Genomic DNA, 60,948 nt, shown 5'->3' with positions numbered 1-60,948 from the left:
CAATCAGCATCACTATAGCCTACCAAATTAGTATTGGTTTCTTCAGTGTACCATAACCCTAAGTCTAAAGTGCCTGCAACATACTTCAAAATTTGTTTTACAGCTTTCATATGTGTGACTTTAGGATCAGATTGATATCGGGCACACAAAAACACACTGAACATAATATCAGGTCGACTTGCACTTAGATACAGCAGACTTCCAATTATGCTTCTGTACAAAGTGTTGTCAACACTGTCAGCAACACTGTCTTTGCACAGTTTTTCATTAGTTTCCATTGGTGTTTTCATATGTTTAACATGATCAGTACAAAACATTTTCACCAAATTCTTAGCATATTTGCTTTGACACAAAAAGATTCAATCACTCATTTGTTTCACTTGTAATCCTAGAAAGTAATTCAACTCACCTACCATGCTCATTTCAAAGGTAGCAGTCATGCTTTCAACAAAATCATTTACAAGTTTTTGAGATAAAGCACAGAAAATTATGTCATCAACATAGATTTGACAGATAAGAATGTTACCTTGTACTTTTTGAACAAAAATTATTTTATCTACCTCACCTCTTTTGAATCCAATGTCAAGCAAATACTCCGTGAGCCTTCCATACCAAGCACGAGGTGCTTGTTTCAATCCATATAAGGCCTTCTTCAATTTATAAACATGATGAAGATGATGTGGATCTTCGAATCCCTTAGGCTGTCTTACATAAACTTCTTCACTCAAAATTCCATTCAAAAATGCGCTTTTTACATCCATTTGAAAAATTTTCATTTTCATGTTACATGCAATAGCCAACAATAATCTAATAGATTCTATTCGGGCTACAGGAGCGAAGGTTTCATCAAAGTCCACCCCCTCAACTTGTGTATACCCTTGAGCTACCAACCTCGCCTTATTCCTCACAATATTTCCTGATCATCAGTTTTGTTCTTGAAAATCCAATTTGTTCCAATGATATTACTATGATCAGGTGGAGAAACTAAGATCCACACATCATTCATAACAAATTGTTCAAGTTCATCATGCATAGCATTGACCCAAAACTCGTCTTTTAAAGCCTCACCAACATTTTTTGGTTCAATACTAGACACAAAGCAAAAATGTCTTACCTGAGAGTATGCGGAAGTCATGCACACTAACCCACTCATCCTTCGATAATCAACTTTTTCCTTTCTTCGGGTCTGCATCCTTCCTTGTGCATCTCCTATGATTTGTGAAGTAGGATGGTTTTTCTGAATCTTGCTAGGTACATCATGTCCAGCATCTCGTATTTCATCTTCAAAATCATCATGTTCTTCTGTACTCTGTTCATTCATATTCAGTGTTGGACTCAGTGTTGTGCTGGGTGATTTTTTAGGAGGGACAACACTATTGACAACACTGGAATCAGTATGTGAAGAGACAGTATCTAGCAGATCATCTGAAACGACCCTAACTCTCTAAATATAAATAAATATACGGAATTTTTTTTTATTACTTACTAAATAATAATATGTACATACATGCACATACATATATGCACAGAATAAATAGATTTAAAAATAAATAACTTAAATAAAAATGCAACCTTTAATAAATTAAATATCTGAGTCTAACGTTTAAATAAAATACTGACATAAGCAAAATAAATAAAATTTGCATGCACTGAAAATATTTAAATAAGACGAGTAATAATATCCACCACTGAAAATAAATAAAAATGTATAACACGATAAAATATTCAAAACATGCATATAGACTCAGACAACGGTCACGGGGTTACTGCATGTCCGCTCATAGGTCCTCGCCGCCGGTGGGTACTACATCCTCCTCTACGTACTCACCTGCACCATATCAGTGTAGTGAGCCTATAGGCCCAACATGCTAACATAACAAGGGTTTAAAATAATTTAAATCACTTTAATACTAATACATAATATATACATGAATGAGCATGCTTAAAAATATCATGAACATAACATAAACTTAAATTAAACTTGAATATCATAATAATACATAAACATTGTTGAACAAAGTATTTTCTAACATCAAAAGGTCGTATCCATAGTGTAACCATACATACATTAAATACTGATCAGCGTGGTAAACCAACGTACGTGGCGGTGACGAATCACCTCTTAAATTGGCAGTAAACTGCCCTTCAATAGTTCACATATGGGGACGAATCCCCCTTAAATTGTCACACTACTTCAACTTCCAACATAAAATTGTTTTCTTTTGCTCAACCTCAAACATTAAATCATGCATAAAAATTATTTCATGAATGCATGTACTTAAATAAAATGTGTGTCCTTCATATATATTTAATTTAATTTCATACTAACATATAAATATTAAAAATAACTTCCATGCATAAAAATAATTAAATATATATTCAGGACACATGCAATTTCTCATAGGTTGTACTGAACTGCTGGCCCTAACACTCAAGCCCTTTTTCTTAAAATTTTGGCCCATTAACACTAAGACTGGCCCATTAACATACTTAAGCCCAACAATAATTATTCTGAGCCCAAATAATTACTTAAAGCCCATTAGAACAATCATGGCCCAATAACATTCTATTCCGGCCCAATGGGCCCAAAAGCCCAAAGACTGGCCCAATAACTTCCATGGGCCCCCAAGCCCATAAAAATTATTGGACTAACTTAATTAAATTTATTTAAGCCCAATAATAATTAAATTCCACCCAATTAATTAAATGTAACCCAATTAAATTTTTGAGATTTAATTGAGCCCATTTAACACTTAATTATACTTAATACTTAAAAATAATAATACCCGAGCCCGACTCACTTAACCCGGACTCGGACCCACTAGACTTGACCCATGAATTATTGAACCCGACCCGGACCCAACAACCCGACCCGATCCCCCAAAACCTCTAACCCGATCCCCCCTTACCCGACTTCCCCTCGGCCGTGAGCAGCAGGCCTTCATGGCCTGCTGCCGGCCAGCTCCGGCCACCCATGGCCAGAGCGCCACCGCCAAGACGTAGCCCACATCTGGGCAGTCCTAACCCACCATGGCTCAGCCCGAGCCACGGTCCCTACCTCAAACCCGAAGCCCTATTCCACTGAACCCTAAACTGCACCCCCCTTGGACCAAAACTGAACCAGCGTGCCTCAGCCCCTTTCCAGCCCCAAACCGGCCAAACCACACCAGCCTAGGGACCCTAAGGAACCCCCTGCAACCTCTGACCAGCAGCCATGCACCCCCATAACAAGAGAAAACGTGAGTATGTTGAGAAACCAACGAACCATGTGCAAATAATCGTAAAAAAATGATCCTCTCTTGAAAGTCTCATTGAAAAATCTGATGTCTACACACTCACACGTATAATCACTGATATGGTGTAAAAATAAGAGAAAGAAACATGCCTTGCACCGTTAAAAGAAGAGATAGGAGCGTGTAGAACGAATCCAGGACGACGGGACGACGATGACTCAACTCGAAAGCTTCAAAATCGTGGCTATGGAGCCTTGGAGATTGCTAGACGATGAAGAAGATGAAGATGCAAGGAGGTGTCGGCTGAGAGCTTGGAGGCGTGAGGGTTTGGGGTAGAATTAGGGTGTTTTTAATTAAAAATAGGTTTTTAGGATAATAAAATATTAATATGGATTTTTAATTATGAAATATATAACTTAAAAGCTCTAACTAAAAATTAAAATCTGATAACTAATTTAAAAATCCCGAAATAAATAATTAAGGGAATTTTAAAGATAATAAAAAGTCATTATTTTGGCTTATTTTGAATAAAAATGGACTCCTAAAATCATATAAAATTAAATACTAATAATTTTGAGGAAATAAAACTCAAAATAATATTTTTGGGCTCTAAAAATGCTCATGAAATAAATTGGATAGAAAGTTGTCATCTCGTCCGTCCACGGTCCCGTCTATGCGATAAAATAATTAAATTTCCATAAATCATGAAAATTCATTAATTATGGGTTAAATGCTTAAAAATAACTTAAAACATGCACCAATAATTTCACATAATTATTTAACTCATAAATCTAAAATTCTAAATAAATAAAATCCCTAATTATGCATGCGAATTTACGTATTAAAATACCGGGTGTTACATCATCAATATTGTAGTGACCCTTACCCGGATCACCTACTAAACAGAACTTAGGCATGCAATTAACTTAATAAAACAGATATCAGAATAAAACTGCGGAAACCAAAAACATTATACAATCCCAAGAAAAGGAATCTGTAATTTATCCAATAATATACAACCAAATCGAATAGCTGTATAAACCCAAACAACAGTAATAAAACCTAAGCGAAGCTCCAGCCGGCCAACCGCCGACTAGCCCCTCCTGGATCCACCCTCCTCGTCCAATCGCAAACCTGCCCTATGGAATAGGGTGTCCAGAAAATACAGAGTACGAGACGTGAGCATAAAACGCTCAGTGCGAGAGTATGAGTATACATGCATGCAAAGTGAACTCCCTATAGACTCGAGGTCAAGGATCAGATAACAGAGACAGACCGGGCCCTGGTATGTAGCACGCTGTGCCGTCGCTTCAGGAGGTGGCTCCCATACCGAGATAACGTGGATACGCCGGACCCAAATCGATGGAAGTCCATCCACTAACAGGATAGGGTACAACCCTACTAACAAACATCTCGAAAGAGATACAGCAAGATGCAAATGAATGCAGCATAATATCATGGCATATAAATCATGCAGTCACATAATACATGCATACTCAGTCAGGATATCTCGAACAGTACTTTCGTACCTCAAAACAGCGCAAGCTCTACCAACTCTAGGTCCACGCCTATAGTCTGCTCTACACTGCCAAATGATACTACTATCATCAAAGTGCTCTAAAAGCCTTAACTAAGCTATTGCATACTCCTAAATATTTATAGGAAGCAAAAGCTATACCTTCGTCCGTCGTTAGCCCTTTGATGTCGATGCCTCCAGAACTTGGGCACAACTCCGCTACGACTACCGAACGCCTCGCCGACCTCCGGACCAAGCCTAAGAAGACTAGAACAGCTCCAAAAGGACTAGAAAGGAAAGGAGAACTCGGAATTGGCAAATGAAAGTGAAGTCTCGACCTTCTATTTATAGACAACGATCGGAACTTCCGATCCTTGATCGGAACGTCCGAACCTCGATCGGAACGTCCGATCCTGCCATCGGAGCTTCCGAAGATCCTGATCTGCCACGTGTCAAAATATCACTAGTTGACTCCGGATAGGGGTGATCGGAGCTTCCGGTCCTGATCGGAGCTTCCGATCAAACCACACGTCATGCCTGACGTAATAACATCGGTGCCTCCGATCGCTCATCGGAGATTCCGATCCTGTTCGGAGCTTTCGATCGTGCCTTCGGAGCTTCCGATCCGTCCGATACCCAATTCAATTAATTAGCATTAATCCTTTAATTACTCAATTAGGGTACGGGCTACTACATTCTCCCCCACTTAAGATATTTCGTCCTCGAAAACAGATCTTAAGTAACGAATGCAAATACAGAAATCAGAAACATTCTTTATTCAAATCGAACGTTACAAAGTTTGCAACTGAATACAACTTTAAAGAATGAAATCAAAACAACTCAGGATGATCTTTACGCATCCTGTCCTCAAGCTCCCAAGTAGCTTCCTCAGTGCCTCGGCGCTGCCACTGAACTAAAACCAAAGGAATGACTTTGTTCCGTAAAACCTTATCCTTATAATCCAGGATACGAAGAGGTTTCTCAACATAAGTCAAATCCTTGTCTACCTGAACCTCAGACCGCTGCAGAATATGAGATTCATCCGCCACATACCGTCGCAACAGAGATACGTGGAACACGTCGTGAATACTGGATAGATGCGGTGGCAAAGCTAGTCGATAAGCCAAATCGCCAATGCTCTCCAAGATCTCAAACGGACCGATAAATCTGGGAGACAACTTGCCCTTAAGGCCAAATCTGAGAATCTTGCGGAAAGGTGACACTCTCAGAAACACTTTCTCCCCGACCTCGAACTGCAAGGGCCTACGCTTGATATTAGCATAGCTGGCCTGACGATCCTGTGCAGTCTTAATCCGTTTCTTGATCTGATCAACAATGCCTATCGCCTGCTGGATAAACTCCGGTCCCTCAGCCTGTCTCTCCCCCACTTCTTCCCAGAAGAGTGGAGTACAACAACGTCGCCCATACAACGCCTCAAAAGGTGCCATCCCAATACTAGTGTGATAGCTGTTGTTGTAAGCGAACTCGATCAACGGCAAATGATCCTGCCAGGCTGAACCAAAATCCATGACGCACGCTCTAAGCATATCCTCTAACGTACGGATAGTGCGCTCTGACTGACCATCAGTCTCCGGAAGATAGGCTGTACTCAAACTGAGAGTAGTACCCATCGCACGCTGAACACTCCCCCAGAATCTAGAAGTAAACCTGGGGTCCCGATCACTGACAATGCTCACAGGCACTCCATGAAGTCGGACGATCTCCTGAATATACATCCGTGCCATGCGATCCACAGAGTACTCTCGGCTATAAGCAATGAAATGCGCTGACTTGGTGAGTCGGTCCACCACAACCCAGATAGCATCACAGTTCCTCGGGGATACCGGCAAATGGGTCACAAAGTCCATTGTGATAAACTCCCATTTCCATTCAGGAATAGGCAGACTGTGAAGCAATCCTCCAGGTCGTCGGTGCTCTGCCTTGACCTGTTGACACACCAAACATCTCGAAACAAACTGATAAACACTGCGTTTCATTTCCTTCCACCAGAAACGAGTACGGAGATTCTTGTACATCTTGTTGCTCCCAGGATGAATACTCAACTTAGTGCGATGCGCCTGAGACAGAATCTCCTCTCGCAACTCTTTATCCTGCGGAATCACAAGCCTACCAGACAAACACAGAAAGCCATCTGACTGATAATGAAATCCAGACGAGCTACCCTCGTTAGCTAGACGAGCTAAACGCTGGGTCTTCGAATCAGACATCTGAGCATCTCGGATCCGTGAATACAAGGCTGGCTCAGATAATATCGCAAACATCTGGATACTCTGCATACCTTTCTTATGCTTGAAGGTATAACCTGAAGTACAACAGTCACTGATCGCACTAGACATCGAACAAGTCTGAAGTGCGGATAGTCGCACCTTGCGACTCAAAGCATCAGCGGTGAGATTAACAGCTCCCGGATGGTACTTAATCTCGCAATCATAGTCCTTAAGCAAGTCCATCCAACGTCTCTGCCTCATGTTCAACTCCGCCTGAGTGAACAAATACTTGAGACTCTTATGGTCGGTGAAGATCTCAAATTTCTCGCCATACAGATAATGACGCCAGATCTTCAAAGCGAACACAATGGCTGCTAACTCCAAGTCATGGACTGGGTAGTTGTCCTCGTGAAGCTTCAACTGTCTAGAAGCGTATGCGATCACATGCCCATTCTGAGTTAGGACACAACCTAACCCCTGAAGAGAAGCATCCGTGTAAACTACATACCCTCCAGATCCTGACGGTAATGCCAACACCGGCGCAGAAGTCAACCGCCGTCGAAGCTCACGGAAATTCTCCTCACACTCGGAGGACCACTCAAAATCCACACCCTTGCGGGTAAGCTGCGTCAACGGTCGAGCTAACTGAGAGAAGTTCAGAATGAAGCGACGATAATACCCTGCTAGACCCAGAAAACTACGGATCTCAGCAACTGTCGTCGGACGCGACCAATTAAGTACTGCTTCAATCTTGCTTGGATCAACAGAAATCCCCTCACTGGATATGATATGGCCAAGAAAGACCACTCTATCCATCCAGAACTCACACTTACTCAGCTTAGCGTACAACTGCTCATTTCGAAGAGTCTGCAGTACCAACCACAAGTGAGAAACATGCTCTTCCGTATTACGCGAATACACCAAGATGTCGTCAATTAAGACCACGACAAACTTGTCCAAATACTCGCTGAAGACACGGTTCATCAAATCCATGAATATAGCCGGCGCATTAGTCAAACCAAATGGCATCACTAGAAACTCGTAATGCCCATAGCGAGTACGGAATGCAGTCTTGGCTACGTCCTGATCACGGACTCTCAACTGATGATACCCAGATCTCAAGTCAATCTTGGAGTAAACTGACGTGCCCTGCAGCTGGTCAAACAAGTCATCAATACGAGGCAACGGATACTTGTTCTTTACAGTGACTCGATTCAGCTGCCGATAGTCAATGCACAGCCGCATCGACCCATCCTTCTTCTTCACGAAGATAACAGGAGCTCCCCAAGGAGACACACTAGGACGAATGTACCCCTTGTCTAAAAGATCCTGTAGCTGATTCTTCAACTCACGCATCTCTGACGGAGCCAGACGATACGGTGCTCTAGAAATAGGCGAAGTACCCGGCATCAACTCTATGCCAAACTCGACTTCCCTAGCAGGAGGAAAACCCGGAATCTCATCAGGAAATACATCTGGAAATTCATCCACAACAGGAATGCTCTCTATCCCAATACTCTCAGCGGACAAATCAACTGCATAGATAAGGTAGCCTTCCCCGCCAGACTCTAGAGCTCGACAGGCTCTCAAAGCTGATACCAAAGGCATCGGGGGTCGCGCTCCCTCACCATAGAAAAACCAACTCTTACTCCCTTCTGGATGAAAGCGTACTAATCTCTGATAGCAGTCCACTGAAGCTCGATAGGTAGTTAACATATCTATTCCCAGAATGCAATCAAAGTCGTCCATCGCCAGGACCATGAGATTTGCTAACAGAATGTTCCCTTCGAACTCTAAAGGGCAACCCATCACTAGACGCTTAGCCAAAGCAGATTGGCCCGTCGGAGTAGAAACAGACATCACTACGTCTAGTGCAATGCATGGTAACTTATGCCTCTTAACAAAACGTGCAGAAATGAAGGAATGAGATGCACCAGTGTCAATAAGTACAAGAGCAGGTATACCATAAAGCAGAAATGTACCTGCGATGACTTTCTCATTCTCCTCCACATCCTGATCATGTCTCAGGGCAAACACCTGGCCAGAAGCTCGTGGCCTCAAATGAGAACTCCCAGCAGACTGTCCCTGCGACCTCTGCTGTACGGTGGCCTGAGAACCCGATCCTGAACCAGAACCAGAACCAGAACCGCCTCCCCCAGACAGTGGACAATCCCTCCGGATATGACCAGTCTCTCCACAATGGAAACAAGCTCCAGAAGCTCTACGACACTTGTCGGATGGATGGTTCTTCCCACAGTGATCACACTTGTCTTTCTTATCGTAACGAACAACACCCCCAGAACCAGAGGAAGAAGAAGATCCAGACTTCTTGAAAGTTTGGGCACGGGGACCCAAAGAACTAGCAGGTCTCGACTGAGAGAAAGACTTGTTCCGCCGAATGCTGTCCTCCTCCTGGTGACAACGGCTCACCAAACCCTCGTAGGACATGTCGTCTCCAACCGCCACACGGTCATGGATCTCAGGGTTAAGGCCCTGAAGGAACAGATTATACTTCATCTCTGAGCTATCGGCAATCTCGGGGCAATAGGATAGCAGATCAAAGAACCTCTGCTGATACTCATCAATAGACATGGCTCCCTATCGCAGACTCAGTAGCTCGCCCGCCTTCGACTGACGGAGTGCAGGAGGAAAATACCGCTTTTGGAAAGCTGTGCGGAACTCGGCCCAGGTGGCCACTCCTCTCGCCGCAACAAAAGGTGCAGAAGTAAACCTCCACCACCTGCGCGCACGCCCATCCAGAAGATAGCCCAGGGTCTCCACCTTCTGCTCATCGGTGCATTGGAAAGTCTGAAAAGTCGTCTCCATGCGGTCTAACCAGTTCTCCGCATCCTCCGGAGACTCACCTCCAACTAAGGGCTTAGGACCCATAGCTAAGAATCGACGCACAGTGAAACGCTCGTCGTCATGGTGACGATGACGCCGTTCTCGACAAGGTTCCCGGTCGGCATCACCCCAACGCCCACCAACACTGCCATGAGAACTCTGGTCGTCACGATTTGACATCTACAAAAATACCTCAAGATGAGACTAAATCCCAAGAAATCTTTTGCATGCTCTGATACCATAAATGTAGTGACCCTTACCCGGATCACCTACTAAACAGAACTTAGGCATGCAATTAACTTAATAAAACAGATATCAAAATAAAACTGCGGAAACCAAAAACATTATACAATCCCAAGAAAAGGAATCTGTAATTTATCCAATAATATACAACCAAATCGAATAGCTATATAAACCCAAACAACAGTAATAAAACCTAAGCGAAGCTCCAGCCGGCCAACCGCCGACTAGCCCCTCCTGGATCCACCCTCCTCGTCCAATCGCAAACCTGCCCCATGGAATAGGGTGTCCAGAAAATACAGAGTACGAGACGTGAGCATAAAACGCTCAGTGCGAGAGTATGAGTATACATGCATGCAAAGTGAACTCCCTATAGACTCGAGGTCAAGGATCAGATAACAGAGACAGACCGGGCCCTAGTATGTAGCACGCTGTGCCGTCGCTTCAGGAGGTGGCTCCCATACCGAGATAACCGTGGATATGCCGGACCCAAATTGATGGAAGTCCATCCACTAACAGGATATGGTACAACCCTACTAACAGACATCTCGAAAGAGATACAACAAGATGCAAATGAATGCAGCATAATATCATGACATATAAATCATGCAGTCACATAATACATGCATACTCAGTCAGGATATCTCGAACAGTACTTTAGTACCTCAAAATAGCGCAAGCTCTACCAACTCTAGGTCCACGCCTATAGTCTGCTCTACACTGCCAAATGATACTACTATCATCAAAGTGCTCTAAAAGCCTTAACTAAGCTATTGCATACTCCTAAATATTTATAGGAAGCAAAAGCTATACCTTCCTCCGTCGTTAGCCCTTTGATGTCGATGCCTCCAGAACTTGGGCACAACTCCGCTACGACTACCGAACGCCTCGCCGACCTCCGGACCAAGCCTAAGAAGACTAGAACAGCTCCAAAAGGACTAGAAAGGAAAGGAGAACTCGGAATTGGCAAATGAAAGTGAAGTCTCGGCCTTCTATTTATAGACAACGATCGAAACTTCCGATCCTTGATCAGAACGTCCGAACCTCGATCGGAACGTCCGATCCTGCCATCGGAGCTTCCGAAGATCCTGATCTGCCACGTGTCAAAATATCACTAGTTGACTCCGGATAGGGGTGATCGGAGCTTCCGGTCCTGATCGGAGCTTCCGATCCAACCACACGTCATGCCTGACGTAATAACATCGGTGCCTCCGATCGCTCATCGGAGCTTCCGATCCTGTTCGGAGCTTCCGATCGTGCCTTCGGAGCTTTCGATCCGTCCGATACCCAATTCAATTAATTAGCATTAATCCTTTAATTACTCAATTAGGGTACGGGCTACTACAAATATTGTCTTCAATTGTTTTCCCCTTCAGATCAGCATAATCATCAAATACCACATAAATAGATTCAATGATAATTCTAGTTCTCAAGTTAAACACACGATAAGCTCGACTATTCAAAGCATATCTCAGAAATAAACACTTATCGCTTTTTGAATCAAACTTAGCCAACTGCATCCTGTCATTTAAAACATAACATATGCATCCAAAAATATGAAAATATTTAAGGTTAGACCTCTTTCCCATGAGAATTCCATAGGATGTCATAGTAGAACCTTTCCTTAAATATACCCTATTGGATATGTGACATGCAGTATTTAAAGCCTCAGCCCAAAATCTTTTTACAATATTTTTGGAGCTTAACATAACCCTTGCCATCTTTTGGAGGGTTCTGTTTTTCCTTTCGGCAATGCCATTCTGCTGAGGTGTCTTAGGTGCTGAATATTCATGTGATATATCTTCCTTTTCACAGAATTGATCAAACAATGAGTTTTTAAATTCCTTACCATGGTCAGTTCGAATCCTGATAACCTTCAAAGCAAACAGATTAGTATCTGCTTTATCAATTTTTTGAAGGCATCGAAAGTTTCAGACTTTTCTCTTAAAAAACTTACCCATGAGTACCTTGAAAATTCATCAACACACACAAATGAATACCTCTTACCTCCACAACTTTCAACCTCCATAGGTCCTATTAAGTCCATGTGTAGGAGTTCAAGACATCTTGTTGTCCCACAGTGTTGTAACACTGGATGTGACACACGAATTTGCTTACCTTTTTGACAGTCTTCACACACATATGGAACTCCAGAAGTTAAATTTGGCATCCCACGTATAACATCATACTGGCTCAGTTTCTTCAATGCTTTGAAGTTGGCATGTCCCAACTTTTGATGCCATAAATTCAATTTATCAACCTTGGTGAATTTGCAAGCAAGTTCCTCTCCAAGTTGATAACAGTTGTCCGATGATCTAGACCCTGTCAAAACACACGAATTACTCTTATCAAATACTTGACATAAATTCTTATCAAATTTAACATAAAGATCATCATCACAAAGTTGACTAATGCTAATAAGATTAGCATTTAATCCTTCAACATGTAGAACATTGTGAAGCTTAGGCAGTCCTTCTACATTCAAAGTTCCTTTTCCAACAATCTTTCCATTGGCTCCTCCTCCATATGTCACTTTTCTTTTATCCTGTTCAACATAGTCAGAAAGATACTTCTTTAATCCTGTCATGTGGCGTGAACTGCCACTGTCGAAGTACCAATGACCTGCAACATTAGTTTTCAAGGAAGTATAAACGACATTACAACTAGATTTAGCTTTTGGTACCCAAACCTTTTTCTCAAAATTTTTCTTACTGGCAGTGTTCTGGTTCAGTGTTGGCAACACTGATGACAGCTCTTGCCTGGAATTCCAGCACATATAGTCATACCTGAGTTTGAAACAGTAAGGCTTGATGTGACCTTGCTTGTGATAGTAATGACAAACAAACCTACGCTTCCTTTGCTTTTTCCTCTGAACAGGAGCTTGTGCCTTCAATGGAATTGGTTTTTCCTTTGGAATTGCAATTGGAACACTAGCAGAGTGTTGGAACACGTGTTCTCTGATCAAACGGATGTGATACCCAAAGCAGCGGAAGTTTAAAAATTTTGTTTTGTGATATGGAACGATTCCATATCGTGGGTATCAAATCCTAACGATTAAAATTGTTGCAAGTAAAAATAAAACACAATTAATATTTTTACCTCTTCAAGCAAAGGCTTGATTATGGACTCCAACAGAATTAATTTGCTCTTCTTGTAAATCCCGGGAACCGATGACTTGCTCGATCAATCTCCGGAATTAGGTCCACGAACAGAAAAACTAAAACCTTCTGATTGATTGCACTAGAAATCAATCAGATATTTATTGAAGAGAATAAACAGATTTGATCTGTCAATTCAGAATGTAATTTTTCACAAAAATCACAGCCTGAATTATCTCAAAAAGGAGAAAAGAATTTCGAAAATTCCCTTAGAATATTATAAGTGATTTTCGAAAATTTCAAGGATGGAATGCATGCAATTTTCGAACACTACACCTATATTTATAGATAATTTCTAGACTAGATTAAGTTATAATTATATTAGGACTCTAACTCCTTAGGGCCCATAATCCATAACTTAAGCCCAACAAGCCAAGCCTGTTATTATAGAAATTAATATAAAATTCATCATGACTCCGATTGATAAACTGATTTCACCAATGTGCACAGAAACCATTTTTGCATCTTTTAAAGTCAAGATAATTTTTTTGAATCCGAATTCAGTGATTTCCAAAAATGCCCATCCATATGTCATTTTAGAAAATTTCACTCCCTTTAGTTAAGAAGTCCAACTTCTCTTTCATTAAATTTAACTCTTTAAATTTAACTATCTCAACGGGGTTTAGTAATCTATTACTTGTGTGACCCTCAATGGTTCAGGGATACAGCTAGCCGTGGGCTCACAACTCCTTGTGAATCGAAACAACAATTTTCGACTTACCCATCGAATCATGGTAAGAGCGCCTAGCAACATTGCCCCATGATTCCCTAGGTATCACTTATAGTGCCTGCAAGAACCAGTAGGTTTTGGTTAGCATACAGTACGGTCCCTTCATCCATATATCTCGATCGAATCAACAACCATTGGTGCATCGAGAGTCGTTCGAGATTCGATAACTATGCAATGCATCTTGAAGATCAAATAGTGACATCGCATGTGCTACTAGGAAACCGAGTAACCTAAAACACATCATGTACTCTGGCCAGAGATTCGTCACACTAATATCTCCTCAGATCGCATAGGATATCCACACTCGCAGGTATGTGGTGAATCCTTGACAACAAAGCATCGAATCCTATATGTGTCGTAACTGTACCCAATCCTGACACCTGATGACCCCAATAGAGTCGGTAAACGAGTCAAAGTACAGTACTAGCATATAGAGTCTCAATGATGTTTCAAGTAGTAAGGACTAATGGTGTACAACCAAAACCGCCGCCTTTATCCACTCGATAAGTGATAACCACTTGGAAAGTCCGGATAGGGTAGTTCGATCATTCATCATATGAATATCCATTTCCATGCTTTGAACATCTCCATGTCCATTACCAATTAAACGTGGTACTTGGCATCACAAATGCTAGTCTCAATCTCGAGCGATCCTTATCCTTATTTGCGGACGACTCAATTGACTAGGAACTGTTTAGAATATACAGTAATTATAAGATGTGTTTCATGATAGTCATCCCCATGTACTATCACATCTTACATGCACTCTAGTATATTCAAGGTCTTCATCTAAACAACAATAGTATATCACAATATAACAATATGAAGAAAGATAAAGTAAATGCCATGATAAAAGTGTAAATTATATTAAATAAAGATTGTTTACATATAGAGTCATCAAAGCCCTTAGCCACAAGTTGGCTAATCGGGCACCCACTCTTTCACAGAGTTACTGTTCTCTTTGGCAAAAACAGTTTGTGACGACTCCCCAACTTCAAACTTGCTATTATGAAATCCTAGACCAGCTCTATCATCTTTTCCCATCATAAAAATTGAATCCAGCTTGGTCTTTCTTGAATTAAACTTTGCGAGAGTTGCATTGGCTCTTCCAAGCTCTTCTTTGACCTTGCCTAGTTCTAAATCCTTCTTGCTCAGAACAACTTCAAGTTTAGCCACTGAAGCTTTTAGTTCACTGTTCTCCTTTGTTAAAGCAGAATTTGTCGTGTTCCTTAATATCCAGTCATTATACAATTCTTCATACATCTTCTGAGCATTATCCCAAGACAGTTCTACTTCACCAGCTTCCTGATTTGAGTCTTCAGAAACAGATGCATTCAGACAAAGTACTTTTTGGTCAGTGTTGTGACCAAGTGTTGTGACATCTGTGACAGCACTGTGTTTCTTCTGCGTCACCAAAACTGAAAGAGCATAGTGAGTCTCTTCTTCTCCTTGTTTTGTTCCTTCCTCATCTTCATCATCACTTAGGGAAGTACACATTCCTTTACGAAGTCTGGTTGGGCACTCATTAGCATAGTGACCGAAGCCTGTGCACTCATGACATTTCACAGATTCAAACTTCTTTGAGATATTCAGTGTTTTTCCTTCTTTCTGAAAGTGATTTTGACTCTTTGAAGGGATGATATTATGTTCTGGTCCGCATATCCTCAATGGTTTTCCAACAGTAGGAGCATCAAAACTTTAGGTTTCTGACCAGGTTTCTTAAAATCTCTCATTCTCTTCAAGTAGTTACCAAATTGTTTGGTAAGAAAGGCGATTGAATCATCTCCTAAGTCAGACTCATTGACTCCCTGTGTCAGATCAACAAAATCATTGTATGAGTCATTAGAAACTTGAAGTGCAATAAACTTACCTTTGTCCTTTTTTTCCAAAATTCATCTTTAACTCATATGTTCGAAGTGAACTCATCAATTCATCCAATCCCAGAATTGATGTGTCTTTTGATTCATCAATGGCACAAATCTTCATTTGAAATCTTTCCGACAGTGATCTTTGACACTTTGCTCACTAAACGTTCGTTAGAAATAGCATCACCAAGATCAATTGCCTCATTCTCTATCTTCCTCAAACGTCGTTCATAATCATCGATTGTCTCACTTTCTTCCATTTTCAGATTTTCAAACTGAGTAGTGAGAATCTTTCTTTTGGTTCGACGCACACTATCGGATCCTTCACAGTGCATTTGAAGTTTTTCCCAAGCCTGTTTAGCACAAATACAGTTAGTTACAAGTGAAAAATATTAGAATCAAGAGAAGTAAATATAGCATTAAGAGCTTTGTTGTTCATATTCGAAGCAGCAGTTTCATCGGCATTCCATTTCGTTTCTGGTTTGAGGAGAAAATCTCCTTCTCCTTCTCCTTCTCCATCAGTTCTCCTTGGTGGATTCCAGCCTTGTAACACAGGCTGCCATGCCTTTTCATCAATCGATTTGATGTAGACACGCATCCTAACTTTCCAGATAGAATAGTTGGATCCATCCAAGATTGGAGGGCGTTGAGCAGTTCCTGAATAAGGTATCTCCATTGTGATGTCCTGTCAAACACAAAAACAGAATCACACTTAGTATCGTCAAGTAAGTGTCTCTGACGCCAATTGTATGGTTTGGACAGTATGAAATCACAGAAATACCAGAAAACTTTTCGAGTGTGTGTTATCTTTCAGTGTTGTCAACACTTCACGATAACACTATGCAGCAGAATAATTAACTAACAATAAAAGTAAATAACACACAGATATTTATGCACAAGTACTAAGTACTTGTACTATGCCTCATGGCGAAATAATCACTAGAAAATTAAACCAGTTTACAAAAAACCAACTAGCGATTGTTTTATGAAAAACTACTTTTCTCAACAGATTGAGAAAATAAACGACTTTCTAAAAACTAGTAAAAACTAGAATAATAAATCAATAGGAAGTTCTAAACCGAAAAACGAAAACCAAAAAAACACTTTCTGAACAACACTTCACTCGTGTGTTCTTCAGTGTTTCCAACACTACTCGGCAACACAACGTAGCAGTAGTATCTCTTCAGAAATTCTTCAATGATCGAACTTCAATACTCTAGAATTTCTGCAGTACTTTCTCTATGTATTTTACTCTCTATGTTTCACTCTCTTGATCTCTCTATCTCGTTGTTGTCGTCTCTCTCGGTTCAAGCACTCCTATAAATAGATCTTCAATATATTTTCATAAATAAGAACCTACAAAGCATGAAAACAATATATCATTAGAATCAAATATTTCGAATCAAGATATAACTGATATTACTAATTTTAACACTTGTTCTAAGAAAAGCAAAACTATAAATATAGAAATTGAATGCAATAAGGAAATAATTTAAAAGACATGTGCACAACATGTTCTTTCAAGGTTGTTGGATTTGAAATTCATGGATTTCGATTGCTTTATTATTTATTATTTACAATGAAATAATAGATTAAATTTTAAATTCACATTTAATTTACTTATTTACACATTAATAATTTAATACAAAATCTAATTGGTTTCAAATGAGAGGTGAACTTAAAATCCAGATTGGTTAACATGCAAAAACCATATAAACATGTAACGAGTCGATTTAAATTTTATGGGTTTAATTACTTTTCTTAAAAAAAATATTTGAGTACATTAATTGAAATTCATGATTCAAACGTAACCTAAGTAAATTTAAAATTAATTTGTTATATATAATAAAATTCATTTTAATTCATGTAATTTTAAGTGAGATGCAAATTTGAAATTTGGACCGGAAATGCATCGACTTGTGAGTTGTGAACTTGTGATCCTTCCTTTTCTAAACAAAAAAAAAAAAAAAATATTTGAGTACATTAGTTGAAATTAATTGATTCAAACGTAACCTAAGTAAATTTAAAATTAATTTGTTATATATAATTAAATTCATTTTAATTCATGTAATTTTAAATGAGATGCAAATTTGAAATTTGGACCGGAAATGCATCGACTTGTGAGTTGTGAATTTGTGATCCTTCCTTTTCTAAACAAAAAAAAAATATTTGAGTACATTAATTGAAATTCATTGATTCAAACGTAACCTAAGTAAATTTAAAATAAATTTTTTATATATAATAAAATTCATTTTAATTCATGTAATTTTAAATGAGATGTAAATTTGAAATTTGGACCGGAAATGCATCGACTTGTGAGTTGTGAACTTGTGATCCTTCCTTTAAGGTCCAATTTACGATGCTACGATGGTCCATTTTTTGTACCGCTTCAATTATTATCTTTAAGTGGTCCATTCTGTTTTTGTTGCTTTGAATTTTAATTTTAATTTTTAATTTTTTTAAAAAATTAAAGGAAAACATAACTTGAATTAATTCGATAAATCTCCAGATACAATGTTATTAAGCCAACTAGGACTAACACACCATCTAACCACTACAAATTAAGTGATAGTATTTATCCCTTTTTTAGCATTATTTGTTAGTGGTAATTTTTAGCATTATTTGGTTAGAGATTAAAACTTTTACATTTTACATTTTAATCTAATTATTTAACGTTTTTAAATGTGTTTGATTACACATATTTATATATACGTTCATATTGTTTTAAAATTTTATTTCACATCCCTTCAAAAAAAATTTTATTTCACATAAAATGGATAGTCATCAATTTAATTTACAAAAAAACCATTCTGACAAAATTTACTAAAACAAAATCTTAAAAATTAAGCAAAAATATAACTGATATTGAATTTACCAGCAGTATTAGTGGTTTTATTTTAACATTAGTATGATAATTTTGGTAATTAATAAAATTTTATTTGATATTCGTGTGTCATTATGTTATATGTGCTTCTGTTAATTCATTTTTATCGTTTTTCTCTTATAATAGTATTTGGATGATAAAAATATATTGTTTGTTTGAGAGAATTGTCTCCATGTCAAAAATCAAAGTCACACAAGAAGCGAATTGAGAAGTTAATTTGTCATATGGATAAGTGAACGTATATTATTAAGGTCATGACGATTTTTATCTATTGCGTTTTGATTTGTTTAGACTGCAGAAAATATTTCTAAATATGATGTGTTCAAACAATTTTATACCTAAATTTTGTAATCATATTTTCAACTGTTAATCACGTACGTGCCACACACACATACTTTCACATAAATACACACAATACCGACAATTAGTTCTTATGCATTTAGAAAACCATAACCAATGGGACATTGATTTTTCACATAAAAATTTCCAAAATAAAGATATAACACAAAATTAAACTAGTCACCAACAAAATATAAGTACCAAAAAAGAAATCATGATAATCAAAATTTGAAATCTAAATGGATCTATCAAAAGTCACGAAAAAAACAATCTATTAATTATATATATTTATATATCTCAAAGCTTCAATTTTAGCACCTTGGAAAATCACTTGGAGGGGGCACTAAGCATTGAAACGGCTCCTTCCCACTTTTAACAATAAACCCCATCGCTAAACCCCATGATGTATGTTGCTCAAGATGGCAATGTATGAACCAAACTCCTGGATTATCCGCGACAAGCCGAATCGCCGCCCATCCACCCACCGGAACGCCCACCGTGTTCCTCTCCGGTGGATCCACCAGATTGTACCCCTCGAGATCTTTTGTCTCGTCAAAGTTCCCGAACCCTCTTCCCACAATGAAGAAGTTATGGCCATGAACATGTATAGGATGGTTTTCCGGATTCAAGAAGTTAGTATCTTGTAAAACGATCTCGAGTCGCGTGCCGAAGGGAACCTGCAGCACTTTGGTTCCGAACTCCGTGTTCATGTTTTCTGCCACGGGGTTCACTCCGGTGTAGTTGAAAACATAGGGTGGCCTTTCGGGGAAGTCGGAAGAGATCCCGGAGTTGAGGTTGCGGTAATGCGATTCGAGAATCGACATCGAAGGACGAACAAAAGATTGGTTGTTGATCGAAGCGTAGAACTTCTTGTTTAGGTACCCTTTACAGGTTTCATTCACCGGGCAGTCTTGAAGATTCAAGCTGATCGTCATGACGGCGCGTTTATCGATCTTTTTCGGCACGTTGCAAGGGTAAACATGTGATCCGAGGCTCCGGAGCTTGTCCGAAAACTGCGTGGCGAATAGGGTATCTTTCATTACTGGGAGATTGCTAGGCAAAGTAGTGTAGTGATCAGTTGGAATTGCCGGAGGCTTCTTGGTTTCAAGATAGGAGTTAGGTTTGTACTTCAAGAAACCAATTGTGGTTGAGTTATCAAATGGGAAAACTGAGGTCAAGTAAGGTCTAGCCGCCATTACAAACATGCCGGAAGAATCGGGGACTTGATCCGCGGTTAGCAACACCGTCGTGGTTTGCCCGGGAGTGATCATTATGGCGGATGTGGCGAACGGTTTCGTGTAAACCGCGTCGATTTCCACCACCATCAAGCTGTGATTCGCCACGGCGAAGTAGAGCTCGTCGTTCAACGCCGCGTTTATGATTCTTAGCATGTAGGTTTTCCCGCTTTCAACTGTCTGTATGAAGGTATCTGTGATGGATGATTCCAATAATAATGTAATTGTGAGGAATAAATGTAGAGACTAGAAATGTTTTGCTAATAAAATAATAATTTATAATTTAACTTGGTAATTTAAGTAAATGCACTATTCCCTAAAATAATATATATGATCCGTTTATAGTATGACATAATATTATCAAGGTTTGGTGATAACTAATATATATTATTATAAACAATAATGACTATATATATCTAGGGTTATGTTAAGGTAGGTGATCATCTGAACTCAAAAAGGTTTTGCCGTAATCATTTGAGCTACTTGCGGCATCTTGTATAATCAACACTAGTGTATAAAGTATGTGTATATTGAAAGGAATATTTTATTTTTTAAAATCATTCTATTTTGAAAAAGAGTTTATTAAATATTTTTTGTCTTTTTTGGACATGAAGTGATCTTTATTTATGTGATTTATTTCCTATTTGCGATATTGATAAGCTGATTAAAATATTTAACATATCATATCTAATATTTATCTTTTTTTATTTGTGTAGATTTGATATGATCAAATCAAAGAAATCCTATGCCTACAAGGAAATATATTGAAGAAGGATTCTTGGTCTATTTATTTGAGATAGGCGTTCACAAGAAAAGAGAGATAGAGAGAGACCGTGAGATTTTCCAAGAGCTTCATACACGTACATTGACAGAAAGATTGAAGATCTTTGAAAGCTCAAATCGGTCAAGGTTACTTGATGCTTGAAGAACACTTGAAGATCATTGATTGAAGAGTGTTTCGACTATACAATTTTTTGGCATCAAGATTTTTAACTTCTTACTCTATTTTATTTATTCTATCTTGAATAGAATTTTTAGGAGTTATTTTTATGGTTTATTTTCTCAATTATTTTAAGAAATTGAATTTTACAATAATCACTAGTGTTAGGGTTTGGAAAACTCTTTGATTTGTTTTTTAGTGAAGTTTTGCCCTGAAGCGCTGCAAGAGTATTTTATACTCTTGCTTAAATCATATTGAGTCTATTTATTTGGTTGCTTGTTTATTTTATTTACGCTTTAATTTTATTCCGCTGCAAGTTACTCAAGGTGTTATTGTAGGTGTGGTCAACATCTTGTGACAACACCTCAAACAGTTTATGTGCAACCCCTATTCCCTTACAAGTGACATCAGAGCCATATTCTTGATACACTAAGAACTGATCTTGGTTTGTTTATTTTATTACAGGGAATAAGATGGACTCATCGTATGTTGCGAACTCGTTCCTGAAATCTCCGATCCTTGATGTCACGAATTACGCACTATGGAAGAATAGGATGCGATATACTATTAAGGCTATGTATGTTCGTGCTTGGCAAAGTATTCTGACTGGTTGGACTCCTCCAAAGACGCTAGATGAAGATGGAGACTACATCATCAAGCACGAAGAAACTTGGACTGCCAAGGAAACACAAAGTTCAAGCTACAATGCTAAAGCACTCAATGCAATTTTTGCAACTGTTGATATGAGGATGTATGGAATCATAGCTGATTGCACTGTTGCTAAGAATGCATGGGATGCTCTTCAAGAACACTGTGAAGGGACTGATAGCGTGAGAAGAACAAGATTGAGATTGTTAAACGCAAGATTTGAAAATATCAGGATGGATGAAAATGAATCTATTGCTGATTATGATAAGAAACTTAGGGAGATAGCTACAGAGGCACATGCTCTTGGATGACCTATTGCTAGTGAAACTATGATGAACAAGGTTCTTCGATCCTTGCCTAAAAGATTTAATGGGAAGATTTGGGCGCTTGAAGAAATTAAAGACACTTCAAAGATGAATATGACTGAACTGATTAGCATCCTTCAAGTTTTTGAGATGAACAATTCAGAACAAGAGAAGGATAAAGAAAAATCAATAGCCCTTCAAGCTTCGAAACCCTCGTACGAGGAGTATGTTCAATTTCATCAAGAAGTTCATCAATCTGACTTGGAAGATGATTCGATCTCTCTTATGACTAGGAAATTCAATGATTATCTGAAGAAGATGAAAGAGTCAAGAAAGACGGATCAAAAACTCAAGGCTCCAATGTTCTCTAACAAGCCTTTAAGGATTACTGGACCAGAACAATCACCAAGGAAACCTGTTGATACTCCTAAGCCTCGACTGATGTTGGAAGGGAAGAAGAAGTTTGTGTCAAAGAAGTTGGATACTGTTCAATGTCATGCTTGTCAAGGTTTTGGACACTATGCAAATGAGTGTGCCAACACGCTTAGGAAAGTGATGAACACATTCTTGAGTGATGGAGAGTCTGAAGAAGAAGAACAAGAAGATGAAGAAAGTCATACTGCCTTATCTGCCCTACTGAAGAGCAAGAAAAAGTTTCAAGTCAATCCTTTAGATATTGTCGCAGGTGTTGCCACACCTGGCCGCAACATCTCCCAAAGGTCAGTTTGTTTGAATTCCTCCATTACTGATAACATGTGTGATAATGATACAGGTGAATAGACAATGTCCATGGAAGAAACTCGGATGATGTTTTAAGAACTTCATACTGATTGGGTTGAAAGGAACAAGATGAATACTATTCTTTCGAAGGAAAATTCTGATCTAAAGGCTGATGTGTCAAGACTGTAAGTCATGCTGAGTAAGAAAGACATGGAACTAAGCCAAGTGAAGAAAGAACTCGGAAAAGCAAATGCTACATTGGCCAAGTTTAATTCAAGCACTTCCAAGCTTGATTCGTTACTCATGATGGGAAGAGATGGTACGGCTGATTTAGGTTTTGAAAACAACATATTTGAGGTTGGTGAAAGTTCGAAAGGCCCTGTGTTTGTCAAGGAAAATAGCAGTGCAAAAAGCTCAAGAAAAAAGGCCTCACCAAGTGATCCTCCAAAACCAAAGCCATAGCCTGCTGCCCCTTCAAAATTTAGAAGGAAGCGTAAGTACATCTGTCATTACTGTCATAGACCAGGTCATATCAAACCATATTGTTTTAAGCTGTAGGAAGACTACAGGTATAGATCTGCATCGAAGGTGTTGCCTAAGGTTTTGCCAACACCTCCCCACAACATCCCTAGAAACAGATCTTATGTAAGAACGATTTGGGTACCAAAAGCTGATATTCAATGTCATGTGATTTATGCTGCTTTGAGAACTAATGTTTTAGGTGCATGGTACTTTGATAGCGGTAGCTCTCGTCACATGACAGGTTCCAAAAAGTTTCTCACTGACTATGTTGAACAGAAAAGTGGAAAAGTAACCTATGGTGGAGATTCAAAGGGAAACATTGTAGGAAAAGGAACTCTGGATGTTGCTGGTCTGCCCAAGCTTCGCAATGTGCTTCATATTGAAGGATTAACCGCAAATCTAATAAGCATAAGCCAACTTTGTGATGATAATTTGCATGTACAATTTGATAAAAAAATTATGCAAAGTTTTTGATGATTCAAATTTGTGTGTCATGACAGGTACAAGGTCATCGGATAACTGCTATCAACTCGGAGAAGAGATGACTTGTAGGCACACAAAATTGAATGAGTTTGATCTATGGCATCAAAAATTGGGTCATGCAAACTTCAAGACTTTAAAGAACTTAAGTAAGTTAGATGCTGTCAGAGGTATGCCTAACTTAAAATCTGGTATTCCATTTGTGTGTGAAGCGTGTCAGAAAGGGAAGCAAACTAGGGTGTCACATGAGGTGTTGCCAACATCTGTGACAACACGCTACCTTGAGCTTTTATATATGGACTTGATGGGTCCAATGGATGTTGAAAGCTTTGGAGGTAAGAAATATTCTTTTGTTTGATATACTTGGGTAAATTTTCTGAGAGAAAACTCGGACACATTTGATGCCTTCAAGAAACTGCTCACTAAGATTACGAATCTACATAATCTGAAGGTAATCCGTATTCGCACTGATCATGGTAAGGAGTTCGAAAACTCTTCTTTTGCTAGTCTGTGTGATAAGAAAGATATTTCTCATGAATTTTCTGCTCCTAAAACTCCACAACAAAATGGAATTGCTGAAAGGAAAAATAGGACTTTGCAAGAAATGGCAAAAGTGATGTTGAGTTCGAAAAATATTTCAAAACTTTTTTTGGCTGAAGCCTTTAATACTGCATGTCATATTTCAAATAGAGTTTATTTGAGGAATGGTACTACTATGACATCCTACGAAATTCTCATGGAAAAGAGGCCAAACCTTAAATATTTTTATGTTTCTGGATGTGTATGTCACGTTTTGAATGATAGGGATCATCTTGCTAAATTTGATGCAAAAAGTGATAAGTGTATGTTCTTGGGATATTCATCAAATAGCCGAGCCTATAGGATGTACAACTTAAGAATGCGGACTATTTTTGAGTCAATTAATGTTGTTTTTGATGAATTTGCAGATCTAAAGAAGAAAATAGCTGAGGATGAAGTTAATGATCTGCTTGAAAATTCTAGAAATTTAGATGTTGTCAAAGGAGTGTTGTCAACACCTCTGACAACACCTCCTATAGAAAATCCAGAATCAAAAGTTGAAAAGCCTACTGATGAGAATATTGATGAGAACAGTGAGGTAAATGAAGCTGGAAAGAACGTTCCAAGCAGAATTCAAAAGAATCACCCAACCTCACAGGTCATTGGAGATGTGCATGGAGACTTGCAAACTCGAAGAAAAGAGAAAGTGGATTATCGAAAGATGGCAGGTTTGTTGTGCATGAGTTCTACATATTCTCAGGTAAGATTATCTTGTTTCGTGTCAAACATTGAACCCAAAAAGGTAGAAGAATCTTTAAAAGATGAATTTTGGGTCAATGCTATGCATGAAGAGTTAGAACAATTTGTTAGGAATGATGTTTGGTACTTAGTACCGCGTCCTGCTCATGAAAATGTCATAGGAACTAAATGGATTTTCAAAAATAAAACTGATGAGTTGGGAAACATCATTAGGAATAAATTTAGGTTGGTAGCTCAAGGGTATACACAGGTTGAAGGGGTGGACTTTGATGAAACCTTTGCTCCTGTAGCCCGCATTGAGTCAGTCCGACTTTTGCTTGTTGTTTCATGTTATATGGGAATGAAACTGTTTCAAATGGATATAAAGAGTGCCTTTTTGAATGGGATCCTAAATGAAGAAGTCTTTGTGAAACAACCTAAGGGTTTTGATGATCCAAATCATCTTGACTATGTGTATAAGTTGAAAAAGACATTGTATGGATTGAAGCAAGCACCACGTGCATGGTATGGGAAACTTACTGAGTACTTGCTCAATATTGGCTTCAAAAAAGGTGAAGTTGATAAGACTTTGTTTGTGCAAAAGTTTCAAGGTAATATATTAATTTGCCAAATTTATGTGGATTATATAATTTTTTGTGCTTCAAATGATAAACTTGTTGATGATTTTGTGAAGTGCATGTCGTCTACATTTGAGATGAGCATGGTTGGTGAGTTAACATATTTCTTGGGCTTGCAAGTGAAACAAATGCATGATGGTATATTTTTGTGACAAAAAAAGTATGCTAAAAATCTTGTAAAGAAGTTTCTGAATGACAACACTAAACACATGCGCACACCTATGTGGTCTAATGAAAAACTGTCTAGGGAGGATGTTGCCGAAGGTGTTGACAACACCATCTACAGAAGCATGATTGGTAGTCTTTTATATTTAAGTGCTATTAGACCTGATATCATGTATAGTGTTTGTCTATGTGCTAGATACCAGTCTAACCCAAAAATTACTCACTTGAAGGCCGTAAAACGTATACTGAAATATGTGGCTGGAACTTTGAATTTGGGTTTGTAGTACACTAAAGAAACCAATTCTAATTTGGTAGGATTTAGTGATGCTGATTGGGCTGGGGATTTAGATGAGAGAAAGAGCACTTCGGGAGGATGTTTCTACTTGGGGAATAACTTAGTATCTTGGTATAGTAAGAAACAAAATTGTGTCTCACTGTCTACTGTCGAGTCTGAGTATGTTGCTGTTGGTAGTTGCTGTTCACAACTCCTTTGGATGAATCAAATGCTAAATGATTATGGTGTTAAGAGTGATACTCCTATTGTGCACTGTGATAATTCAAGTGCCATTGATATATCCAAAAATCCAGTACAACACTCTTGAACCAAACACATTGACATTAGACATCACTTCTTTCGATATTTGGTCGAGAAAAACATGATCTTAATTGAGTTTGTTGGAACTAATAACCAATTAGCTGATATATTCACAAAAGCTTTGGATTTCGAGAGATTTTCTAGTCTAAGGAAGTCTCTCAGTATGTGTGTATTATAGACAGAACCGAGATATTGTCAGGAGTGTTGCTAACACCCTGTGACAACACCTTTTCATGCATGTGCATTTTTAGGATCTTAGGCATACTGCATTCATGCATTCATTCTGTTTTGTGATGTGGTTGATACTTTGTAACCATTGACTAGTTTTCACTCAGGATTCTCATCAAAAATTTTTACAGCTTAATGTGGATTAATCAAAGAAGAGTTCTGACTTTGTCACGAAATAGTGGAGGGACGTTCGTGTATTCCATGATCTTGTCCCAAGTGAAAAGTGACTTTGTAAATTCAGAATAACAAAAGAAAAAAATGATGAAACTTGAATTAAATCAATCATCAAATTTGATTGATAATAAGAAGCAAATGGAAAAAGCTACCTAAAGGGGTCCATTTGAAGATCGTTCCTTTAGTGTGCAGGCTACCACTTCTGCAAAAATAATAAATTGGATATAATAATTTTTCTGAATCCTGAAGTGTTGCTGAAAGATGTTGCCAACATCGTGGATAACACCTCACTTGTCAACATTTATTTGTGCATAAAATTTCATTTTATTTTTTATGTCATACTCTATTTTTAGACATAATTAGGGCATGCATATTTGTGAATATACTAAGCCAAAAGGTTAAAAATTCTGATCGAACAAAATTTGTGATTTTTGCCCTATCCTCTGAATTTTTGAATTTGAATATGATTGGATTTTGTTTCGGTGGTGTTATATTCTGATGAAGAGTTAAATTTGGAAATATTTGGTGAAATATTTGGGCCGAAATTATCGGAAAAAATCGAAGAGATTTATTGCCAAATTAAATCGGATTTGTTACCGTTCTCCTCATATTTACCGTTGGAGATTTTGTTACCGTTGGGGCCTACTCAGAATCCGAGTTAGAATAGGAATATATTTGGTGCCTTATATGTTTGTGTGCTTATCTGTTTAAGGAAAGATATTATCTCCTTGCTTTGTTTCGCACCATTGTATCCTCTGTACTCCATGTTTTTCCATTGCCTAAAATTTCTTCTCTGTTCACTCTTTCACATTCTAATGGCAGGAAAAGGTTTTGATTCATATGATATTCGTTCTGAGATGGGATATTCGAAAGATGCTGCGGAAGGTGTCACAGCACCTACATCACCACACCCTGTGGTTGAGCAAGCAATCATTCCTGTTGCCGAGGAACCTGTGCCTCTGGACTCCATCGCTCCAGGAGAGCCTGGAAATGCCATCGATGCAGAGAATTTACCAGACATGAGCGTGGTGAATAAGGTGTTTCCCATGAAACCCTTAACTCGCCAATCCAAGAGACAAGCTGGATACAACCCAGATTACACTGCCTCCAAACGATTCCGTGGAAAAGGACAACGATCAAGACCATCTCTGGTGGACACTGAATTCACCTCTGGGGATGAGAGCTCTGATGAAGACTTCAAGCTTGTACGCCGAAAAAGGGAAACTCAAGTACCCAGGAACCGTCTGGACAAGCTACCGCTGAAAGTAAATCATCAAGTGATTCCTCTGAGAGTGAGTCCACTGAATCAGGAACTCCACTTGTTGCTGCTACTGTTGTTGAGACAGATGCACCTGCATCTGTACCTACTGTTGTGGGGACATCTACTGTTCCTCCTGTTCTGTCCGATGAAGAAGAAATGTCAATAGCCCAGTTCATGGCTAAAATGAAGAAGTCTAAAGGCAAGAAGCCTACATCTACTGGTACTGCTCCTGTCCCAGAATCTGAAGATGAACCAGACAAGGAGATGCTCGCAGAATTTGCTGACAACCGCCCTCAACCTTCTGATAGTTCCAGCTCTGATTCGAGTGAAGATTCAGATGCTGAGAAGGAGTTGGAAGAAGAGTCCAATTCTGATGACTCTGAACAAGAAGAGAAAGGTGTTGAGGAAGGTATTGCCGACACCCTGGACAACACCTTAGGCGAAGAATATCAGGTAAACTCGTCCTATTCATCTGCTTTTTACTCCAAGGAGATTGCTGATTGCTAGGAGAACTATGCTGATCGAGAGTTTCTGGAGGAGCATAACATTGATGTTGAGAGCTATGGAGCTCTAAACATGGTGAGATTTTTCGAGGTAAGGAACATACTGTCTACTGTTACTACTGTTGGTCCTTATTGCAGAGAATGAGTGCGTGAGTTTTACTGCAATCTCACTGAAGCTGTGAAGGATCCTAGATACATGAAGTATGGGAAAGTCTATGTGCGTGGGCAGATCTTCGCTTTCAGCCCTGCCATTATAAATGGATTTCTTCAAACTCCTGCCTCTGATGATGCTGCTCTGCCTACCACTGATGAGATGACATCTGTCATCACTGGAGGACATGTCACTGTTTACCCAGCTCTCATCCTAAGAAATTGTCAGCAGCCAAACTCACTTCTTTTTACTCTGTCCTCCATAAAAATGCTATGAAGACTTGGAATCCATCCGGAAATTTCAGTGTAGTTACCAAGCATCAAGCCCCTGTCTTGTATGCTATTGGCACTGGAATTGCATTCAACTACGGCCGACTCATGTTTGACACAGTCATGGCTTTTGCAGATGGTGCTCAACCTACATTGAAGCTGCCTTATCCATCACTCATCTATTCTATGCTGCTATCTCAAGAGATTGAGAAGGATGATGATGAAGAACGTATTACTCCAGGAGAGTTGCTAAAGATCGCACCTGCTTTGCTCAAAAGAAATCGGAAGATAGACCTTCCTTGGTCTGAGTTTGCTGATGCCGCAGGTGTTGTGGCAGGTGCTGCCAACACCTCCTCTGCCACTGCTGTTTTTGTACCCTCCCCCCCTCCCCCTCTACTGCTCATGATGTTGATCCTGCATTCATACAAGCTCAATTGGTGCATGTTGAGCAGAAGATTGCACAAGCAAAGGCTGACCTAGCCTATTATGAAGGGTTAAAGGCTCACTATGAATCACTACTAAGCGGAGCTGGCCCTTCTGAACAAAAAAGGGGAGAAGAAAGTGAAGCAGAAGAAGCTGAATATGAGAGCAATCAATTTTAATCTTCGTTTTTAGTTTTTTTGTTGGTTTTGCTAGTTTAGATTTTTGTTTATTATTTGTTTAGTTTGTTCCTGATCATAATCAAAACTGTCTTTTATGTGGTTTTAACTCTAATATGATTTCTGGATTGTGTTTCTTCTTGCTCTTATGGTTTCTGATTTAAGGTGTCATAAGCTAGATGTTACCAACATCTTGCGACAACACCTCTGGATATACTTAGGGGGAGAATCTATTCAGGGGGAGTTTTGATTAAGGGGAAGTTTAGTTGATATGTTTGTGAATTAAATATGTTTTGTCCAGAAAGGCAAAAAAAGGGAGATTGAAAGGAATATTTTATTCCTTAAAATCATCTTATTTTGAAAAAGAGTTTATTAAATATCTTTTGTCTTTCTTGGACATGAAGTAATCTTTATTTATGTGATTTATTTCCTATTTGCGATATTGATAAGTTGATTAGAATATTTAACATATCATATCTAATATTTATCTTTCTTTATTTGTGTAGATTTGATATGATCAAATCAAAGAAATCCTACGCCTACAAGGAAATATATTGAAGAAAGATTCTTGATCTATTTATTTGAGATAGGCGTTCACAAGAAAAGAGAGATAGAGAGAGACCGTGAGATTTTCCAAGAGTTTCATACACGTACATTGACAGAAGGATTGAAGATCTTTGAAAGCTCAAATCGGTCAAGGTTACTTGATGCTTGAAGAACACTTGAAGATCATTGATTGAAGAGTGTTTCGACTATACAAGTTTTTGGCATCAAGATTTTTAACTCCTTACTCTATTTTATTTATTCTATTTTGAATAGAATTTTTAGGAGTTATTTTTATGGTTTATTTTCTCAATTGTTTTGAGAAATTGAATTTTACAATAATCACTAGTGTTAGGGTTTGCAAAACTCTTTGATTTGTTTTCTAGTGAAGTTTTGCCCTGAGGCGCTGCAAGAGTATTTTATACTCTTGCTTAAATCATATTGAGTCTATTTATTTGGTTGCTTGTTTATTTTATTTACGCTTTAATTTTATTCCGCTGCAAGTTACTCAAGGTGTTATTGTAGGTGTGGTCAACATCTTGTGACAACACCTCAAACAGTTTATGTGCAACCCCTATTCCCTTACATATATATATATAATATGTACACACAATAAATTAATATTGTAATATGTATAATATGCACATGATGCTGCAGTATTGATGTGTGGTGAGTGTCACATCTGCACACTCGATTAACAAGACTGAAAAAGATGAAAAACATGCAAGTTACATAATCAAAAACGTAATTTTTTCTCGCTTTTTTGGGCATGCTTTTGTGATCGTTGACCAAAATATCGTCTAAGTTAATTTTGTCAACTATTAGTGTGCTCTAGATCATACTCATGAAAAATGATATATATATTTATATATGTTTACCTTTGGCGGAGCAAGGATACAAGGGCCCCGGCAAACCATTGATTGTGTAGGCATCGGAAGAATTAGGTCCACCACCGTATAACATCATCTCCTTCTCAACTTCATCAATATCTACATTCCACCACTCACCTAGTGTACACGTACAACACACGCAAATAATAATCTACGTGAAAATCCATGCATGTAATTTTATAAACAATTTTTAAGCGAAGAGATCGAGATGATTAATCGATCAACGTTTTACCGAAAATGATGGGGATTTCGAGTTGGATTGGTGTGGAAAAAGGGAGAGGCAAGCGTGGTGCGGGGCGAATGATGAAAGCGCCGTGAACAGAAGCACGTTGCCAGGAGAAATGTGCGTGCCACCAAAGGGTTCCCCTTTGGCCGATCACTGTGAAGTTGTATGTGTAAGTGCCGCCGGCGCCGATGGGACACTGCGTTATGTACGCCGGTCCGTCGGCCCATCCGGTTCGCAGCTGTCGCACCCCGTGCCTGTTATAGGAATCATGAATGAAAACCTTGCATATTTAGGGTTATATGCTACATTTAAGGATTATAAATTAGATTACATATTGTTAAAATATTTTTTTCAAATAAAGTGTATGAATAATTTTTTTATAATCTCAAATCGAATGTGTAAAGCTACATGTACATGTAGTATTTTCTGAATGCTTATATACTCGTTTGAGAATATATATTGCAAATCATGTATTTTAGTCTTTGGTTGTATTTGTTTAGGTTGGTTTTGATCTAATTAAGGAACTGCTTCTTGTTTGTTTACTTTAAAGATAAAAAATTATTAGATTGTTCAAAGCTTTGATTACCTACTACTAAAATTAAAGTCAAAACAAGTCAACTTTCGATGTTTATTTTTGCAATTAATGATGAACTTTCACACCATGTACGTTTATATACGGTTCATTTCAACCTACTTTTACAGGCACTACCTCCATGATAAATCTAAGGATCATCATTTATCAATACATGCGGGGTCCATTAAAAAATAATGGACCCTACATTTATTGAGAAATATCAACCGTTGGATGCATGTTAAGGCAGTGCCTGTATAGATAGGATCTAACTTACCTATATATACACCATCAATAACTTTTTTTTAAAAAAAAAAAAAAACTTTTTTCACCATTCATGATGCGGGGCGAAATAAAATTGATGTGGCAATGCTCAGACAAAAGTCATAAAACAGTACAAAAATATATTTTTTTTAAAGAAAAAAACTAATTGGATTAATTAAAAACTTTGATTAGCTACGACACTATCAAAATAGACCAACGTGCGATAACTTATTTCACAATTAATGATGTAATTTTATAACATGTTTTTTAAAAATAACTAATTTTATAACATGTTGGTCGATAACTTATTTCACAATTAATGATGTAATTTTATAACATGTTTTTTTTAAAAATAACTAATTTTATAACATGTTGTATATGTATAAGGAAAAACTGCAAATTTGGTTATGTATATTTTTTACTTTGCGATTTTGGTTCTCTATGTTTTCATATTTCAATTTTAGTCCTACATGTTTTGATTTTTGGCAATTTCGGTCCTTTTTATTTGAAAATGATTACGTGAAACTGTACACGTCAGCTCCACATCAGCACTGGATTGGTGTCACGTCAGCGCCACGTCGGAAAAAGGACTAAAATTGCTAAAAAAAATAAAGAAAGTGGACTAAAACTGAAATCTGAAAATATAAAGGACTGAAATCGCGAAATGACAAACATACAGGACCAAAAAAACAATTTTACCTATGTATAACTAGCAATTATGACTGACTTCGATGATTATGCTCCATTTTCGACTACATATATGTCTTTTGAATGGGAAGTTCTATGCCACCCCAAGGGCACGGCCCTTGGGGTGGCGTGGCAACCCGTGATTGGTTAAAATTAGTGGGACACTTCCTCTTTTGAATATAATAACATAGTAATTACAAATAATAATAATAATAATAATAATAATAATAATAATAATAAATCTAATCAATTTTAATTTTATGAATTATATATATCGAATCTTCAATTTAGTTTAATTTATACTATTTTTATAAATGATCCCGGCCATCATTTACACGAGTATAATATATATATATATATATATATATATATATATATATGTTATTGTCATTTTTTTTTTTTTGAAATAATATATGTTGTCACTTAGAATTGACAAAATGATTCTTTCACACCAAACTTTATGCTAGAATAAGTATGACCCCAAATGATTATGTTAGGGAGACAAATCTGCAGCCGCAAAAAAATATATTACTAGTTGACATGCCAAAAGACAAATAATAATTGCAAAAAAACAAAACAAAAAATTAATGTGTTTTCATGATCATGATTAAGTAAATTAAATAATCATTAACGAAATGGGAATTCGCTTAATTACGTTTAATCATAATATAATTAAGTAATTAATTAGTGTAATAACTCACCAATGGATTGTAGTGTTTGTGGCAACTTTGTTGGTGACCTTCACTTGGACATTATCCCCTTCATTCACAGCAATAGTTGGCCCTGGATACTTACCATTAATCGTCAACACTCTCTTCGTAGTACAAAGTCTTGTTACACTTTTCCATTCAACCTGTAATTAACATCAATCCATTTTCATCAATATTAATTCTCGAAATCACCTCGGATTTTTTTCGCGGTCGAAAACTCGAGTTTCATAAGGTGTAATATCATGTATGCTCGATCAATACATGCTCCATAATACTATGATCAAGAATACATTTTATTTCATCTTTAGCTAAATACAGACACCGTAACGCTCATGCACGATATTGACTACGGTTCGATATCGTACGTTTACGTTCCATATATATATTTTTGTAACACACGAATATAAGCAATAACTTACATTGAATTGAAAATGCTTTGTTGTGGATGAAGAAGAAGGCACGACCAATGCTAGTATGAAAGTGGTCACCACCAAAAATTGGCAAAATCTCTGCATTTATCCAGCAAAATTGACTCTAGTACTATTTGGAAATTATATATATATTCAGAGGATGAAATTTTATCTCTCTCTTTCTACCAATTACTCCTAATTTGAAGCTAAGGCCATATTATTTGTAGAGGGTAGCCTCAAATTTTCTTTATGAATTTTTATTTTTCTTTTAATTGATAAAGTACTTCTCAACATTGTCTCTCTTGGAACTTTTTGGCTCAATTGTTAGCTAGGAGTGGTGAGTGTGAGTGGCCTTCAGATTTATTTATTTATTAATTCATGAACAAATGTAATTCAATTTGGCTGTTACTAATATTAGTTTTACAAGAAAAAGTATGTTTGATACCAATTTAAAAATTATAATTCTTCCTAAATGTGTCATTTTCTATATAAATTAGGGTATCCATCGTCAACATGCATGCATATTCCCACAAAATAGTATACGGAAATTAAAATTCTATTTTTGGTGTTGTACGTATGTATTATATTAAAAAATTTCAATCCTTGTCCTCTATCTTTTAATTTTTGAAAAAAATTAGTCATTTTCATCGAGCGTTGATATGACATTATTACACATAATTAAGCATCAAGTTAAGAAAACAAAAAGACTAAAAACAAATTTTCAGAAAAAGAAAAAATAAAACATAGATAGCGAATTAATTAAGACAGAAATTCAACAATATGATCTTGAAGAGAAAAAGAACTGTAAACCAATAATTTGTGGGTAAGTAGATGGTATATTTGGCGACTGAAATCACAAAAAAAAATTGGTGGGTACGTAGTTGACTAGTTGTGAGTTAATCGGATCAAAATGAACTTGTCATGTATATTTCATACAAAGGCGCTATAAATTAAAGTGTCACTTGTGCTTAGTGCGCGCGTGCCTGTATCATTCTACTCTTTATCTGTTCTCCATGTTCCTTTTATTATTACAGTTACAACCGGAGGATGCATGTGTTATATATTTTTATATATATTTTTTGTTAATATGAATAGAATATTTAAAATAGTTTTTCAAATCGCATTTTTTGGGTTTTTATTTTTTTTGTATTTTACAAATTTTAGTGTTATTATTATGAGAGTCATGCATGGACTACTTTTAGGTTTAATCAGGACGTTGTGGAACTCTGAAAATATATTTTTAATGCGCAATGAATATGAATACTGCTATTGATATTATTACTAGTAGTACTCAGAATATTTCTGGCCGTAACAACAGAACAGATCATATATACTAATATTTAATAATTTGAGTGAGGAAATGGTTTAGTATATCTATATATATATATAGATATATAGATATAGAGTTTTGCTATCTTGTCCACTCACCGTGCCCATCTAATGTGCCCACCATGAGGTGCACTCAACTATTGGACGCACAATTCATCACATCCAATAGTTGAGTGCCACCTCATGGTGGGCATATTAGGTGGGCACGATGAGTGGGCAGGATAGCAAAATTATATATATATATATATATATATCTATTTTAGTGGTTTTTTTTATTTTTTTGCACCACTAAAACTCGTTACCGAGTGAGTTTTAATGATCTTTCACAGATTTCCTTCATTCTAGGATGCAAGAGATCAAAATTATTTATATATATATATATATATATATTTTGGACAAAAAAATAAAAATTTAAAATTATATTTAAAATTTAAAATTGTTTTTTAGTCGACACTTGGTTGGTAAAGTTGGTAGGTAATGATATGTACATAGTTGGTACATGCATTGTAGTGGTCGATGGAATCGGGGAAAATTGCATGGAGTTATGTGGAGAGGGATAAAAGAGGGTGATATTACAGAATCTTCAATAATATTATATTTTTTTTTATAAAATAAATAAATAATGGTGGTACATATACTTTTGTAACATTGTTTGTCCGTCGCACCAATTAGCAGGGAGTGTTTTGGTCGAGCTTTTACTTATTTAAAAGTTATTTTAGTAAAGATTATTTTGAAGTTGGTAAAAAGTTAAAGTAAAGAGTGTTTGAAAATAGAAATTGAAAGCTAATACAAACTAAAATTTAGTGTTTGAAAAATAATTACTTTCAAGCTTAATTTTTTTTAACTAAATGGCAATATTGTTATTAATCATACTCTTATTTGATTATTTAAATTTTAATACTCACACTATAAAAAATGAGTTTATATATTATTTTATATTATGAATTTTTTATCAAAAAAATTTTATTTTTTATAAGATGAATATTTGAAAAAATATATAAGATTAATAAAAATAAAATATGAAAAATGAAAAAGTTTGTAAAAATATACAAGAAATGTACAAAAATGTACGACAGTGCAATATATATATATATATATATATATATATATTCTTGTAATAATAATGTAAAATTTTAAAAAAATATTTGTAATAATAATGTAAAATTCAAAAAATATTTTTTTAAAAAAATTGTAATAATAATGTAAAATTAAAAAATATTTAAAAATAATAATAAAATCATATGTAATATGATAAGTTTATTAAGGTATATATGTCAATTTATAATTTTATACATTAAACAAAAAAGCAAAAGCCAAAAAAAAGCATCAAATTTTATTTTTTTGTTTTTGGGTAAAAGTTGTAGAAACTAAAGCATAATTTAACATTTACAAACACTCAAAAGCTCTTTTATGTTGCTAGAAGCTAAAAATATTTTGTAAAAGTTCTACCAAACACTCCCTTAATTAGATCTTCCATTTGGTCATGAACTAAATTAAGATAGTGTTTGCAACCCCAAAAAATAAGTGATTATGAAGATTCTTTTGTTTGCAACCTCTAAAAATAAGTGATTATAAAGATTTCTTCACAAAATTTTGTCAAAAAAATTTTCATAATCAGTTATTTTTAAAGATTGCAAACAATACTTAAAGATTGTGCAATAAATTGTTAGACTTAGAATAAATTGAATAATACAAGGTCACGTATGTTTCCATGTATATATTTAGCTTGAGTTGATGTAAATTAATTATTTAGGAACAAACACGTTACTTTATTTTAATGAACTAATCATGAAGTTCACATAGGCATAGGCGAGTTGGACGTTACCCAGCGTTGCGGGTTCGATCATCGTGTGGAGCATATTTCCTACTGAAATATTGTGAAGGTATGCTATGGGGTTGATCATGTTGCTCCCTCCTTCATGTCTCTGTCGCTCGTGCACATCCCTTAATTTAACCTTCATATGAGCAAATGAGCCTCTGACTTATGTGAAATATAGTCTCCTTCGAAATCAACCCTTTCAAAATGAACTAATCATGAAATTAAAAAGAGAGGGAATAAAATAACATTTGAAAGTCATCTCCACGAGGTTGGTGGAGGTTGAATGACAAATTTTGGTGGAGCACTCGGAATTCCTTCTGGCCGATTGAAGTAGGGAAAGAAAAAAAAAACAAAGCAAAACAATTGTTCTCGTTATAGTCATAGAATCCAACAAAATATCACTCTCAATTCGTCTCATTTTTTACCAGGTCATTAAATTTATGACCTAATATTTTTTTAGGGAGAAAAAAAAATCATTTTAGTCTTGTAATTTTAATTTTTTTTCTCTTTAGGTCTTGTAACTAGTCAAATTTGGGTATTGGTACATTAACTTTAAATTTTGGCTATTTTGATCATATTTTAACAAGTATCCAAAAATAAAATAAAACTACGGGTCAACTGCATAAAAGTGTAGCGAAATCATGATTTGACTAATTTTTGTTTAGAAATATTCATTCAATAATAATAATAATCATAATTATAATAATAATCACAAAATATATGACCTTTGAATGTTCCAAATTGAAAGAATATGCAAGTGGTAGCTACTAGCAGGATGGCCGCTTCGCCTTTGTTTTTACTTTTTCGATCTTGGGGAACAACTTGCGTTACAATAAATGTGTTTAGACGTGCCTTCCACCAGCTGATTTTCTAGTGGGCCTCGAAGGGGATTATTGACTGGGCCAAAACAAAGATTAAGTAGCTGGCCAGGACTTAATTTTCTATATGGGCTCATTCATTAATTTTGTAGCAAGAAGTCCAGCCCAACAAGATGCTAACCGTTGGAGGACAGGATCTGTGTTATGTTCTTTCTTTTGCTGTTCGATTGATAAGTGTTGTATGAGACTTTGGATTGGAATAAATCAAAGTGAAGATCTCTCGTTGATGTAGGCTGGTTTTATAGCCAAATCACGTAAATTGGTGTTCTTGTTTCGTTGCTTTAAGTTTACTGTTTTGGTTATTAATTGATCTTCTTGATTGTGAAATTGCGTGTGTTGTTCTGGGAATTCTCTGGTTGATGTTAGTGTTGCTTGATTCGAGCAAAGGCGAATTACATTGAGTTACTAACAAAATGTATTTATTCTCCTAATATTTTCCTATCTTATTGAAAAAGAATATCATTTATTAATCAAATTAAAATTTAAAGTTCAAGACAAGACGAAATATCTAAATACTCTTAAAAAAAATAAAATCTCTATCTCTATTTCTATCTATATTTTAAAAATCAGTTGTTCATGATTTTTTCTATCCATGACAAAATATCTAAAATATCCTTAAAAGAGAACAAAAGCTTTGTCTCAATCTCAATTTCAATTTCTATCTATATTTTAAATTTTATTTGTTTATTATTTTCTCTATTTGTGTGCCTAGATTTTATTTTTAAATTAAAATTGATTTGAAACAAAAATAAAATATATATATATATATATATATATAATAAATAATATTTATATGTTAATCACAGACGCAACGCGTATGCAGACGTTGCATATGCAGACGTGATTAATATTAATTTATAATTTTGATGTACAATAAGTATATACAAGAGTCTTCTAAAAATTATCACTTTATTAATATATCAACATTATTAGTACCTAGGCCAAATAGAGACAAAAAAAAATCCATAATTTTGGCACGTTTATTTCTATATAAGGCAAAATAATAATCATCATCATCAATCGGCACCTTTCGAAAATTTTAATGAGCACAAAGTGAGCTTTCTAAAAAAAAAGGAAACCTTATAAAATGACTAATTTGCCCAATAATTTTGGTTTTTATTAAAAATTAAGTTATGAGATAATGATAATTTAAAATCAAGCTTCATCAATTAAATGAAAGTTTGTTAATTAAATGATCTCTACTTTAATAATATAGTAAGATATTTATCACTAAATATCTCGAATTTTTTTTAAGAGAAATAAATAAAAAAAAAAACATTACAATGAAGTATATACGGTTGGAAAACTCGTCGTAGAGGAAAATTCTCACAAAATATATTATATACTTTCAAATTTATAAAAGTTAATGTGGTTGGATATGGTTTAGATAATCAAACTTCAAACCAAATCAACTTCTTCTGATTTGATTTATTTTAAAACTAATCCAAATTATGATCGAGTGAAAAACCGATCGACACGAACAATTTAATTTGGACGGCTTTGTGTTTTCCCTTACTATTTATATATTTGCTTCTACGGAATCCAAAATTTTGATAATTAATTAATGCATATCACTAATATATATATATATATATATATATATATATATATATATATATATATATTCACATACTTCGAACATATATATATATATATATGTTATTAATCCCAAAATTATTACTAATCCCAAAATTTCAGGAATTAAAAAGACTCCTATAAACTAGCCATGGCAGGCCGTAAAAGGTATCCCAAGTCGGATGCCATGATGTATTTTCTTATCATTGCATCGATGGCCGCCTTCCTCTTCCTTCTCGTAGTCGTTTCAGTGCCTCCGCCACAGCACCATCGAATGATAAAACGGCAAGTTTATGCACGACAACTAGCACGACGATTCCCAAGTAATACCGCGGAGAAGTGTGTGGAGCTGTGGTTTCGTCCTCCACCGGAGGAGAAGCCGGGGAAAGAAGTCACGGCAACGTGTGATGCCTTGTTGCTCAGAATTTTCGAATATATCAATGAGAGGAAGGATCAGTCGAGGAAGGCTGCGGTGGCGAATGATTGGAGATTTGTGAACAATACTGAAGAAGCAACAGATCCGATGGAAAAAGCAAAAATGTTTCAAGCTGTTATGGTCATGACTGATTGGTCATTATTCAGATAGTCTTGTTGCGCTGCGTAATTCTTATAATGTTAATGTAGATTAAAGTGCAACATGATACCACCTTAGTCGACACTCACACACACATAAATATTTCCATTAATATGTTTTTGGTTACATATTCCTAATATTTAGAGTAATAATTTTTTGTGTATGAACACTGTTGAGAATCATATTGGCGTTATTCATTGATTTTTTTTAATATATTTCCATTAATATGTTTTTTTGTTACATATTCCTAATATTTAGAGTAATAATTGTTTTGTGTATGAACACTGTTGAGAATCATATTGGCGTCTTATTATTCATTGATTTTTTTATATATTTTTTAAAAAAATTACAATGCTTGATTTTAGCCCAGTCTTAGCTTATTATTGAACGGAGTGCCCGAGAGTTCGAGACTCTAGTAGACTGACTATTGAATATTGATTGAGACAAGGCAAGTTTAATAATTTAAGTTATAATAAAATCGAGCGTTTGTCATTTTAAATTGGTACGTTTATTTCTATATATATATGGCAAAATAATCATCATCATCATCAATCGGCACCTTTTAAAAATTTTGCTTGATAGATAATTCAACGAAAACGTAATACATTTTAAATTTTATTACATGAGATTAATGTTCAAAAAGAAAAGGAAAAATGGAATTAAAAAAAATTAGGTATAGAGCTTTTTTACTTCCCGAATAGATTCAATGAGTAAAGTCTCAACTAAGTTTTTTGTATTAGTCATCTATGTTTGGGAGACTTGAGACTCGAGACAAGTCAATCAGTTAAAATTCCTCGAATTAAAAAAAAAAAAAAAAAACACTCCTAAATATAAATTAATTTAGCTTCTAAAGAGACACCACGGCCATCCGCTATATATATGCCTATAAAGCATTATTTATCGCTAAATATCTCGAATTTTTTTAAAAGAAATAAATAAAATACAACAAATTACGTATCTATGAAAAAATCGTCCTAGATCAAGATTCTAACAAAATATATTATATACTTTGTGCTCTACTTGCTACTTATGTATTTGGCTTCTACGGAATCCAAAATTTTATATAATTAGTACGTACGACATTGCTTGATTTGGTGTATTATTAAAATATGTATAACTTATTTTATTTAATCTCGTATTATTTTCGTTATATTATTTATTTATTTATTAATTATTAATTTATATTAATTAAATCAAATAAACTATAATCTATCTTTAAAATAAAATAATATATTAACTATTTTTTTTTATTTTTAATTACATTATATTACTTATCTATGTGAATATATATTCAATTCGAACATGTTACAAAGAATTTTATTAGAAAAAAATTTACCGGATCCTAATTTCAAGAATTTATGAGACTCCTCTCAAAATAATATACCAAATAGTATATTATATTTACGAGACACATGAATAGCCACCAAACAAAAAGAAACACTAACAATTTCTATGAGTATATTTGATATATTATGAGATTTTGATTAATTTAATTAATTTTTGTATTTAATTTTTTGTGTTGTAAGATTTGGTGAAAGAGACACTAACAATTTCTATAAGTGTATTCGATATATTATGAGATTTTGATGAATTTAATTTTTGTATTGAATTTTTTGTGTTGTAAGATTTGGTGAACAAATTTCGTTATATTTGTAGTATTAGCATCATTACACTTATAAATAAACAAACATAAAATATCAATTCACAGACAATCATTAAAAATGTAATAATAATAATAATAATAATAATAATAATAATAATAATAATAATAATAATAATAATTTTCATCACAAATCTAACATCAAAAAATAAAACTCCTCGAATTCAAAAAAAAAAAAAAAAAAAGACAGAACTCCTCAATATTAATTAATTTAGCTTCAATAGAGACACCACCCGCAATTACCATTATTTATATTTATCACTAAATATCTCGAATTTTTTAAAGAGAAATAAATAAAATAAAACAAATTACAAAACAAAATTAATTAAATTAAGTATATATGGTTGAAAAACTCGTCGTTGATGAAAATTCTCACAAAATATATTACATACTGATAGGTTACACCTAAAAATTCAACTGGGCCTGAGCCCAATCATGAAGGTCCACTTCAAATATTTTTGAGGCCCAAGCTTATTTAAATATTATATTTATTTAATTCAAGCAGGCCCTGAATTCTACACAAGCTCATAAGAGGCTCAAGCCCATGAAACTCTTTGAATATCTATAAATAGCTCAAGTCACCTCATTATTAAGGTACACACTTTCTTTAGCACTATAACGCTCTACTCTTGATTATTATTCCTTCAGTAATCGCTGACTTGAGCGTCGGAGTGCCTTCGTCGGAAACCCTTCCGGCTCCTTTGACTTTGTTTTGTGACGTAGGAACAACCCACTGAAGATCTTTACCGGGAACATACAAGGATCCGTTGATACTCCGGACTTTGTGAAAGCAACATGTCATATACAAGTTATTTTTGGCTACATCAGCTTGGCGCCGTCTGCGAGAAACTTGTTCTTTACGTCATTGAGAGCACATATTACTTCAAAAAGTCTCAAGGAAATAATAACAATGAAAACGCACCGCCGAGTATTACTATCACCCGTGAAGACTTGACTGCGCTAATGGAAAACACAGTAGCACTCGCAGCAAAAGATGCAGTTGCTCAGTACCTAGAAACCCGTAAGCGCAAGTGTTCACACAGTTCATGACACCTCTGGCGAAAACAAGATCACTAATCCAACTCGGAAGGATGGATCTCGCACACATGTAACTGGAGAGAATATGTCCACAATTTTGCCGTCGCGTCGAAGCCCCTTCACTGATGACATATTATCTGAATCATTACCAAAGGGAGTCAAAATCCCCAGCTTACCTGAGTTCGATGGAACGAGTGACCCCCAAGACCATATTGACAAATTTTACGCGAAAGCGGATTTTTATGATATCACAGATGCTGCATACTGTAAAATTTTCCGAACAACATTATCAGGAAGAGCACTCACATGGTTCAATAAGTTACCCTCTGGATCTATTGCCAATTTGGAGCAACTTACTGACTACTTCCTCCAGCAATTCTCAATTAACAAGAAATACCCGAAAACAGCAGCATATTTGTTCACAGTCATTCAAAAAAAAGGAGAATGTTTGAGGGACTATGTTCGGCGATTTACTCATGCGGTGCACGAAGTTTTACACGTGAACCATGACTTGTTAGCTGGAATAATGCAACAAAACTTGCGTCATCGGAAGTTCAAGGAATCAATAGCGGAAAGGCCGCCCAAAAACTTTGAGGAATTATTGAAAAGAGCTGAGAAATACATACGGGTTGAAGAATCTGTATAGCCACACTACTTGAATAAAAGAAAGAGAGAAGAAGATAAATCAGATATTAGAAATCAAGACGAGAAGCGAACAGCACAGAGCCCCCGCCTCCAGAATACACCCCTCAATACACGTCTGACCGATATAATGGTAGTGGCTGAAAAACAAGGATTGTTGCGTCCCCCTCGCCCAATGCAAAATAACCCAAAGCGCCAACGTTCCGAAAATTACTGCCATTTTCATAAAGATAAAGGTCATACTACAGAAGATTGCTTCAGTTTGCGAGCAAAAATTGAAAAACTCATAAAGCGCGGACATTTGGGGAATTTTGTGGACAAATCCCGCGGTGAGAAGCGAGATGACAGGCGTCGGGACGAACAACCAAAACGTGACTATCAAAAATGCCATGATGAAACTGGAAAACAACATGAACGAGCTGATGAAAATTTGCCCTCGGGAGGGGTAATCGCCGTAATCACTGGGGGGCCTGCTTGTGGCGACTCAAACAATGCAAGAAAAGCCCTTCTACGGGCAGCAAAAGGAACCAACAATTTGTCAAGCCCCACATCCTTGTCGATATATGAAATTGGAACCATCCAAAATGGATTATCATTCAGTGACAAAGATCTGGAGAACCCTCGGGGTACACATAATGATGCTTTAATCATCTCAACCACAATCTCCAATTTTTGGATAAAGAAAATTCTAGTGGATTCAGGAAGTTCGGCCGACATAATTTTTCATGATGAATTCGTGAAGTTGGGTATTAGTAATGCACAGTTAACTCCAGTCAACACTCCACTAGTCGGATTTTCCGGAGAAATAGTTGAAGCTTTGGGAGAAGTAACGCTTCCTCTTTCCTTGGGTTCTTACCCCAAACGGTCTACTAAGATGGTGAAATTCCTTGTAGTAAAGGCTTTATCTGCGTACAATGTGATATTGGGACGACCAAGTTTCAATATATTTCAAGCCATCGGATCGACATATCATATGAAGCTGAAGTTTTCGACTCCAGAAGGAGTAGGAGAAGCCATTGGTGACCATCGTCTAGCCAGAGAGTGTCATGTGGTGACACTACGGGGTTCGTCAAAAAATCGTAAAAGACAAGTTTCTAGTGAGGAAAGAGCACCGAAACCTGGAAAAATTATACGTGAAAACGGAATACATTTGGTGGATGAAGAAGCCCAAAGCAAAGAGAGAATAACAGCAACCGAAACTCTGAAACATGTGGCAATCATTCCAACCGATCCCAAGAAAACCCTGAAGATTGGGACCGAATTACCTCCTGAGTTGGAAGAAAAGTTGAAAAATTTCCTTGTTCGCAATTTGGACATGTTTGCTTGGGGTGATGAACCTCTGCCCGGAATACCTCGTGAACATGCGCTCCATCACCTCCGTGTTGATCCAAAAATGAAACCTGTGAAGCAAAAGAAAAGAGCATTTGGTCCAGATAAAAATTGGCATATAGCCGCTGAAGTGGAGAAACTCTTAGCGGTAAAGTACATCAGGCCAGTTTCATACCCAGATTGGCTTGCAAATTTGGTTTTAGTACCGAAGCCTGGAGGAAAGTGGTGTTTGTATATAGATTTCACTGATCTCAACAAAGCATGCCCCAAAGATTCGTTTCCACTCCCACGAATTGATTTGTTAGTCGATTCGACAGCAGGATGCGAACTGATACAATCAGATTGGCCTAGCGCTAGAAGACCAGGAAAAAAAAAGTTTCATCAGTGACCGAGGTATTTATTGTTATGATGTTATGCCGTTTGGGTTGAAAAATGTTGGAGCTACATATCAACGTCTAGTAAATACCATGTTCGAACACTTGATCGGGCGTAACATGGAAGTTTATATAGATGACATGCTCGTCAAAAGTATTCAAGCGTCTAATCACTTGGAAGATCTTGAGGAATGCTTCAGTATACTCAGAAAATACAAGATGAAACTTAATCCGGATAAATGCACTTTTGGTGTACGAGGAGGCAAATTTCTTGGCTATATGGTGTCAGAACGAGGAATAGAGGCCAACCCTGAAAAAATCAAAGCAATTTTAAACATGAATCCTCCGAAAAGTGTAAAAGGCATCCAAGAGTTGGCAGGACGGTTGGCCGCCCTAAACCGATTTATCTCATGATCTGCAGGCAAGGGTTTACCATTCTTCAAAATGTTGAGAATTGGGAAAGGTTTTCGATAGACAGAAGAGTGTCAGCAAGAATTTGACGAGTTGAAAGTGCATCTGACCTCTCCGTCGTTGTTGGTAAAACCAAACGAATGTGACACCCTATTGATTTATCTGGAAATATCTGCGGAAGCGGTAAGTGCAGTATTGGTCTCTGAAGTAAGACGTGAGCACAAACCAATTTATTATATCAGTCGAACTTTACACGGAGCAGAATTAAGATATACAAAGATCGAGAAACTGGCACTGGCTTTGGTAACTGCAGCGAGAAAACTACATCTTTACTTTCAGTCGCATCCAATAATTGTACTCACCAACCATCCTCTCAAACAAATTATCTCGAGCCCTGAAGCATCAGGGAGAATGGTTAAATGGGCTGTCAAATTGAGCCAATATGGAATTGAATATCGTCCGCGTTCAGCGATTAAAGCACAGATTCTGGCTGATTTTCTAGTAGAGATGACAGTAACTCAAGAAGAAAGCTCCACCCCGACATTGATGGTTTATGTCGACGGGTCATCAACCTCTACAGGAAGCGGTGCAGGTATAGTTGTGGAGAGCCCACAGGGAGATAAATTTCAGTATGCCATAAAATTTTTATTCCCTGCGACGAATAATGAGGCAGAATATGAAGCTCTCATCATGGGAATTAAATTGGCCCTGTCGGTAGGAGCAAAGAGACTGACGATACACAACGACTCCCAACTGATCGTCAGTCAAGTTAATGGAAATTATGAAGCGAAGGAAGATAAAATGCTTGGGTACCTCACACAAGTGAATGAGATTCTCTCACGTTTGGACAACTACGATGTGAAGCAGATACCTAGAATGGAGAATGAGTCAGCGGACCGTCTCGCCAAGTTAGCAAGCTCTTTGGCCAACATTGATAATAGGAAAATTACATTCCTAACATATGACAAGGAAAAAACTGATGGAAGTGATGTTACAATCTTCTGTGCTGACAGCGAAGAACCTAGTTGGAAAGATGAACTAATCGACTATTTGATGCAGGGTAACCTACTTGCAAATCAAGTCGAAGCTCGAAAACTTAGAGTGAGAGCTGCCCGGTTCACGATTATTGACGGAGAACTGTACAAAAGAGGTTTCTCTTTTTCTTACCTAAAGTGTCTAACGCCAGCTAAGGGAAAATATGTGCTCCGTGAAATTCATGAAGGAATAAGTGGAAATCACTTAGCTGGCAGAGCACTTGCAGGGAAAGCATTACGCCAAGGATACTTCTGGTCAACGATGAAGCAAGACGCTATCGAGTTAGCGAAACATTGTCACGCATGTCAAGAGCATGCTAACTTCCATCACCAGCCGGCTACAATCTTGTAGCCCCTAGAAAGTCCTTTATCGTTTGCTCAGTGGGGAATGGATTTGGTAGGTCCCTTTCCTCCTGCTACCGGACAAAGAAAATTTCTGATAGTTGCAGTGGATTATTTCACCAAATGGGTCGAAGCTGAACCATTGGCCAAAATATCTGAAAGAGACATAATAAATTTTTTATGGAAGAATATAGTATGCAGATTTGGCATTCTTCAAACCTTAGTTTCGGACAATGGAACTCAATTCTCTGGAGCGAAGATAAAAGATTGGTGCAAAGGACTTTCCATCAAGCAGTTCTTCACTTCTGTCGGGAATCCTCAAGCGAATGGGCAAACCGAGGTCACCAACCGAACCATTCTACAGCACCTCAAAATACGCCTAGGCAATGCCAAAGGGAAATGGGTAGATGAGTTGCCAAGTGTTCTATGGGCATATCGAACCACTCCACGCTCTTCAACTAGAGAATCTCCTTTCAACTTGGCCTACAGAGCGGAAGCTGTGGCTCCTGCCGAAATTGGAGAACAATCATGGCGAGTGAAACAATACACTTCATCTGGAAATGACCAAGCCCTTCGAATTTCATTAGACTTGGTGGATGAATTGAGAGATAAAGCTTCGACACGAGCCGAGAGATATCGAGCTTGTATGACTAAAGCATACAATGATAGAGTCAAGCCAAGGTCTTTCCAAGTTGGAGACCTTGTATTGAGAAAATCTGACATCTTGAAGTCTGTTGGCAAGCTAGATCCAAAATGGGAAGGCCCATACAAAGTAATTGAGATTGTGAAGATGGGAACATATCGCCTGCAACATTCAGATGGAAGAATACTTCCCAAACCTTGAAACGTGGCCAACCTGAAGAAGTTTTATGCATAAACTGCAACTCTCGCCAATAATAGGCTAAATTTACCTCTTTTGTTATTAGCATATTTTCTTTATGTTTGTCTATTACAATTTTGTTATGCAGTTTTTAACTAATATGATTATTTTGTCGAAAGCATATCATATCTCCTTTCCTATACTAACGCTTACTTACGACATAAACGTCATAGACCCTAGCAATCATAAAAAAAAAAAAAAAAAAATTCCAACAAAAAGAGGCTTGGCCAGCCCCATGGGACATTTTAACTTATGATGATGTAAGAGGTCATGACGAAATAATAATATTACAAGTCTCTGGATACCTCACCATGTACTAAGTGGGTTTAGGACTTCCCTATGAGATAAAATCTTGGGAGACTTAATAATATTACAAGTCTCTGGATACCTCACCACGTACTAAGTGGGTTTAGGACTAGATAAAATCTTAGGAGACTGATCCCCCCCCCCCCCCCCCCCAAGTACTCCAATATTAAAGCGATAGTATTTTATTCATCAAACAAGTATGCAATAGCAAATTCAAAATGCAAAAGAGATATGATAATCGACAAAATTGAATATATATATATATATATATATATAAAGAAATTATTGTTTTTCCTTTGCTCCTCCACCAACTACTTACTTACTCAAAAAGAACAAACAAAGTCTATGACTTTAACTTTGTAAAAAAAAAAAAATTTGCCCAAAAGTGGCAAGAAATAATAAAGCTAAACTACACCACGGCTCCAAAGAGTAGTCTCCATGTAGCTTCGACACACACCGTCATTATTGATTGTATAAGCTAAAAATTTGAACGCAAAGATTCGATCATCTCCTCATCACCCAGACATCCCAATAAATCCCCTAAGGGAGGATTCGAGTCATCCTCAACTCTTGCAGTTTTAGGCTCCGAAATTTTAGGGTGAATCATCATAATAATTTCCTCCGAAACTAGTTTAGTATCCCGTAGTTCTTGGCGACAATCCACGACAACTTCATCATGAATAACAATCGCCCGCTGAATCACTTCATCTCTAAAAGCTGTGGATTCTCGATAGCCTTCAATTGCTTTTTCTCCGGTGCTTCGCAAGATATTCTTGCCTATTGACGAATTGAGAAAAATCTCACCGGTCTCTGATTCACGAGAATATTTCCCTCTAAGTTCCTCCATCTCCCGGCACAAGACATCATACCTTTTGGTTTTTTCTTCAAGATCCTTTTGCGACTTGAGAAAATCATCTCTAGCCTTAGTGTTTTCCTCGCTAAGTCTTTTGCACTCACCCCTTAAGGACGTAAGCTCGTCATCAAATTTTTTCCCGGAATTTCGAAACCTCTCTTCTCGAAATTAAAAAGTGTGAGCAAGCGATAAAATCTATAAAAACCCATAGATAAAGAAAATTATTTGTTACGTAAAAATCGTAATAAATAACAACAAGCAAATAATGATATACCTGGAAGGCGGACGAAGCAAAAGACCGAGTCAACACTTCGGTAGGTTGTGGCAGTAAATGCACCCTATTATGATCTCCAGTCAGGTCTGCTCCCGTTCTCCAACCAATTTCTGGATCTTTCAAATCCCAAAAAGATCCAGCATTATTTTTATGGTTCACTCCTTCCACGAACAAGTGGCGACCCTCGAGAGCTCCCAGATCAACTACTCGTTCGTCGTCACGTTTTTTCTTCGGATCTCTTGGATCTTCAACCTTTTTGCTACATGCATCGATGTCAGGTCCAGCTGCAACATCTTTCCTTTTGCCGCTAGTCTTTCTATCATGCGCATCGGATCGTTTGGATGGTGGGCCAGAACGCTGAGCATGATTTGAAGGCCCGGGAGACTTCCTCCTCCGGGAAAGCTCTTGAGAACCAACGATAGCTCGCTCCTTTGTGGAGTCTTTTCTTAACATTTTTGACGCATCCTTCTCATTTTTCTCTATGCACGCCCGGACCTCCGCCAAACTTATTTTTTTACCTATAAAAAAAACAAGGAGAATAATACATAAATAAATACAATAAATTCTCAAATTACATCGAGCAAGGTACATTTATTTTAAAAAAAAAAAAATACAATAGCATGCAAGAGAATAAAAAAGCAAATACCGGCAGGAAGAAAAGTTTGTGGATCAACCAACTTTTTGAAAAGACCTAAGGAGCGACATTCAAGTTGCAACTCACGATGAGTTTTGCTAAAAATAATTCTCCGGTGGCCCAGACTCTATACTATGGGAACCTCCCAACCATAATCCCAGAAATAAACAAACTTTTTTCTCCAATCGCTTTTTGGAGATGGACAACGAGATAAAAACTTACAATCTCCGCGAGGTAGAAAATAAGTATAGGAACCCGGCATGGAACGACGCACCGAGAAGAGCGCATAAAATAAGTCTATAGTTGGAGACATTTTAATTTTGCTCACTCTACATAGGAAGCACGTAAAAAGAAGAATCGCACTTGGTGTTAATTGACTTAAACTCACCCCAAAACTATCTACAATTTCTATCAAAAGGGCATGAGGAGGAAGCGAGAAACCAAAATTAAAGTACTCCAGATATACAGTAAAATATCCCGGAGGCGGTTCTTGACATGAATCTCCATTTTTTGGAATCTTAAGAATATGTCTAGATGATAATTCAAGTTCTCAGAATGGGCTTAAAATCTCAGACTCGTCCAGAAGACGCTCGCTCACTCCTCCCAAAGACTCTTGGGAACTACTATTATCGCAAGAATTCAAATCACTCAAGGGAGATAAGCACTCGTAAATTTCACTATCATGGCCAGACTCTGCTGGCGAAGAGGGGTAAGTATCTCGGTTAGCAACCAACACCGAAAGTATTTTACCCTGCAAAGGACACCCTGCAATGATTTAAAAAAAAAGAATAAACATATAAAATATATATATTTTTGGAATCGCAATTTCTTGCACAATATCAAGGTCGGTTAGTAATAATTTCTTAAATATATTACACATAAATCGACTAAATAATAAAAAGGAACATCATCAAAAGCTTAATCGTCATAATTATTTAAATATATCATGGCATGTATATAATTATGTGTATATATATATATATGCGTATATCTCCATCGTGATCTGGGTTCAACATCATCACCATCATCCACTACCATCAACCAACCGGCACTTAGCCATCATTTTCTATCCACTGCCTCCATCGCACAGTCACGCCACCACCATCTCCGACAGCGACCACCCTCACTCCGTCAAAGCCAGATTTGGATAGCTTGGAGGCTACACCATGGCTGGCAATAGACGAGGAGCCATCGCTGGATCTACACCATCTTTTCCACCCTGTCTGCGTCCTTCCCCTTTCGATTTCAGATTTGGATGTTTTCAACCTCGTGAAAACAGCTCCATGGCTGAAACTCGAAGCCATCTCAGTCGGATATAATCAACCAGCGCCGACGCACCTCGTGGCCACCTTTTCCAGTTTTAACCTAGTCTGGATCTAGACGCATCCACAAGCTGTGGATGATGATCCATGGCTGGAACTCGAGTCGCTGGAAACGACACCCCCCAGCCACCGTTGCCGCCCTTCGCCAACCACGGAGCGCGTCTTCTTTCCGGCCACGACCATCCGTTCGCCAATTAATAGTCAAGGAGATGATGAACATGAATCGGAGGAGATGATAGACACACATATACACATAGATACATACAAACAATATCACGTATTCACGTTTCCGAAAAAGAGCCAAGTTTGGAAAGGAAAATATGAGCTAAAAATAATAATGAGGAGAGAAGATCATGGATTTACAAAATCATGTATATTCTCAAATTGGAAGACACGTGAGAGACAATTACCTGCCATGATTTTAATTCCATGGCATCACAGTCCTACTACGGTTTCTCCATCAATGTTTCTCCATATCTGAAGAGCTTTCGGGGGAAAACAATATTCGTTCTCGGCAATTAAATTTTTGACAATACTCCGATAAAAATTCTACTCTCGGTCCTCTCAACACACGCGACACGCCCGAGAGTGGGGGGCCTATGATAAGTTACACCTAAAAATTCAACTGGGCCTGAGCCCAATCATGAAGGTCCACTCCAAATATTTTTGAGGTCCAAGCTTATTTAAATAATATATTTATTTAATTCAAGCAGGCCCTGAATTCTACACAAGCCCATAAGAGGCTCAAGCCCATGAAACTCTCTGAATATCTATAAATAGCTCAAGTCACATCATTATTAAGGTACACATTTTCTTTAGCACTATAACGCTCTACTCTTGATTATTATTCCTTGAGTAATCGCTGACTTGAGCATCGGAGTGTCTTCGCCGGGAACCCTCCCAGCTCCTCTGACTTTGTTTTGTGACGTAGGAACAACCCACTGAAGATCTCCACCGGGAACATACAAGGATCCGTTGATACTCCGAACTTTGCGGAAGCAACGTGTCATATACAAGTTATTTTTGGCTACATCACATACTTTCAATTTTATAAAAATTAATGTGGTTGGATATGGTTTAGATAATCAAACTTCAAACCAAATCAACTTCTTCTGATTTGATTTATTTTAAAACTAATCCAAATTATGATCGAGGAAAAAATCGATCGACACGAACAATTTAATTTGGACGGGTTTGTGTTTTCCTTTACTATTTATACTAGTATTTCGCTGCACGCGTTGCGTGCTCGTATATTTTGTTTTTTTAAAAAAAGACAAAAAATAATAAATTGTAAAATAAAAAAATAATAAAACAATAAATAATAAATTGTAAAATTAAAAAATAATAAAAATATAACGTTTTTTTAAATAAATATTCACAAAAATGTATATATCTGATAAAGTGAGTGTCATATTTGTAAATAAAATAATATCAAAGGGCACAAAGTGAACTTTCAATGGCTAGAAAAGAGGAAACTGTATAAAATGACTATTTTGCCCAACAATTTCGGTTTAATTAAAAATTAAGTTAGGAGATAATGGTAATTTCAAATCAAGCTTCACCAATTAATTAAAAGTTTGTTAATTAAAGGGTCTCTACTTTAATAATATAATAAGATATTTGCTTCTACGAAATCCAAAATTTTGATAATTAATTAATGCATATCATTAATATAGTAAGATATATATGGGAAAACAACAAATTTGGTCATGTATGTTTGTCTCTTTGCTATTTTGGTCCTCTATGTTTTCATATTTAAACTTTAGTCCTACATGTTTCGATTTTTGGCAATTTTGGTCCTTTTTATTCGAAAATGCTTACGTGACGCTATACACGTCAGCTCCACATTAGCACTGAATTGGTTCCATATCAGCGCCATGTTGGAAAAAGGACTAAAATTTCCAAAAAAATAAAGATAGCGGACTAAAACTGAAATTTGAAAATATAAAGGACTGAAATCGTAAAATTACAAACATTCAGAACCAAAAAAGCAATTTTTCATATATATAAATATATATATATATATGTACTTCGAACATATGTGTTACAAATCCCAAAATTATTACCAATTCCAAAATTTCAGGAATTAAAAAGACTCTTCTCAAAACAAAATACCAAATAGTATATTATACATAGGAGGAGACACATGAATATCCACCCTTATATCATCAATTTTGTGAAAAAAAACTACAGGAACAAATTTTATCATTCATAAACTAGCCATGGCAGGCCGTAAAAGGTATCCCAAGTCAGATGCCATGATGTATTTTCTTATCATTGCATCAATTACTGCCGCCTTCCTCCTCCTCGTAGTCGTTTCAGTGCCTCCGCCACAGCACCATCGAATGATAAAACGGCAAGTTTATGCACGACAACTAGCACGACGATTCCCAAGTAATACCGCGGAGAAGTGTGTGGAGCTGTGGTTTCGTCCTCCACCGGAGGAGAAGCCGGGGAAAGAAGTCACGGCAACGTGTGATGCCTTGTTGCTCAGAATTTTCGAATATATCAATGAGAGGAAGGATCAGTCGAGGAAGGCTGCGGTGGCGAATGATTGGAGATTTGTGAACAATACTGAAGAAGCAACAGATCCGATGGAAAAAGCAAAAATGTTTCAAGCTGTTATGGTCATGACTGATTGGTCATTATTCAGATAGTCTTGTTGCGCTGCGTAACTCTTATAATGTTAATGTAGATTAAAGTGCAACATGATACCACCTTAGTCGACACTCACACACACATAAATATTTCCATTAATATGTTTTTGGTTACATATTCCTAATATTTAGAGTAATAATTTTTTGTGTATGAACACTGTTGAGAATCATATTGGCGTTATTCATTGATTTTTTTTAATATATTTCCATTAATATGTTTTTTTGTTACATATTCCTAATATTTAGAGTAATAATTGTTTTGTGTATGAACACTGTTGAGAATCATATTGGCGTCTTATTATTCAGATAGCCTTGTGAGTGTAAGGTGTTTGAGAGAGATAGCTTATAAGGTCTTGAAATTTGTTTGGCAAATTTTTTGTCAAACAACTTATAAGCTGTCAAAATAAGTTGTTTAACAGCTTATAAACTATTTTTAAAAAAATTAAAGTCGCCCTTAATTTTCTAAAAAAAATATTATTTTGATATTTTACTTCTCTATATTATCCTTATATATTTTATTAAATTCTTAACACGCCATCGTCTATTTTTTGTACATAATTTCTCAAAAAAAATTCCTAAATTAAAATTAAATTTTTTTATTTTTTAATATATGTTTAATATTTATGATAAATTTAGTTTCAAAAAAAACATTAATGATAAAGTTAAAACTATTTTTATGTATATTACTATTTAAATTATTTTCATAGTATTTTACCCATTTTGGTAATTTCGACGAAAAAAATATATTCTAATATTAAACATATCAACATATTTAAATTATTTAAAATAAATAAACACTTCATTTTTAAAATAAAACCGACAACGCCTCTAAGTTTAACAAAACCACCACCGCGCTCAACTAGCTTGAACCCTACAAGCTACGTGTGTTCGTTATATATATATATATATATATATATATATATATATATATATATTAATAATCTGTTTTACACCAGTGTGCATGAATTTTGTGTGCACCGCGTGATGTTCGCGCGAACATATGAAAATTAAAATTAGATGTTCGCGGAAACATTTTAAATGTTCGCGCGAATATCACGCGGTGCACACAAAATTCATGCATACTGGTGTGCAGGGGGACATTACTCTATTTATCGATACTAGTAAAAAGCGTTACACGTGAGAAAATGTTTTTTTTACATGTTATTCTAAATTCGTGTATGTTTATTATTATTTTTGAATTTATTTGTGGTTCATTTCAGTACAATAAAAAAATTATGAAATTATAAGATCTAAAAAAAAGTGTATTCAAATGATGCGTTATATTGTTTTATTGAAGTAATTATAATTTAAATTATTAAAAAATATTGATGGCCAAAAAAATTTTAACGATCTCTGCTGAAGTCTGGACTGTATATTTGGCACTATGATGCCAAGGGAAAATTCGACCCTACCCCATGCGAAGAGTGTGTAATTTGTAAAGTGTCTGTATGTAACATTGTAATCATTCTCATAAATTTTTCCCTTTTCTACCTTATTAAATGTGCTCATTTAAGTCAATAAACTGTTGATTGTGTATTAATTTATATTGCCTACGGGTAGAATTGTTTTGCTGTTATTTACGTTTGATTTGCACGCACAATCCACTCATTACAATTTACAGGTTGGACAAATTTAATTCGCCTAATGTTTTGTTGATTTATCGTTAATACATGGCATTTTTTTTATTAAAAAAAACTCTTTTCTCTCGTATTGATAAATAAAATTGTTTACTGTTTTGGTTATTACTTGATCTTCTTGATTGTGAAATTGTGTGTGTTGTTCTGGGAATTCTCTGGTTGATGTTGGTGTTGCTTGATTCGAGCAAAGCGAATTACTGAAAAAGAAAATCATTTACAAATCGAATTAAAATTAATTTGGTAAAATTCAAGACGAAAATCTAAATACTATTAAAATAAACAAAATCTCTATCTTTATCTTTATCTCTATCTCTATCTATATTTTAAAATTCAGTTGTCCATGATTTTTTTTTATTTGTGGGCACTACTCACTAATCGAATTAAAATTAATTTGGTGACCAAGACAAAATATCTAAAATACCCTTAAAAGAGAACAAAATTTTTGTCTCAATCTCAATTTCAATTTCTATCTATATTTTAAATTTTATTTATTCATGATTTTCTCTATTTGTGTGCCTTGATTTTATTTTTAAATTTACATTGATTTGAAACAAAAATACAAAATATATATATATATATAATAAATAATATTTATATTTTAATCACACACGCAACGCGTATGCAGACGTTGCGTATGCTTACTAGTATTAATTTATAATTTTGATGGACAATAGGTATATACAAGAGTCTTCTAAAATTATCACTTTATTAATATATCAACATTATTAGTACCTAGGCCAAATAGAGACAAAAAAAAAATCCATAATTTTGGCACGTTTATTTCTATATAAGGCAAAATAATAATCATCATCATCAATCGGCACCTTTCGAAAATTTTGCTTGATAGATAATTCATCGAAAACGTAATACATTTTATTACATGAGATTAATGTTAAAAAAGAAACGGAAAAATGGAATTAAAAAAAATTAGGTATAGAGCTTTTTCACTTTACCGAATAGATTTAATGAGTAAAGTCTCAAATAAGTTTTTTGTATTAGACATAGAACTTGAGACTTGAGACAAGTCAATCGGTCAATATTTACAATAAATGTTTATATCACAAATCTAACATATAAAAAATAAAATTCCTTGAATTAAAAAAAATAAAAAAAATAAATATAAATTAATTTATCTTCAAAAGAGACACCACGGCCATCCGCTATATATGCCTATAAGCATTATTTATCGCTGAATATCTCGAATTTTTTTAAGAGAAATAAATAAAATACAACAAATTACGTATCTATGTTTGAAAGAAGCGTCGTAGATTAAGATTCTAACAAAATATATGTTGGGATCGGTTCAGAGGGTAGAGGGGGGGTGAATACACTCTGAAACTTTTCTTCTTTTTCTTTAAAATGATCAAGTGAGGTTTAGTTCACTTAATCTGTTTTCTCAACTTCTAAAACGTTTTGAACAACTTAAATAGTGCGGAACTAGTTCAGAGGTTTTAGTGATGCAAAGTTTATAAAGCAATGTATGAGCAGGATATAAGATAAATGGCAGTAAAGGCTAAAGCACGATTTTATGGAAGTTCGAAGGCTTAATCCTTCTACGTCTCCCCTTCTTCCACTTAGGAAGGAATTCACTAGAAGACTTTGGTTATTACAACGTCTTGTAATACACCCACTTCAGACTTAGGACTTATCCAATGCCTAATCCGAAACTCCTAGATTTACACAGATAAGATTCTCAGTTCTTATCAGACTGGTGGAAGCTTTCAGAGCAGCTTCAAGTCTCTTCAACACTGAGTATAGTTGAGTTGAGCTTCTCAGACTGCAGAGCGGTCGAGAGGCTTGGAAACCCTAGGATGATCCTTGATGATCAGATACGTGAACTATAAGCGAGGGTTTATTTGAGCAGTAGATGAATGATCTTGTGAGTGTGCTCAAGTATATCAGATGAGGACTTCTGATATTACTCAAGTGATTGAAATGTCTCTCTTCGTTGTCTCGTATCACTTGTTGTTGTTCCTTTTTTGTTGTTATTGTTGTGTTTTTCACTTCTTGAGCAATCCTCCCTTTAAATAGGTCAATCATCAACGTCTTTATTTTGAACGTTCTGATGCTGCATTGAATGCACATTTAATGCTCATAAATGCATTGATGATTCTGCATGAGGATCGTACACTGCAGACAACTTCCAGGGTCCAAAACTGGAATAAACGGTCGAGTGCTTTATCTGCAGTCATTCTGTGTTTTTGCCATTTTGGTACAACCTGTTGTCTTGATTTGCAGGAGTCAACAAATCTTCTGATACGCCGGCTCTGCTTTTAATAAAGGATCCTGCAAAGAACATCTTGTCACAGGTACTTGTCTCGAGATATCTTGATAGGCAGTTGGCATTCTACCGGTAGGGATATTTGTCCTCTGCTGGTTTGAATAACCAGTCGATAGGCTTGAGACTTCAACCGGTCGAGAGACATAGGCGGTTGACAAGCTTCCGGTAGAAGTTGTAGTAGATTCCTGAAATACAACCGGTAGGGATATTTGTCCTCTGCTGGTTTGAATAACCAGTCGATAGGCTTGAGACTTCAACCGGTCGAGAGACATAGGCGGTTGACAAGCTTCCGGTAGAAGTTGTTGTTTGTTATCACCAAAATATCGGATTTAACAATTTCCCCCTTTTTGGTGATGACAAAACTTAAGTGCCCCAAGAACAATATGAAAGCAGTACAATGAACTTCATTGAGAGAATGAATTTCATTAAGTACAAAAAACATTTTTATTACACCTACAGAAGAAAATCAAAATGAGATGCAGCTGAGATAAGTGAAGATTGTTCATCTTTTGAACCAACTGGCTCCTCCCGACCTGTCGCCTGACCTGTCGCCTTCTCTTCTTCTTCTGTCGGCTTCTTCCTTTCTTTTGGACTCTTCTTCTCGTCTTCTTGCCTCTGCTGCTCTACGTTGCTCTTCTTCCCCCTTTTTGGCATCACCTTGGTTGAGTCGAACGATGATCTCAGTGAGTTGAGTGCCAAGGCAGGATTGCATATTGTCAATCTTTGCATCGAGTTGAGCAAGTAGAGTAGCTTGCATAGTGTCCATCCGATCATTCAACTGTTTGTGAAGGCGATTTTCGGATCGGACAACTTGTTCAGAGACGGTAGAGAGCGTGTTGATTTGAGTGCGATGATGATTAGTGATCTCTGTGGTCATACGAGCAAGGTCTCGAGACACGGTCTCGAAATGCCGAATCATCGTCTGGCGTGAATTATCAACGGAGAAGGAGGAGTTAGTGATATCTTGAGAGAAGGACCTAACCGTTTGCGTGAGCTCATGTAGCCTATTAATCAAGGTATGATCTAGAGCTGCGGCCATGGCGTCAATCAAAGACTCATCAGTCTGAAGCATTTGCCCTTGTTGGTCATTTCTTGGTGAAACCGGGCTAGACTCACGATGATGTGGTGATGGTAATCTGGCTGGAGAGCTAGATGATGGACCCTCCAATAATGGTACAGTTGGAGATGTAATAGTCTCGACTGCAGCCAATATGGTTGGTGGAGTATCAGGATCAGCACTTGGTTCATCCATAATGAGATCTTCCATAAACTTTTCAGTGGATGGAGACGGTTGATGTGCTTGATCAGCATCATTCACTTGCTGTACTGGAGATGCAGGTGATACAATAGTGCTTGGTGTCTCCATTGGGGGCACTATTGCTGCACTACTGCAAGGAGCCTCTGTCACAGAGGTGACAGGTATCTCTTGTGCAACCACTTCTGAAACATCTTGTGGATGACTTGGAGAGGTGAGAGCGGTCGTCACTGGAAAGGAGTGAGCAATCACAACTACTTCCGGTTGAGTGACTGCTTGGACTGCGGTGGAGGAGAGGTCGACCGATGAAGAGGCTGCCACACTCGATTTTAGAGCAGATGAATGAAAGAGGTCGGCAGTGATGAGATCGGTCAGAATCCCATCTGAAGAAGAAAAAGCATAGACGTCTTCCTCACCCTGATCTTGAGTGAGAAAGGTCTTCATCATCACTTGTCCTTCCAGCACATAAGCTTGTAAACAGGCTGCTGAAGCTGGTGTGTTGTCAATGTTGAGAGCTTGATAGTGCTGAAGCAGTTGAGTGATTTGACGTAGACTATCCTGTAGTCCAGTCAAAATCACAAAGTCATCGGCAGCGGTAGAACTCTTAGAGTTGAAATTCTTGACACGCTCATTAATTAACAGAGATAGCAGGCTTCCTCGAAGCTTCAAGTCTATGAGCTGTCTTCTTCCCAAAGCCTTCACGATGTCTTTAGTATCAGCAAATAGAAGCATCTTTTGCTCAATAAGGTTTAGAGATTTCCATTTAGGAAATATTTGAGCCAGAGTCAGGTGTGTGCGGGAGTGATGCCATCTGTCAAAGCGTTGTAGGTGACGCTTGACAGTGCGGAGGACGTGTGAGATGATCAGATTGAGCTCTATCGTAGCTGCTGGTTGAGCCTTGGGTGTGTAGATCATCACACCTTTCCCTTTGTCTTTGGGATCAGCTAGAGTGACCTTAGGAGCTGATAAGGCACCTTCCCGGATTGTCACACCCTTTGTAGGATGAGGAGCAGTAGAAGCAGCAGCGGTAGTGGTCTCGACCGTTGGCAGGGTAGGAGCAAGGCCAGACAGAGACTTTAGCTTCTTGTGTTGCCTCTTCTTCTCGCCTGCAGGCGTAGATGACACAGCTGCTTTGGATAGAGAAGGAGATGATTTGCTGAAAGCTTGAATCAGTGGAACATTCTCACGTGATTCGTCTTCAGAGTCAGATTCGATGATCAGTTAGCGCTTGGCAGACTTTTTGGTGTCGACTGGTTTGGCCACGACCGGAACCGTTGAAAGCGGTTGTGGGATAGCAATAACTTTTGCGGTAGCGGGCAAGGTGTCGACCGCAGTCTCCTTTTTGTTCAGGAATTTGTGAATCGTGGACTTGTTGAGCCATTTGGTGGGATGCAGAGGCTCGGTTTTGGAGAAGTCCACTCCAAGGATGCTCAAAATGTGGCAAATTTGCAGAGCAAATCCCTCGGATTGCCCTTTGCCCCTGATCATTTCACATAGAATATTGAACAGAATGTCTGACCAGTTTATGTTGATCTTGGAGGCAATACACGCCATGTATTGAAATTTCTCCAGTGTCACTTTGTCGTAAGAACCAGCCTTGGCCAGAAGATTCTTGGCTACGATGTTGGTCAAGAGCCTGAATGGAGCTTTGAGAGATGTCTTCTGGGCCGGCAGTTTGATTGGAGCATCAGTGGTTGAGAACTCCTTCAACCAGTAAGAGCAGTTACCGTCTGGAAGATCCGTGCATTTTGTCAAACCCCTGGAGGGCAGATCAAAAGTGCTAGCGAAGAACTGCTGATTGAAAGAGTAGACTTCT

At 36.8% G+C, this 60,948-nt stretch overlaps 2 protein-coding genes across 2 annotated transcripts; one reads left to right on the top strand and one right to left on the bottom strand.

The window, feature by feature from the left end:
• Positions 1-19,348: 19,348 nt before the first annotated feature.
• Positions 19,349-34,133, bottom strand: LOC140865603 (laccase-1). Its single transcript, XM_073270285.1, has 5 exons — positions 34,038-34,133; positions 33,610-33,761; positions 31,393-31,640; positions 31,149-31,277; positions 19,349-20,466 (listed from the first exon to the last, which is right to left on the bottom strand). The coding sequence occupies exons 1-5, from the start codon at positions 34,131-34,133 to the stop codon at positions 19,349-19,351; spliced, it is 1,743 nt and encodes a 580-aa protein (XP_073126386.1).
• Positions 34,134-45,285: 11,152 nt separating this feature from the next.
• LOC140862131 (uncharacterized) lies at positions 45,286-47,043 on the top strand. The gene is made up of 2 exons (XM_073265136.1): positions 45,286-45,600; positions 45,721-47,043. Exons 1-2 carry the CDS (start codon positions 45,286-45,288, stop codon positions 47,041-47,043), a joined length of 1,638 nt encoding a protein of 545 aa, XP_073121237.1.
• The last annotated feature ends 13,905 nt before the right edge of the window (positions 47,044-60,948 follow it).

This window comes from Henckelia pumila, chromosome 4 (genome assembly GCF_033568475.1).
Source record: "Henckelia pumila isolate YLH828 chromosome 4, ASM3356847v2, whole genome shotgun sequence".
NCBI lineage: Eukaryota > Viridiplantae > Streptophyta > Magnoliopsida > Lamiales > Gesneriaceae > Henckelia > Henckelia pumila.
This window is presented reverse-complemented; position numbering and strand designations above follow the sequence as displayed.

Excerpts from the sequence above, each read along its gene's own strand:
- LOC140865603 (XM_073270285.1), bottom strand. The coding sequence starts at position 34,133 with ATGCAGAGATTTTGCCAATTTTTGGTGGTGACCACTTTCATACTAGCA. Across the intron at positions 31,641-33,609 it reads ACAAACACTACAATCCATTG|GCACGGGGTGCGACAGCTGC; the intron begins GTGAGTTATTAC and ends TTCCTATAACAG. Across the intron at positions 31,278-31,392 it reads CGAAATCCCCATCATTTTCG|GTGAGTGGTGGAATGTAGAT; the intron begins GTAAAACGTTGA and ends CGTGTACACTAG.
- LOC140862131 (XM_073265136.1), top strand. The coding sequence starts at position 45,286 with ATGCCGTTTGGGTTGAAAAATGTTGGAGCTACATATCAACGTCTAGTA. Across the intron at positions 45,601-45,720 it reads ACATGAATCCTCCGAAAAGT|ACAGAAGAGTGTCAGCAAGA; the intron begins GTAAAAGGCATC and ends GGTTTTCGATAG.